The following is a 72089-nucleotide window of genomic DNA, read 5'->3' on the forward strand; positions in this document are numbered from 1 at the left end:
ATATACCTTTTCATCCAGCAGTGTCTCTACTGGGCCTGTATCCCAAAATCATAAAAAATATAAAAGGACCTATGTGTACAAAAATGTTTGCAGCAACTCTTTTTGTAGTAGCAAGAAACGGGAAAGTGAGTGGATGCCTATTATTTGGGGAATGGTATATGAATGTTATGAAATATTATTGTTTTATAAGAAACAATCAGCAGGATGATTTCAGAAAAGTTTAGAGAGACTTGAATGAACTAATGCCAAGTGAAGTGAGTAGAACCAAGAGAACATTGTACGTGGTGATAGCAAGATTATACTATGATCAATTCTTTTTTTTCTCCTGAGGCAATTGGGGTTAAGTATCTTACCCAGGATCACACAGCTAGAAGTCTTACGTGTCTGAGGTCAAATTTGAGCTCAGGTCCTCCTGACTTCAGCGATGGGGTTCTATCCATTGTGCCACTTAGCTGCCTCTACAATGATCAATTCTGTTGTGTGGCTCTTTTCAACACGAAGTGATTTAGACCAGTTCCAATGGTCTTGTGATAAAAAGAATCAACTGTATCCTGAGAGAGATATAGGGACAGAGTGTGGATCACAACATAGTATTTTCATTTTTTGTTGCTGTTTGCTTGTTTTTTGTTTTCTTTCTTATTTTGTTCCTTTTTAATCTGATTTTTCTTTGAAGCAGGATAATTGTGGAAATATGTATAGAAGAATTGCATGTTTAACATATATTGGATTACTAGCTGTCTAGGGGAGGGAGTAGGAAGAGGGGAGGGAAAATATTGGAACACAAAGTTTTGCAAGAGTGAATGTTGAAAATTATATGTGCATATGTTTTGCAAATAAAAAGCTTTAATAAAAAGAAAGTTAATGAGTTTTTAAGATAGATTAAGATGAATATAAATTCCAAGAATAGGGAGGTTAGAGTCCCATTGTGTTCTCCTTTCTTTGGACCTCATCTACAGAATATTGTTCCATCTTTGGTATTCTGGTTTAAGAAAGACCTTGATAAACAGAAGATATAGAGGAAGGCTACAAGTATGACAGACAGCCTTGAAAATTTGAGCACCCATCGAAGGAAATGGACATGCAGGTATAGTTAACCCAAAAGAAGAGAGGACTTAAATATGTAAATTTATTTTCTCTCTTTTTTTCTCTTCTCCCTCCCATCCTAGAGATGGTCACCACTAGATACAAAAAAAAAGTGAGTGTTTATGTAAAATTATTCTCTACATACTTCTATTATTCAGTTTTTTTCTGGATGGGGATATCATTTTTCTTCATAGGTTTCATAGTTAATTTAGATAGTTATAATAGTCAAAATGATTTATTCACTCAAAGGCATTCTAAAATAATACTGTTGTTACTGTATGTAATGTTTTCTCAGTTCTGCTCATTTCATTCTTCATTATTTCATTTGAGTTTTTCCATGTTCCTCTAAGATAATTTGGTTCATAATTTCTCAGTAGCATTCCATCACAATCATATACCACAACTTGCTTAGTCATTGCCCAATTGATAGCAATTTAAGTACCTTTCAATGAATCAGATTATCTGTAGAACATTCCATCAGTGAAATCTTTAGATTATCAAAATTTGTGATGAGTACGGATTCCCAAGGAATACAAATCAATCACACTGGGCAATAGAATCTCTTTTATTATTATAGCTTTTTACTTACAAAACATACGTATGAGTAGTTTTTCAACATTTACCCTTTCAAAACCTTCTATTCCAAGTTTTCCCTTCCTTCCCCCCACCCCCTCCCCTAGATGGCAGATAGTCCAATACATGTTAAATATGTTAAAGTATATGTTAAATCCAATATATGTATACATATTTATACAGTTATCTTGCTGCACAAGAAAAAATCAGATCTAGAAAGAAAGAAAAAAAACCTGAGAGAAAAAACAAAAATGCAAGCAAACAATAACAGAAAGAGTGGAAATGCTATGTTGTGATCCACACTTATTTCCCATAGTTCTCTCTTTGGAAAGCTGATTCTCTTCATCACTGAACGATCAGAACTGATTTGAATCATCTCATTGTTGAAGAAAGAGATCCATGTCCATCAGAGTTGATCATCATATAATGTTGTTGTTGCCCTGTAAAAGGGTCTCCTTGTTCTGCTTGTTTCACTTAGCATCAGTTCATGTAAGTCTCTCCAGGTCTCCCTGAAATCATCTTGCTGCTCATTTCTTATGGAACAATAATATTCCATAACATTCACATATCATAACTTATTCAGTCATTCTCCAATTGAGGGGCATGCACTCAGTCTCCAGTTTCTGGCCACTACAAAAAGAACTGCCACAAACATTTTTGCACATGTGGGTCTCTTTCCCCTCTTTAAGATCTCTTTGGGGTATAAGCCCAGTAGAAACACTGCTGGATCAAAGGGTATGATCAGTTGGATAATTTTTTGCGCATAGTTCCAAATCGCTCTCCAGAATGGTTGGATTCATTCACAATTCCACCAACAATGTATCAGTGTCCCAGTTTTCCCACATCCCCTCCAACATTCGCATTATCTTTCCCTGTCATTCTAGCCAATATGACAGGTGTGTAGTAGTATCTCAGAGTTGTCTTAATTTGCATTTCTCTGATCAATAATGATGTGGTGCATCTTTTCATATGGCTAGAAAGTTTCAATTTCTTCATCTGAAAATTGCCTATATCCTTTGACCATTTATCAATTGAAGAATAGCTTGATTTCTTATAAATTTGAGTCAATTTTCTATATATTTTAGAAACGAGGCCTTTATCAGAACCTTTGAATGTAAAAATGTTTTCCCAGTTTGGGGCAATAGCATCTCAATGAGGCTCCTCTGCAAGAAACTCCTCTGTTCCTTTCACAATAAACCTTTCCTAACAAGTATAAGGGCTCCATCTTCTCCTGATTTCTACCCTAAGAGTTAATGTAACTTTATAAATAAATAGCTCAGGTAGCCAGTGAATTAAAACTTGCTTTACTTTCTTGTACATTCCTTGGTGTGTTGTTGTTTTTCTGTAATATTATTTGCTTACACAGTAAACTCAGATAGCCTTAAAGTTATCTACATTGCCACTTACCAGGGGCAAATCTGGCTTTTCAGTTCTTATTAACAGTGAGCACCTGCCAGGCTTAATTAAATGCTTGGTTAATACTTTACATTATCTCTATTTACTATTTCCCATATAGCCTACAGGCCAACAGGGAAGTTTTAGAAACTAAAACATTTAACTGTCTCCCTCACTCTGGGAGAGTTCTTGCCAGAAAGAGAGAGCAGATAACTTTTTTGAGGGGTGATGTACCATGTCATGCTGATAGGGATGTTGCCATCATGAAATGAATTGCAGGCATAATCAGAAAAGAAAAATAATAGGAATAAATCCTTCAACTTTTTCAATCTCATACCTCTTTTCTTTACCTGTTAATTACAAGACAGGGTAAACCAGTGACTACTGGCAAGAAAAGCAGAAGTATCTAGGTAGTGAAAAATAAAAGATTGGCATAAAAATTCTCCCAAAAAATTAAATTCACCATTCACCATTACTAGAGGTCCAGGTGGCAGGGGACATTTAATCTAGGTCGAGGTAGAAGTAGGTCAAAATGATGAAGACAACTTTCTAGTTCTTTCTAAATCCAGACTTCCCATAGGGAAGTCTTGGATGAAGTATTGTGAATACCCAGAATATTAGACACATTTACTCATATTCTTATAAAAGTAAGAAAGCAGATTCTAATGTCAAATACATGTGATGTTTGATTGGACATAACTGGGAATAATTCATAATTCTGTTCCATATATGACTATGGAAAATCAAATCCATTGTTGTTCAATTGAAGGAATTACATAATATTATTTTTAACTGATCAATCAAGCCAATGAATTTTTTAATAGCTTTTTATTTACAAGATATATGCATGGGAAATTTTTCAGCACTGAGAATTGCAAAACACTTTGTTCCAATTTTTCCCTTCATTTCCCCTCCTCCCCCAGATGGCAGGTAAAACAATACAAGTTAAATATATTAAAATATAAGTTAAATACAATATATGTATACATGTCCATACAGTTATTTTGCTGTACAAGAAGAATTGGACTTTGAAAGAGTGTACAATTAACTTGTGAAGAAAATCAAAAATGCAGGAAAACAAAAATAGACGGATTGGGAATTCTATGTTGTGGTTCACACTCATTTCCCCAAGGTTTTTCACTGGGTATAGCTGGTTCAATTTATTACTGCTCTATTGGAACTGATTTGGTTCATCTCATTGTTGAAGAGGGCCATGTCCATCAGAATTGATCATCACAAAGTATTGTTGTTTAAGTATATAATGATCTTCTGATTCTGCTCATTTCACTCAGCATTAGTTCATGTAAGTCTCTCCAGGCCTTTCTGGAATCATTCTGCTGATCATTTCTTACAGAACAATAACATTCCATAACACTCATATACCACAATTTATTCAGCCATTCTCCAATTGATGGGTATCCCCTCAGTTTCCAGTTTCTGGCCACTACAAAGAGACCTGCCACAAACATTTTGGCACATACAGTAACACTGCTGGATCAAAAGGTATGCATAGTTTGATAACTTTTTGATCATAGTTCCAAATCGCTCTCCAGAATGGCTGGATGTATTTATAATTCCACCAACAATGTATCAGTGTCCCTGTTTTCCCACATCCCTTCCAACATTCTGCATTATCTTTCCCTGTCATTCTAGTCAATCTGACAGGTGTATAGTGGTATCTTAGAGTTGTCTTAATTTGCATTTCTCTGATTAATAATGAATTGGAGCATCTTTTCATAGGGCTAGAAATAGTTTCAATTTGTTCATCTGATAATTGTCTGTTCATCTCCTTTGACCATTTATCAATTGGAGAATGGCTTGATTTCTTATAAATTTGAGTCAATTCTCTATATATTTTGGAAATGAAGGCTAATGAATTAATAAACAATTTATTAAGTGTTTTCTGTATACCAGGCCTTAAGCTAGGTACATGGAATAGAAGAGCAAAAATGATAGTCCTTGAAAAAATCTACTAGATCTATGCTGAGGGTAAGGGAATTAGTTGTATGGCCATTGGAATCTCCACTGGTAGCCTCATGGAAATTATCTTTGATTTAGATAAATCAAGAGATTTATCTCTCTCTAAGAGAGAGAGTTGAGGACCAGAGTTAAAATATTTTGAGACACTGTTTTTAGCCAAGTCACAGGTAAGTAAAATATACTTTTATATATACCACATTCCTTCCAAGAACCTTTGGAAATCATAGTCCTTGATGTTCATGTGATTTTGGGAAAGCATTCCAGGCCTTAATTTCCTCATCTTAAAAGTGATCTCTAAGATTCTTTCCTTTCTTGAATCTATGAACCTGCGTTCAATTAAAATAATGATGTATTAAGTGAAAAACAAAGGGAAAAGTTTAGAGAGACAAAAACAATCCTTATCTAAATCAGGAAGTTTGAAGGAAGGATAATGAGACAGGGAACAAAAGGTCAGAAGGAAGGCAACTGGATGCTCGATATTAAGCCTATAGGTGAAACTCTCCCCATTAACAGAGGGATTTTAGCTTCTGAGGGAAGAAGGAAGGATGGATGGGATGAGGGAGGGTCAATGTTGAGTTCCTACTGAGAGTTGGGAAAGCAGCTATTTCTGGAATCACTTTAATAACAGAAAGCTCAATTGTCTTCCCAAGACCCATATCCAAGACATGACTGAGCATCTCCCAGGATTTGTCAAACTTGATAACTACATCTAGTTAGTCATCAAGGTAAATCAATTGAAGATGAATGATGCTGCCAGAAGGAATCCAGAAAGCCTTGCCAAGGCTTATAAAGTCTTCAGAAGAAGACAAGGAGCAAAGGCATAAGAAACTAAAATATCAGGGCCCCTGCTGGTGAAAAGCAATGGTTTTAGAAGAAAAGTAGATTTATGTGCAACAGAATAAGAAGACAATGTCTAACAAAAGGTTTTGGATTTCCGGCCCAGGGAATAAAATATGGAACTACTCTTGAGTAGGCTATGGATCAAGTATACCTGAGCAGGGCTGACGAAATATATATTTGCCAGTCTTATAAAGTTAATCAAAAGATCTTTACATTGAAGACATTATTGGCTATTGTGAACTTTTGCAACCTTTGGATTCAGGCTTACCTCTTACCTTTCCCTCATCCCCACAGTCAAGCAACCGCAGTCAAGTCTTATCAACTCTATATTCATACCATCTCTCACAGATGTTCACTCAACTTGCAATATCACCACTCTAGTTTAGACCTTTATCCCCTTTCCCCTCTGAATTACAATAGTCACTTGACTTACTTGCCTTTTTTTTTCTGATTCTAACCTTTCTAGTCCAACATAAACTTGCCAAAACAATAGTCCTGAGTCACAGTTCTGATCACATGACTCTCCTGCTCAAATTTGGTTCCATATTACCTCTGAGATAAAATAAAAATTTCTCAGGCTATCATTTAAAGATCTCTACAACTTGACTCTAACCTCCCTTTTCAGTTTTAATTTTACGTTATTTTCCTTTGGCACTTTGTAATTTATTCAATTTCCCACATGATGCAAAATGAAACAGATTTGTCAATTATCTTAGAAAGATTATGAGGAATGAGAGACTACAAAACTAGAGAAAAACAATTTTTTTCCACATTTTTTTTTAGAGAGAATGGCATCTACAGAATACTCTGTAGGCCAGTGAGTTTAACATCAATTCCAGGCAAAATTCTAAAATGTATAATTAAAGGATGCTTAATGAGCATCCCTTGAAATTAAGTGATCATCACAAAGAACATGTTATGCCAAATTAACCTTATTTTCTTTTATGACAGGGTTACAAGACTTGTAATAAAATAATAGTAATAAGAGCTAACATTTATATGTAGCACTTTAAGCCTCACTGTGTAGTTTTTCATATATCATCTCATTTTCTTCTCACAATGAAGAATGCATATAATCTAAAAATTATGTTGTAAAGCTAAATAAGCTAAAGTAATTGATTTTTAGATCATGGAGTCAGAGAGTTAGAACTAGAAAGGGACCTTAGGGACCATCTAATGCAATCCTCTACTCTATTTTTTCAGAGGAAACTAAAGTCAATAGAGGTTTAGTAGCTTACTCAGAGAAACACAGGTAATAAACACCAGAGGCCGATTTGAAGGCAAGTCTTCTAATTCCATAGTAGAGAATATTTCCATCTCTTACCATAAGGACTGAATGTCCAACTGTGGATAAGATAGAGAGAGATTGTCTGGACAATTGTATAAATAGGAGGATTTGGGAATGGCCAAATGACTAGATCTGAATTGTAATCATAAATGTCTAAAAATCAACTTGGAGGAAATTGTCTACTGGAGTAACTTGAGGTTCTATGCTGGTTACTATTCTGTTTTATGGTTATATCAGTGACTTAGATATAAATGTTCATACTTTTATTTTTTAAAATGTTTTATTTTTTCTGGTTATACATGTATATTAACTTTTAAAATACATATTTCTTTATGAATCATTTTGGGAGAGAAAAATCAGAACAAAAGGGAAAAATCACTTGAGGAAAAAAAAAAAAACCAGAAAAAAGAGTGAACATAGCATGAGTTGATTTACATTCAATCTCCATAGTTCTCTTTCTGGATGTAGATGGAGTTTTCTATCCAAAGTTTATTGAGATTACCTTGGATCACTGAGAAGAACCAAGTCTTCCATAGTTCATCATTGTACAATCTTGCTGATACTGTGTACAATGTATTCCTGGTTCTGCTTGTTTTGCTCAACATCAGTTCATGTAAACCTTTCCAGGTCTTTATATAACCAGCTTGTTCATCATTCTTTATAGAGCAATAATATTCTATTACCTTTATATACCACAACTTAATCATTCCCCAATTGATGGCCATCTACTCATTTTCTAATTCTTTACCACCACAAAAAGAGCTGCTAAACATTTTTGCACATGTTGGTCCTTTTCCCTTCTTTATGATTTCCTTGGGATAAAGACAGTGCTGGGTCAAAGGGTATGCACAGTGTTATAACACTGTTTGGGCATAGTTCCAGATTGCTCTCTAAAATGATATTTCACAACTCCACCAACAATGAATAAATGTCCCAGTTTTCCCACATGCCCTCCAACATTCATCATTATCTTTTCCTATCTTCTTACCCAATCTGAGAGGTATGAGGTAGTACCTCAGATCTTAATTTGCATTTCTCTAGGTAAATAGTGATTTAGAGCATTTTTCATATGACTATGATTGGCTTTAATTTTGCCATCTGAAAATTGTCTGTTCATATCCTTTGAAATAACATACTTTTTAATAAAGCTGGAAGAGGTAGCTAATACACAGAATAACAGCAGAAATTTCAGATGTTCAAAAAATCTAAAGAGATGATGAAATTTGGTTTGCTGTATACAAATGTACAAAATTTAAACAATAAATGATAAGAACCAGAGGTCCTAATTCAAGGGGTACATCGACTTCTCAAGGATCACCAAGATTTGATAAGATGAAATCTATGACATTATTATTATACTGGATTAGAATAGGTTATTAAAAAGAAATAGGCTATGCAAAATGGAGTTAGAATAAAGTAGTGATATATAATTAAAAAATATGTAGTCATTTGAAGAAATCCAGAAACCAGAGAGATAAATCAGGATGGCAAATATTTAGGTGAAGGTCAGCAGAGGAAGAAATAGAAGTGATTTTTTTTTGTCAATGACATACTACAGATCACTTGGACAGAAAGAGAATATAGATCAGCAACCTGGGAAACATATCTCAATCTTGAACAGGAACACAGTATAGTATTGATGAGAAATTTCAATTCTTCAAACGTATTAAAGGTTAGCATTCATATGGCACTTTCAGTTTTGCTAAGTCATTTACAAAAACTATTTCATTTTATTCCCACAATATTACTGGGAGATAATTGCTATTATTTTCCGAGGCAGACTAAAGTCAAGTGAATTCTCCAGTGTTACATAGCTGGTAAGTATCTGATGCAGGATTTGTTCTTTGGTCTTTCTGGTTCTACTTTAACCACTGCACTACCCAGATTGTCAGAACTTTCTACCAAAAGCAAAGCAGTCGATCATTTCTTCATTTGTCCTACTGATAATTTCAGCCTTCAAAAGGTGGAGGAACAAACAAGGCATAATTATATTTTGGCACTAGTAAGAAGGAATGGTTGTTGCAGTACAAATGATGGGAACCTTGGGGGAAATCAATTCAATCCTAGATTGAAAAGGATATTCTTATATGCAATTTAGATGTGGGAAAAGCAAATTTAAAAGGGTTCAGAAAAATAACATTAGAGTTTCATGGAATAAAATGCTTCAGAAGAGGTAGCCATGTAAGGATACTCAAGAAAGAATTCTGAAAGCACAAAGATAAATACAATTTCAACGAGGAAGAAAAATAGAATTTGACTAACTGAAGAATTTGATAGAGAACTCATCAACCAGCTTCAATTTTTAAAAGGAAATATAGAAAAGATGGAAACAAGGTCAAGTAGCAGAGAATGAATTTAAGAGTCCTATAAAAATAGTGACAGGAATGCTAAAGCTCAAAGAACTAAAGCCAATGAGGAAAGCATGGGATATTTGTTTGTTTGTTCATCTGTTGCTATATTGGCGGAAAGGAGGCTCAAGGAAGGGTTAGAACCTTTGCTAGGGTTGAAGAGGAGGATGACTGACAACTGAAAAAAAGCAGAGCCAATCAGTTTTTAAGATGTCTCTTCTCTAAAAGGGAGAAGGAATTTTGTATAGTAAGTGACAGAAGAAAACTTAGAAACACAGAGTGGATACCAAAGATAAATAAAAGGTACTAAGAAGAGAGAGCAGCTAGTGCAAGGGAAATGGTCCTAGAAAGGATTGAAGGGCCAAGAGATTGGAGGATACAGTATGGATGAAAAGTAGCATTTTGTAAAGGAAGATGGGGGAATGGTGAAAAGTCAATAGTTACGGTCAGATAAGGGATTTTGGAATTCTTGATCATGATGGTGGTAGTGTTTGTGGGCAATGGCAAGATCAGAGATGGTCATTATTTGTATGTGGGTGACATGAAATGGAGCAGTAGATTAAGGAACTGAATGGTTAGGTTATTTGAGGGAAACTCAGTAAAGATGTTAAAATATCCTAGTATAAGAGCAGAAGTTGGGGAGGAGGAAATAATTGTGAGCCATGTTAAAACTCTTTGAGGAAGGAAGGGGAATGACCTGGGGGGCTATAAACAACAACCATCAAGATTTTGATAGGGTGGTAGATATGAATAGCATGAACCTCAAAAAGGAGAGGTTACTGAATTGCTCTGGAGTCAAAAGATTTTGATTCAAATCCCATGCATGACACAACCTGAGTGGCCTTGGACAACCTACTTGAGCCTCAGTTTCTCTATGTGAAATGGGGAGGGTGAATAAATGCTCTTTGAAGTCCCTTCCTGTATATTTCATGGTTTTCAACCAGGTATTCCTATAAAATCTCACAATCCATAGAGAATTCCTCTTCTATTTGAATTTTGCACAGGACATTCTCCAAGGGCGAATGAATACTTTGCTGAACAACTTTTGTTGTTGCCTTTTGTTCTTGAGAGGAACGTGATATCGGGGAGGCGATAGCATGATATGTAAGTGAATTGGAATTAAGGAAGGGGGGGCTGGGCAAGGTCACCTGCTTCACTTTCCCCTCAAAAGTCATTTGAGTCCACTGGTCAAATATAGACCAGGACAGCTGGAGATGACCCTACTATTTCATCATCATATTCCATAGTGATTTATGGATGAACTCATAATCTGAACCACTGTTGATCTTGGATCAATTAATGAGTCTTCTGATTTAGTAAGGAAATCAACTATCTGTGTTTGATGGTGTTTCCTGGCTTTTTTTTTTTCCTCCTTGTGGTGGTGACTGTTTACATTAGTTAAAATTCAAGAAACAGTGATGAGCGAATGTCTTTATTCTTACTCACTTTTCACCTTTCAGAGTGAACAATTTACTTTAAATTATTAGCCTGAAGTTGTAATTGTTCCTAGAATACCTAAGCTTTTCTTGGCATTTACTCAGCCTGTTTTGTGGCTCCTAATTTTTTATACTTCTTTGTGGAATCACAATTATTTCACCTGACTTCCTTCTTGTGGTAAAATTTCCATTGAAATTTGAGTAGGTAAGGATTGTGTTTAATTAAAAAAAAAAAAAAAGGAACAAAAGCAATAAATTGCAGACACTCAATACTTTGTGCACTCCTCATGATCAACAAGTGTAGTATAATAGGAGATTCCCTTTGGTGGTTCCCAGCATTGAAATTATGCCAGGTTTTCTTGTCCTCCATAAAGAGGTCAGTGAATTGGCCTCTTTCACACATTATAGTCTCTATTGAGATAAATTTGAGCTTTCTAGATAACACAGTGACCTGGTCACTCTCAAGTAGGACTTCAATTCACTGTGGTGAGGTGGAGAATTTATTGTAAGAAAAACTTATATTGATTTTTTTCATTCTTTTTCTTTTTCTTTTAAAGCTTTTTATTTTCAAAATATATGCATGGATAATTTTTCAACATTGACCTTTGTATAGCCTTGTGTTTCAGATTTTCCTCTTCTTTGCCCCACCCTTTCCCTTACATGTCAAGCAATCTGAAAAGTTATACATTTCAAAATATATGTTAAATCCAATATGTATAAACATATTTATACAATTCTCTTGTTGCACAAGAAAAATCAGATCAAAAAGGAAAGAAAAAGAGTAAGAAAACAAAATTCAACCAAACAACTTCAAAAATAGTGAGAATGTTATGTTGTGATCCACATTCAGTTCCCATAGTTCTCTCTCTGGATGTAGATGGCTCTCTTCATCACAAGATCATTGGAACTGGCATCAATCATATATCACTGTTAGAGTTACGTCCATCAGAATTGATCGTTATATAATATTGATGTTGCCATGTACAATGATCTCTTGGTTCTGCTCATTTCATTTTGCATCAGTTCATGTAAGTCTCTCCAGACTTCTCTAAAATCAACCTCCTGATCGTTTCTTATAGAATGATAATATTCCATAATATTCATATACTATTACTTATTCAGGCATTCTCCAACTGATGGATACCCACTCAGTTTCCAGTTTCTTGCCAGTATGAAAAGGGCTGTCACAAACATTTTTGCACATGTGTGTCTCTTTTCCTCCTTTAAGATCTCTATGGGATATAAGTCCTATAGTAACACTGCTGGATCAAAGAGTGTGCACAGTTTGATAACTTTTTGAACATAGTTCCAAATTGCTCTCCAGCATGGCTGGATTTATTCACAATTCCAACACTGGACATCATCTTTGAAGAAATTACCATGGAAAACTGTCCTGATATTCCAGAACCAGAAGGTAAAATAGAAATTTAAAGAATCTACCAAACACCTCCTGAAAGTTATCCCAAAATGAAAACTCGCAGGAATATTATAACCAAATTCCAGAACTCCCAGGTCAAGGAACTCCCAGGTTACAAACATCCAGAAAGAAACAATATAAGTATAGTGGAGCCATAGTTAGTATAACACAAGATTCAGCAGCTTTTTTTTTTTAATAGCCTTTTATTTACAGGATATATACATGGGTAACTTTACAGCATTAACAATTGCCAAACCTCTTGTTCCAATTTTTCACCTCTTACCCCCCCCACTCCCTCCCCTAGATGGCAGGATGACCAGTAGATGTGAAATATATTAAAATATAAATTAGATACACAATAAGTATACCTGACCAAAACGTTATTTTGCTGTAGAAAAAGAATCAGACTCTGAAATATTGTACAATTAGCTTGTGAGGGAAATCAAAATGCAGGTGTGATAAATATAGGGATTGGGAATTCAATGTAATGGTTTTAGTCATCTCCCAGAGTTCTTTTTCTGGGCATAGCTAGTTCAGTTCATTACTGCTCCATTAGAAATGATTTGGTTGATCTCGTTGCTGAGGATGGCCTGATCCATCAGAACTGGTCATCATCTAGTATTGTTGTTGAAGTATATAATGATCTCCTGGTCCTGCTCATTTCACTCAGCATCAGTTCATGTAAGTCTCTCAGGCCTTTCTGAAATTATCCTGTTGGTCATTTCTTACAGAACAGTAATATTCCATAATTTCATATACCACAATTTATTCAACCATTCTCCAACTGATGGACATCCATTCAGTTTCCAGTTTTTAGCCACTACAAAAGGGCTGCCACAAACATTCGTGCACATACAGGTCCCTTTCCTTCTTTATAATCTCTTTGGGATATAATCCCAGTAGTAACACTGCTGGATCAAAGGGTATGCACAGTTTGATAACTTTTTGAGCATAGTTCCAAACTACTCTCCAAAATGGTTGGATTCGTTCACAACTCCACCAACAATGCATCAATGTCCCAGTTTTCCGCATCCCTCCAACAATCATCATTATTTTTTCCTGTCATCTTAGCCAATCTGACAGGTGTGTAGTGGTATCTTAGAGTTGTCTTAATTTGCATTTCTCTGATTAATAATGACTTGGAGCATCTTTTCATATGACTAGAAATAGTTTCAATTTCTTCATCTGAGAATTGTCTGTTCATATCCTTTGACCATTTTTCAATTAGAGAATGGCTTGATTTTTTATAAATTAGAGTTAATTCTCTATATATTTTGGAAATGAGGCCTTTATCAGAACCTTTGACTGTAAAAATATTTTTCCCAATTTATTGCTTCCTTCTAATCTTGTCTGCATTAGTTTTGTTTGTACAAAACTTTTCAGTTTGGTATAATCGAAATTTTCTATTTTGTGATCAGTAATGATCTCTAGTTCTGCTTTGGTCATAAAGACCTTCCCTTCCACAGGTCTGAGAGGTAAACTATCCTATGTTCCTCTAATTTATTAATAATTTCATTCTTTATGCCTAGGTCATGAACCCATTTTGACCTTATCTTGGTGTATGGCGTTAAGTATGGATCAATGCCTAGTTTCTGCCATATTAGTTTCCAATTTTCCCAGCAATTTTTATCAAACAGTAAGTTCTTATCCCAAAAGCTGGGATCTTTGGGTTTGTCAAAGACTAGGTTGCTATATTTGTTGACTGTTTTATCCCTTGAACCTAATCTATTCCACTGATCAACTAATCTATTCCTTAGCAATACCAAATAGTTTTGTAACTGCTGCTCTATAATATAATTTTAGATCTGGTACAGCTAAGCCACCATCATTTGATTTTTTCATTAATTCCTTGAAATTCTTGACCTTTTGTTTTTCCATATGAACTTTGTTGTTATTTTTCTAGGTCATTAAAATAGTTTTTTGGGAGTCTGATTGGTATAGCGCTAAATAAATAGATTAGTTTAGGTAATATTGTCATCTTTATTATATTTGCTCGCCCTATCCAAGATCATTTAATATTTTTCCAATTGGTTAGATCAGACTTAATTTGTGTGAAAAGTGGTCTGTAATTTTGCTCATAAAGTTTCTGATTTTCCTTGGCAGATAGATTCCTAAATATTTTATATTATCAGTAGTTACTTTAAATGGAATTTCTCTTTGTAACTCTGACTGTTGGATTTTGTTAGTGATATATAAGAATGCTGATGACTTATGTGGGTTTATTTTATAACCAGCAACTTTGCTAAAGTTGTGGATTATTTCTAATAACTTTTTAGCAGAATCTCTGGGGTTCTCTAAGTATACCATCATGTCATCGGCAAAGAGTGATAATTTGGCTTCCTCATTGCCTATTCTTATTCCTTTAATCTCTTTCTCAGCTCTTATTGCTATAGCTAGCGTTTCTAATACAATATTAAATAGTAATGGTGATAGTGGGCAACCTTGTTTCACTCCAGATCTTATTGGGAATGGTTGCAGTTTGTCTCCATTACATATGATGCTTACTGATGGTTTTAAATAGATGCTGCTGATTATTTTAAGGAAAAGTCCATTTATTCCTATACTCTCAAGTGTTTTTAATAGGAATGGATGTTGGATTTTATCAAATGCTTTTTCTGCATCTATTGAGATGATCATATGGTTTTTGTTAATTTGGTTATTAACATGGCCAATTATATTGATAGTTGAAAAACTTATATTGATAACAATTTATGCAAGCAATCTTGAGCAGAAATATACGAATTATTTGAATACCACACACACTTTATCCTCTCCTTGAAAAATGAATTAGCATGACAATGGATAGAACATTGAACTTAGAAGCTGAAAAACCCAGTTAAATTTCCTCATATTTGAAATGAAGGGGTTGAATCAATATCCTTCAAGGTTCCTTCTAGCTGTAAATGTATAATCCTATGAATCTTAAAAACTAGTGTCTTTGTTATATTATGTTACAGCTCTTAGGGTGAGAAATTTTTAAGGAAATTTTTTTGGGGAATCTAATTCTTCAAATTTAAAAAGCATTTGTTAAATACCTACAATGTGTAAGATACTGAACTAGGTGTTGGAATACAAAAAGAAGAAAGAAAAAACCAATGTAGTCATGATTCTCAAGAAGTTTACAACCTAATAGGATGTTCAGAAATGGAGACAAAAGAAGTAGGGTACATGGGAGAATGTAATAAAGAGAGGATGAGTCAAATTTGAGTATTCAAGTCAATAGCATTTATTAAGTGACTCTTTTCCAGGCCCTGTGCTAAGTGACAGGAATACAATGAGAGGCAAAACCCCAACAAAATGAAACAAAAAATAAAGACTAAAGAAGCAGCCTTCTGAAGGAGTTTGCATTCTATTGAAGGACATGATATGCAAACAATTATGGATCTATAAGATACATGCAAGACCTATAGGAGATAATCTCAGAAGGAAGGCCTTGGCATCAAGGCTTTGTGGAAAGGCTTCTTGTATAAAGTAGAGCTAATACTTGAAGAAAGCCTTAAGACAGAGATGAGGAGGGAGAGAATTCCAGGAAAGAGATAATAAAGTGTGTGTAGTATTCAAGTTATTCTTTCATAATACAATCAGTAAACTTTTCGATAGTCCATATGTGAAACCAAACCAATGCAAGCAAGATTAGAAGGGAAACAGTAAACTGGGAAAATTTTTTACATCGAAGGGTTCTGATAAAGGCCTCATTTCTAAAATAGAGAGAATTAGTTCAAATTTTTAAGAATGCAAGCCATTCTCCAATTGAAAATGGTCATAAGACATGTACACAATTTTCAGATGAAGAAATTGAAACTATTTCTAGTCATATGAAAAAATGCTCTAAATCACTATTGATCAGAGAAATACAAATCAAGACAACATTGAGGTACCACTGCATACCTCTCAAGTGGCTAAGATGACAGGAAAAGATAATGATAAATGTTGGAGGGAGTGTGAGAAAACTGGGACACTAATACATTGTTGGTGGAGTTGTAAACTGATCCAATCATTCTGAAGAGTAATTTGGAACTATGCACAAAGAGCTATCAAACTGTGTATACCCTTTGATCCAGCTGCATTTCTACTAGGCTTGTATCCCAAAGAGATCTTAAAGGAGAGAAAGGGATCTACATGTGCAAAAAATGTTTGTAGCAGGCCTTTTTAATAATGGCAAGGAAGTGGATAATGAGTGAATGCCCATCAATTGAGGAGTGGCTGAATAGGTTATGGTATATGAATATTATAGAATGTTATTGTTCTGTAAGAAATGACCAGCAGGATGATTTCAGAAAGGCCTAGAGACACTTATATGAACTGATGCCAAAATAAGTGAGTAGAATCCAAGGAAACATTGTACAAGGCAACAGCAAGTTTATGTTTTGATCAATTCTGATGGATGTGGCTCTTTTCAACAATGAGATAATTCGGGGCAGTTCCAATGGTTTTGTGATGGAGAGAGCCATCTGCACCCAGAGAGAGGACTGTGGGGATTGAACATGGATCACAATATTTTCACTCTTTTTGTTGTTTGCTTGTGTTTTATTTTCTTTCTCATTTTTTTCTTTTTTGATCTGATTTTTCTTGTGCAGCAATATAATTGTGGGAATATGTGTAGAATTGCACATGTTTAACACATATTAGATTATTTGTTGTCTAGGAGAAGGGGAGGGGAAGGGAGAAAAACATGGAACACAAGGCTTTGCAAGGGTGAATGTTGGGAAATCATCCATGCATATGTTTTGAAAAGAGAAAGCTTTAAAAATAAAAAAAACATATCAAAAAGAAAAAAAATCTTATAAACATTTTAAATAATTTTTAAATAGTCCATATATGAGATAAAGAGTATTTGTGGTAGTTGCTGTGTTAGAGAGAATAGGAAGTTATAGGGATGTTATAAAGGAAGAATAGACAGGACTTAGAAAATCATTGGAAATTGTGGAAGAGTTGAGAAAAAAATGAGAGCCTGAGTGTCTGGGAAGATGGCAGTGCCCTAGAAAGGGAGAATGACAAATTTTGTTTTGGATATGCTAAGTTTTGGATATTTCCAGGAATGACTGGCATAGAGAAGAAGAAATAACTTTCATTTGGGGGATTCTGAAAAGCATCCTGCAGTCTTTGTGGAAAGCAGAAAGGGCACTGTGAGTAAAATAAGAAGACTTATGATTCAAATCCAAGTCTCTCTGTTACAAATCTCTTGCCAGATTTTTACCACTGTGCCATTCTAAATATTCACTCAACAAACATTTATAAAGCACTGCTTTGTCACATATAAGGACTGATATTTCGATAGATTTAGACTTGCCTTTAAAATGCTGTGTAACATTCTATTTGGTGTGGAGACACAGATATTAGAAGAATACCAAGAGGATTGTTTTTTCCCCTCTGATGTGGGAATTTATTTATTAGATTTATATACCATCCTTCCTGTAAAAAGTAAATTGAACATTGCAAATCATTCTGATCCCAGCTTTCCTTTAAAATTTGATCTCCTATAAAGGAAATGAAAGTTTCTATATTGCACTGTGACAACAGCAGGTCCCAGTGATTAGATCTTGGGGGAATGCTACGTTGTCATTTCCACACTAAATTTTTCCATAATTCTCTTATAGCTTTTGACATTTTGATATGTTGAAATACCATCCCAATCCTGCTGTCAATCAACATTGAAGTTTTGTATCCTATGAAGCTCTGGAATGACATCTGCTCCCAATGAAAGTATGATCAGGATTTCACAGATAAAATCAATGGAATATCATGGAAAGATCATATTCAATATTATTTATTTTAGTAGAATTGTGTTTTCTTCATTCAAGGACATCCCAGTGTGGGGAAACAAAATCCACCAATACATATTGCAATCTAAGATTTAGTATATGAGTAATGGAGTGTGCCTAAAGCATGATTTACCCATTGCCACACAAGCTTTCAATGTCAAAGTTAGCATTTAATCTCATGGTATCTTGACTTGAAGCCTCCAAAATCCACTATCCTAGGCTACCAATTGTTGTAAATTACCTATTTAAAATGGGGTATTCCCCTCTACCCAGTTTTAAATTCTTGTAATTATCAAACACCACCCATAGTTTTTTTAGCTATCAACTTTCCATTGATTGCCTAGTTAAATGAAGTCATTATGTATAAAGCAATAATCAATGTGACCTATTTTAAATTGACATCACTACCAAGAGAATATTCTAATTCCTGTTGCTGGTATTAGAAACTCTGCTTTCATAGAATCAAAGAAAAACAAAATAAAACATAATTTTGGATTTATAAGGGACATCAATGATCATCTAGTCATCCACCCCTTCTTAGAACTATAGTAAGGGGAAACCACTATCTTTCAAATCAGCCATAGTGAGTTGGGGGTGGCAGTTTTTCCTTAAGTTGAGATGAAACCTGCCTTTAGGAAATAGCTACCCTTTGCTCCTATCTCTGTCCCTGGGCCAAGAATTATCTCACTCTTCTTGATTGACAATGATATTTTGGGCAAATATCTGGCAAGCTTTTTGCTTCTTCCAACTCAGAAATGTATTTAATAAGATGGATGACCTTTTGCAAGTATGGCAAAGATCAACAATTTTGATGTTCTGGCTAGCTCTCTGGAGGTCTTCCGAATGGGTCAGTGGTTTCAGCCGAACAATTACCACAAGAATAGTCAGTAATAAAGTTCAAAGGCTTTATTATCTCCTTCACAGTCTGTCTCCTTCACCTGGGGCCAGGCTAGCTTTCTGGGGACCTTCAGATGGGCCTTGATCTTCTTAATGGAGGAATTCAGGAGTCAAGAGAGCCACCAGGATGGTGGGAGATGGAATGTCTGTGGCTGACTTTGTCCTCAGTTTAAATACCCTATTACAATTAAATCCATTCATCATACTGAATATAAGACAATAATTATATCACTAGGGAACCATTATTTGTTGTAAGATTAATTCAATCATACTGAACTAGAGAACTATTAATCACCATGCTAAACTAGATAACTATTGTTTCATCAATTCCACTGAGTTAACACCTTGTTGTAAAAATCTTAAGAAGTATATTTCTCCAGAGTTTTGGCCCATTACAAACAATACCTGCAAGCAAAAGAACTTGTCACTCTGGTTGTCATATCCCATTCTGGATGGAACAGAAATCACCAGTGAGAAAGTAGCATGGAGGAAATCAGCATGCCCTGTGATAAGAGAACCCATATACAATGGTGTAAGTGTTGGTCTCTACTATATATTGTTCCCATAATTCCTAATATATTGAGACAGGGGTTGAGATGAACCAATTAGTGCAATAACTACGCCTTCCATCTCTGGTGTCCATTGCGAAGCCTGGGAGAGCTTCAGCACTCTCAAGGAACAGAACTGGGGACTTGGATCATGATAACATCCCAGGAAGCTTCTCAAGTTCTCTGGTTTTTCTCTTGTGGAAAGCAGTGATCCCCTGTTTTTTGTTTTTTTTTTATTTAATAGCCTTTTATTTACAGGTTATATGCATGGGTAACTTTACAGCATTAACAATTGCCAAACCTTTTGTTCCAATTTTTCACCTCTTACCCCCCATCCCCTCCCCCAGATGGCAGGATGACCAGTAGATGTTAAATATATTAAAATATAAATTAGATACATAATAAGTATACATGACCAAAACGTTATTTTCCTGTACAAAAAGAATCAGACTCTGAAATATTGTACAATTAGCTTGTGAAGGAAATCAAAAATGCAGGTGGGCATAAATATAGGGATTGGGTCCCCTGTTTTTTCAGGCTTCTTGTCCCCTACTTTCTCAGGCTTCTCATTTGCATGAATCTGGACTGACTTATCTGATCATCTATTAGTACTTTCAAGAGCTTCATCTTCTCAAATCTTTGTTGATTTGATGAACTGCTATCGATAAATTTATCTGATAAATAGAATCGTTGTTCAATAGTTTCAATTTTTTTTAATTCTTCATGACCTCTTTAACTGTTTTCTTGACAAACATACCAGAGTAGTTTGCCATTTCTTTCTCCAGCTCATTTTACAGATGAGGAAACAGGGTTAAGCAACTTATCCAGCATCACACTAGTAAGCATCAGTGGCTAGATTTAAATTCAGGAATAAAAGTCTTCTTGACTCTAGGAGTAGAATAATATTCACTGTACCACTTAGCCACCCTGTTGATGGAGGATAGATCAGATCAATTTGGCAAATAAATGTAGAAATAGATGAAGATTTCATTGAGAAGAACCCTTTCCCTCATTCAGCAGATTTTAAAATAACACCTGATTCATAAATTCACAAAAGACTTTTGGGGAGCATTGCACAAAGTGATATTCCCTGCAGACTCTAAGTGAGTCTGAATCTCATTCTTTCATAATCCCTTTGTATGTGGACTAGATTATGTCACCCAAATGACTGATTTAGTGATTATTGTTTCCCTGTGCAACTTAATTCATATTCTGCCATCTAACCCCTTAAGAATTTTGTATGTCTTTAGCATATTTAACATGTATTGGTCCACCTACCATCTGGGGGAGGGGGTGGGAGGAAGGAGGGGAAAAATTGGAACAAGAGGTTTGGCAATTGTCAATGCTATAAAATTACCCATTCATATAACTTTTAAATAAAAAGCTATAATAATAATAATAAAAGAATTTTTGTATGTGACCAAGGCCAGGATTCATAAAGCATAAAGATGGACAAATCAGCAAGGGAGGTTTGGTAGTCAAAGTTACCTAGTTTAATTCGTTATGGCAAAGTCCTCTATATATTGAATGGGCAGAGTAAGTGGATTCTTTGCCAAATCCTGATTTAGTGTATATAAAGTGCACGGCATATTCTCCCATGATACTTTTCCTCTGCTGAAGCCAATAAGTCTCTTGGCTATCAATCTTAGATAGAAGATGAGTCAGGGGAGGCTCCAAAGAAGGTGGAGGTAATAAGGGAGGAATTGGCAGACCAGTAACATAAAGATACAGAAGTGGGAAACAAAATAGCATTTATGGAAAATTACAAGTTGAGCATTTTGGTTGAATGATAAAAGCGAGGGAGGCAATAGTAACAAATAAATCTTCTGGATCTCCAAAAGGAAACCTCTCCCCATTATCCAATAGGTGATTATTTTAATTATTTATTTGTTTATTTTTATTTATTTTTTTGGGGGGTGTGGATGGTTATTTTTAATTAATTAATTTTATTAATTTATTTATTTAATTATTTAATTTAATTAATTAATTTAATTAATTTTAATTAAGTATGTGGTGGGGGTGTAAGGGAGCAGAAGGGGGAAGGATAGTAAGATAAAAAGGCTACTCCAGTAGGGATCATTAAATTCCTCTGCTCTATCTAAATACAATCCTTGGGAATAGGTACCTAAGAATAACTTTGATTAGCTCAGAAATCCAGATCTTTCTCTCTTTTTGTATGTGAAAATACACACACATATATGTATGTATGTATGTATATGTATTTTTCAGATACTTGGGACTAGGGATGCTGATTTCACTAATGCCTCTTAATTCATTTTCATACAGTTTTCAAATAGAATTATCTAAAACACAAATCTATGCCAGACCTGAGTATTTCCCTGTACCTCTAAGGACAAGTACAAACTCCACTGTTTGGCATTTAAAGCCCTTAAAATCCAATTTCATCATAGCATTAAAGACTTATTATATGCTACTGTGTCCCATTTCATCTGGTTAAATTACCCTACTTGCTGTTCTCAGTATATAATTCTATTTTCCTCCTCCACACCACTGCCCCATTATTCTGCCAATCTTTCCCTTCTTACTAACTCATCTTAGAGGCTCAGCTTAAGTTCATCATCTGAAAAAAACTAACATAGAAACAAAAACAACTTTTTAATTATCTTCCTAATAGCTGACAATCTCCTACCCCTTACCATCACTGAAAGCTCCACCACTTCCCTTTTCCATACAAAAGCAACAACAACAAAACCCAAGTCTTATTTTCAATTTACTTTCCTGTGTGAATAGTATTTTATTCTAATACAATGTGGGCTCCTCAAAGGCAGTAATTATTTCATTTTTGTTTTTGCATTCCCAGCACCCAGTGTGCTATAATGGTACACTAACTAAAAAATGTCTGAAGCAATTTAGCCCAATCCCCTCATTCTTGGATAGGGGGACCTGGTGGGATCATCTCAGAAATTCTCTGACTTTACAATTGGTGCTTCCTAGAACAAATGTTCATTCAACTGAATTAATTGGGAAGTTGATTTCCTTCTATGTAGCAAATGTGCTTTGCAAGGCAACAGCCTGTAACAGACATTAAAGGCTACTATTTCCTGCTATTTCTCAAGATCCCTGTTTGGAGCAGTTAAGGGTGGATTGTAGTACAAGTGACCACACTGACGACTTTAGTTCATCTCTTTAGGGAGCCCAAGAATTCTGTAATATCATTCCTGGGGTCAGAATTAGCATGAGCCCCACATCAGGCAAAACACCAGCTTCAGGAGAAGGCAGTGGATTGGAGAAACTGTGGGTTTAAAATTATGCATTCAATCCCTTGACCATTCATTTAGCAGGGTCAGAATGAACATTTCTAAAGAAACTTATGATCCAAAAATACTATGAACTTTAATCAGTGTTTGCATGTTGTTTCCTCCATTAGATTATAAACTCCTTGAGAGTAAGGAGGTTAATAAATATTTGGAGCAGCATAGAATTAAGATGGATCAGGGTGAACAGCTTCCAAAAGGAACTGGTCATGGAGATTATTAGATAAGGATTAATAAATATTAACAGTTAATAAATATTTATTGATTAGCTGATTAAAACAAAATTCTGTTTATGAGTCTTGGTCCTGGCTCTCTGGACTTTTTCCACCATTCTCCTTTCTTCCTCCTCCCCTCTCCATCTTTCAGATGCTTTTACATGTAAGTCTTTTCCCCATTAAATTTTAGTTTGTTGTGACAATTAGGTGGTACAATAAATAGAGTAGAGAGCTTGGAGTAAAAAAAAAAAGCCTGAATTCAAACCTCAGACTTCAGATACCTATAAATTATATCACCCTAGCCAAATCACTTAACCTGTTTGCCTCATGCCTGGCACATAGTAGGTGCTTAATAAATGTTTACTTGCTTCCTTCCTATAGACATTAATTTTCTCTCTTTAGTTTCTACCTGCCTGATTTTCTAATAACTAATAAAGAAAACTTAAAAAAAAAGCAGTTCTGGGTCTATTTTAAAGATCTAATTGGCCAATGCAGTTATGACCCTTTATATAGATTTTGTTTCCCCAACTCTAAAGGATGAAGTAGGAAAAATCACAGAATTCACTCATCATTTTATTCTTCCTTCATCAGTTTCTCACTGATAGTAGCCTGGGAAAGCACTTCTGCCCCATGCCCAAACTTCCAATAAGAAAGAACTCTTCTCTTTTGGGCTCCCAAAGCCATTGTCCCTTAATTTCTGAGTATGACTGTTTCATCCCTTATCTAATGATCTCCATGACTAGTTCTTTTTGGGAGCTGTTCACCCTGATCCATCTTAATTCTATGCTGCTCCAAACAGATTAGATCTTTCCCATCCATTTATCTCTAGGAGACCTATAAGTCTATTTCACATATTCTAAGCAAGCTAAATTTCAAGTGATCCAGTCTATGCCAGATTTCTCTTAGCCCAGATCTCTGTGCAAGATTATCTTCCCCAAACTCACTGGACCTCCAGTTTTCAATTCAATCAAATGCTTCCCCAGTCTCCAATACAAACAGAGCAGAGTTAATAGATGTATCTGAGATACAATAGCCACTAGATAGCTTGTTTATTCTTCAGCTAAAAATCTAATAACTTTGTTGCCTATCTAAAGTAGCAATATTCTAACAAAAAAATCTATTTTGTGTCAGAGTACTGCTAGAAACTTGACCTTGCCATCAGGAATATGGATTCAAATCCTGCTTCTCCCAGATATTTATTGTATAATCCTAGAAAAATTGTTTCACATCTCAGTGTCCCCAGGCAGCTTCTTAAAGTTATAGTGGCTACAGATCTGAATTGGTAGAGAGTCTGCTCATTGGGTATCTCTTACAATGATGAAATTACAGGTCCTTTCCAAAAGAAAAAAAATTCAAAATAGCAACAATCACATGAATTTATAATGTTATGAATTATTTCACAACAAAAAGTATTCCTTGAAACTCTTCTGAAAATGTATATTGCACTTTAAATAAATTAAAAGTGGCTTCACTCTTTGAGGAGTTTTATTTAATACCAGGGTGTGTCATGTTGAGGTACGAGGGAGAGAGTACCAGGTATATTCACTCATGTGTACCATGGGAGATATGACATGACATTCAGTTTGGCCTTCCTCCTGGTGTGAAGGGAGTATAGAATGGGAAATAAATTTTTGAGGAACATTTTGTTGGTAGACATAATATTCCCATGGAGTATACAGAATTTAATAAATTGTACTCACGATTGAAGAAAAGCCAAGAAAGTTTTTAGTTTTCCTTATTTGTTGTTCAGTTTTTTTAGTCATGGCTGATTTTTGTGACCCCATTTGATGTTTTCTTGACAAAGGTACAGGGCTGGTTTGCTAATTTGTTCTTCAGTTTATTTTATAGCCGAGGAAAACGAGGCATTATTAATGACTCCTAAGGTCACACAGCTAGTAAGCATCTGTGGTCAGATTTGAACTCAGGAAAATTGTCCTCTGACTCAGGCTCAATAATCTACCCACCAAGCCACCTATCAGTTATGGTGGCAGTTCGCAGGAGGCGGTCATCAAATTGATAAACTATATCAGTATAGATCTCTTTTAGATAGGATAGGATATTTAGATAGGACTTAATATTGACAGAACATAAAGTTATTCATTGACAGTCTAAAGTTGCACCTGGACTTTAATCTGGATAATAAAATTATTTCACTGCCTTTTAAGGTTACAAGCAGAAGATAGTGTGGAAATGCTCCAGAGTAACTACCATAAACATAGAAGGAGTAAGATTTGGTATAAAATTTGAAAGTTTAAGTAGAAACTAAAAGTAGGATGGTTGAATTTGGGGACAGCCAGGAAAATCCCAGAAACTGTATCCAAGAAAAAAAGAGAAGGATGACAGAAAAACAGGAAGGAATAAGGAGGAAAGATATAAGAAGATGATAGAGAGGTTTAAAGTTGAAAAGGATTCTTGAGTGAGGTTCTTCTGGGACAACATTTTGAAGAAACATTGAAAGCACCCAGAGGATATCAAATTCTAAAGATTCATTTGTCTGTTTTTAGTTATGTTGAGGAAAGAAGAAGATCAAAGGGACCCCTGCTTAGGATAGAAGGGGTAATGTTAATGGATGATGCTGAGAAGGCTGAACTGTTCAACTCATTTTGCTTCTGTTTTCTGTTACGAGGAAAAATGATCTTTGAATTGGAAGGAGAGAACAAAAAATGTCTAGCACGGAACAGAAACTCAAGATAAGTGAGGACATGATCATACAATATCTAGCTTCTTTCAATGAGTAAAAGTCAGTAGGTCCAGACAAACTACACCCGGGGGTGCTGGAAATTCTGGTAACTGTGATTGCTGGGCCACTGTTGTATAATCTTTTAAAAATGTTGAAGATTAGAAGAGACACCAGGAAAGGGGAATGGAAATTGTACCTACTTTCAAAAAGAGGAAGAAGGTGATATGTCTGCCATTGTAGGCCTATGAACTTGACTTGTTCTTGTCAAAATTTGAAGACTATAGAATGGTATAAGATGCCTTTGTGAGAAGACAGAATCCTAGGAAAATAAACCAGGTGTAAAGAAAGCCCTAAAAAAAACCAGTAGCCTTATATATCTGAAAAATACTTGAAAAGTTTTAGAAAAGATTTGTTACATTCTTGATTTTTAAAAAAATATCAAAAATGTTTGCTGCTAGCTTAGAAAAAAAGAAATCAATTGAATAAAATGGAGAACCCAGAATTAGAACCCAATGAATACACTTGGCTTTGAAAATTCCACTGGAATAATAAAATTTAATAATAAATATAATTATAATAATGAGGAAGAGATTTTTTTTTGTGGGGGGAGACTCTGAATTCTAAAAACTCATGCTTCACAGCATTTCTACTTGAGTTTGCCCCATTTTCCTACCTCAGAACCCCAACCTCCTATTATCTGGAAAACATCATGCCCTGTGCTTTTACACATGAGGCCTCTACTAACCAGTGCTCTAGCAAGTTTCTAGCTATACTATCAGAGGTTGGAAATCAACCAAATAACCCTGAGCAAGAAATCACCTCCTCCCTACAAAACCCATGAGTTGCCTGGTGTAGAGAAGATAAAGGAAGCAATCATCCCACATATTGAATTGGAAAGAAGCTGAAAAGCTTGGTAAAATGGGTGTGGCACACCCTACAGGGAAGCTTTATAAAAGTATCTTTTGCCTCCTTCCATCCTTCCTGCAGGGAGAAAGAAGGGGAGGTAAAGATTGCCACACCAGAGGATTTGGCAAACTCCTGTCTTGACCGACCATACTTCCCATGCTTCCATCTCCCAAGTGTTTCATTTTATGCTCTTGGATTTCACTTCTGTAAATAAAAATATACCATCATAAAGATCTTACCTTGCTGGGAATTTTAAAGCACATCATCTAAATCCCCAAACTGCTGAGATAATCAAGAATACTAGCACTTAAAAAATCCTGGGAAACAGAAATATTTCATTAAAAATTTCTTTAAAATTCCAAAGAGTTTAAAATCATAACTCACTCTAAAATCCAAAATAAACCTTAATTGCATCAGCATTATAAATAATTTTGTTTTTCTTGTTCCCTCATGTCAGTCACATCTGACTCTTCATGATTCCTTTTGGAATTTTTTTGGCAAAGATGCTGGAGGGGGTTGTCATTTCCCTTTCTAGGTAAGGAAACAGAGGCAAACTGGTTTTAGTGACTTGCCTCTAGTGACTCTAGAAAGTGTCTGAGAGCAGATTTCAACTCAAAGAAAATGAATCTTTCTGACTCCAGGCCCAGCATTCTATCCATTGTCTTACCTATGTGCCTGAAATATATTTTAAGTTATTTAAAAACGGTAGGAAATAGAATGATATATTTGTATTTCATTATTTAAAGGATGAGTTATTTTCTCCAATAAAAGAATTCACTTGAGACAAAATTAACATTTGATTATAGAACAAGATCCATTATCCTCAAAGTAAAAAAGAAAGGAAGCAGACTAATTTAAAATTTGTGATATATATATATATATAAAATATACATATGTATATATTTGTGAATATTTATATATGTATATGTATATATGTCTGTACATATATAAGTATATGTGTAATGTCTAGGCTAGCTCTCTGGAGGGCCTCAGGATTAGTCAGAGTCAGGATCAGTCCTTGGTCTTTAGGAAGAGAAGTGAAGGAGGCAGGCAAGCTGCCATGTAGCTCATCAAAGATGGATCCTGGACTCTGGAGTGTGGAGCCTGAAGTCTTCCTTGATGAGTGTGTTGTGACAGAGGGACTTTGACTCTCTCCCTCAGGACCTCCAATCCTTCTCTATGATTACCTCACCACACCACATTCAACAGGCACCAATCATGAGGAGAGCCATCACAGCACCATATCATCTAAGTATATTTTTATAGAAACATTAATCCACATTAAGTAGGTGCTAAGCCTTATTACACTGCTGTTCTGGATTCAAGTACACCTTTCCAGAGTTCTAGTCTTCTACATATGTGTATTTGTGTGTATGCATATATATACATATATATATATATATATAGAGAGAGAGAGAGAGAGAGAGAGATGGAGAGATATATGAAAGATATGAATGGATGGATGGATGGATAGATAAATATATATATATATACTATGTGTATATATATATAGAGGATATATATAATATATATGTTTATGTATAATATATATGCATTTGTATATATATATGAGAGGGAGAGAAGGGAGGAGGGAGGGCAAAAGGGAAGGAAGAAAGAAGGAGGGAAGGAGAGAGAGGGAGGGAGGGAGAGAGAGGGGTGGGTACTCAGATCACTAAATCAGTGGTCAAATGATATTACCATATAATCTATAATAGGCAAAATATAAATTTAATAATAGTGTAAAAGGAACCTAAATACTCTAATAGGGAAATAAAAATTGAGACTACCTTGCAACCACAAGAACAGTAAAAAGAGAAAGAAAAAAAAAGAATATAAAATCCAGTGTTAACAAGGCTAAGAAAAAATGAGCATTCATCCTATGTTAGCGGGGGTTGGAAAGTGCCACCTACATCTTGGTTAGCATTATGATAACATATTCTAAGAGTTGTAATCCTGAGGAGACCTTTCAATTCAATGATTATGTTATAAGGATTCAGTTAAACTATGCCCTACCCCCACATATAAATGAATTTTAAAATGAAACAAAGGACTTATCTGAACAAAAATATTCATAGCTACTCTGTAGTAGCAAATACTGCCCCAAAACCCTTTATGGCTAACAATTGAAAAATAGCTGAATAAATTATGGTACATTAATACAATATAATATTATGGTGATATTAATGATGCTCTCATAGAAGAGACCATTAAAAGTCTCAAAAGAGAGTTAGAAGATAAATGGGGAAAGGAAAGAGAAGCCTTACAAGAGAGCAACAACTTCCTGAAATACGAATTGGAAAAGTTAAAAAATTCCCAGGAAGTGCAGGGAAACAAAATTGGTGAATTGGAAAAAATAAAAAAATCTCAGGAAAGGAAGAATTGTGAATTGGAAAAAATAAAGAATTCACTAGAAAGTAGGATCTGTGAATTGGAAAAGACAAAGAACTTGCAAGAAAGTAGGATCCGTGAATTGGAAAAGACAAAGAACACGCAAGAAAGTAGGATCTGTGAATTGGAAAAAGAAAATAATTCACTAAAAAAAAAAATTAGTGAAATGGAAAAAAATTCCACAGACCAAAACAATACATTCAAAAACTCAATTGGACATATACAGAAAGAAGTAAAAAAAGCTAATGAAGAAAATAATTCTTTAAAAATTAGAACTGAACAAATAGAAACTAATGATTCATTGAGACAGCAAGAATCAGTCAAGCAAAAACAAAAAAATGACAAACTGGAAAAAACCATGAATTATCTACTTGCAAAAACGACAGACTTGGAAAATAGATCTAGGAGAGATAATCTGAGGATTATTGGACTTTCTGAAAACTATGATGAAAAAAAGAGCCTAGATACTATTTTACAAGAAATCATCAAAGAGAACTGCCCAGATGTAATAGAATCAGAAGGTAAAATAGGCATTGAAAGAATTCATCGAACACCTTCTGAAAGAAACCCTAAAATAAAAACCCCAAGGAATATTGTGGCAAAATTTCAGAACTATCAGATTAAGGAAAAAATTTTACAAGCAGCCAAAAAAAAACCATTTAAATACCGAGGTGCCACAATAAGGATCACCCAAGATCTGGCTGCCTCTACATTAAAGGAAAGAAGGGCCTGGAATATGATATTCCGAAAGGCACAAGAACTTGAGATGCAGCCAAGAATAAACTACCCAGCTAAGCTGAGCATTTTCTTCCAGGGAAGAAGATGGACATTTAATGAAACAAATGAATTCCATTTGTTTCTGAAGAAAAAACCAGAACTAAACAAAAAATTTGATCTCCAAGAATAGAACTCAAGAGATGCAGAAAAGGTAAAAATAACTCTTGAGAATTGTATTTCTGTTGTGGATATACAAAAAGAATACATGTATAATTTGATTGTACTGATATAACATAAAAAAGGGAAGTAGATATGGAAAAGGGATGATGGCAGAATAAGGTGGGAAGGAGGGATAAAAAGAGGGAAACCACATCCCACAAAGAGGCTAAGGAAACTTATCATATCTGAGGGAATTTAGAGAGGGGGAGGAACATTGTGTGAATCTTACTCTCATCAGAGTTGGCTCAAAGAAAAAATAATTGACATTTGTTTTAGAGAAAATTCTCTCTCGCCTCATTAAAAACGGGGGAGAGGAAAAGGGAAAAGAAAAAGAGTAATAAGGGAAGGAAGGGGGAAAGACTCAAAGGGGGGGAGGGAGGGATTATAAAGAGGATAAGTATCGTGATACAAGAGGGGTACATAAGTTTAAAAGGGGGAAAGAGGGTTGGGGGAGGCAAGAATAAGTAAAGCACAATCTGGGGTTATTAGGATGGCAGGAAATACAGATTTAGTAATTCTAACCGTAAATGTGAATGGGATGAACTCCCCCATAAAGAGGAGGCAGATAGCAGACTGGATCAAAAGTCAGAACCCTACAATATGTTGTTTACAAGAAACACATTTAAAGCAGGGGGATACATATAGAGTAAAGGTAAAAGGCTGGAGCAAAATCTATTATGCTTCAGGTGAAGTCAAAAAAGCAGGGGTAGCCATCCTTATCTCAGATCAAGCAAAAGTAAAAATTGATCTAATTAAAAGAGATAAGGAAGGAAACTACATCCTGCTAAAGGGTAGCATAAACAACGAAGCAATATCAATATTAAACATATATGCACCAAGTGGTATGGCACTCAACTTCCTAAAGGAGAAGTTAAGAGAGTTGCAAGAAGAAATAGACAACAAAACTGTAATAGTAGGAGATCTCAACCTTGCACTCTCAGAATTAGACAAATCAAACCACAAAACAAATAAGAAATTAAAGAAGTAAATAGAATATTAGAAAAATTAGGTATGTTGGATCTTTGGAGAAAATTGAATGGAGATAGAAGGGAATATACTTTCTTCTCAGCAGTTCATGGAACCTATTCAAAAATTGACCATATATTAGGACATAAAGACCTCAAAATTAAATGCAAGAAAGCAGAAATAGTAAATGCTTTCTTTTCAGATCATGATGCAATAAAAACTACATTCAACAAAAAGTTAGGGGGAAATAGACCAAAAAGTAATTGGAAACTAAACAATCTCATCTTAAAGAATGATTGGGTGAAGCAGCAAATTATAGATACAATTAATAATTTCACTCAAGATAATGACAATGATGAGACATCATACCAAAATTTGTGGGATGCAGCCAAAGCGGTAATAAGAGGGAATTTTATATCCTTAGAGGCTTACTTGAATAAAACAGAGAAAGAAAAGATTAATGAATTGGGCTTGCAACTAAAAAAACTAAAAAAAGACCAAATTAAAAACCCCCAATCAAATACTAAATTGGAAATTCTAAAATTAAAAGGAGAAATTAAAAATATTGAAAGTAAAAAAACTATTGAACTAATTAATAAAACTAAGAGTTGGTTCTATGAAAAAGCCAATAAAATAGATAAGCCTTTGGTAAATCTGATTAGAAAAAGGAGGGAGGAAAATGAAATTAGTAGTCTTAAAAATGAAAAGGGAGAACTTTCCACCAATGAAGAGGAAATTAGAGAAATAATAAGGAGTTATTTTGCTCAACTTTATGCCAATAAATTTGATCACCTAAGTGAAATGGATGACTACCTCCAAAAATATAGACTTCCCAGACTAACAGAGGAGGAAGTAAATTGCTTGAATAGTCCCATTTCAGAAAAAGAAATAGAACAGGCAATTAAACAACTCCCTAAGAAAAAATCCCCAGGACCAGATGGATTTACATGTGAATTTTACCAAACATTTAAAGAACAATTGGCCCCAATGCTATATAAATTATTTGATAAAATAGGGAATGAAGGAGTCCTACCAAATTCCTTCTATGACACAGACATGGTACTGATACCTAAACCAGGTAGGCTGAAAACAGAGAAAGAAAATTATAGACCAATCTCCCTAATGAATATTGATGCTAAAATCTTAAATAAGATATTAGCAAAAAGACTACAGAAAATCATCTCCAAGATAATACACTATGATCAAGTAGGATTTATACCAGGAATGCAGGGCTGGTTCAATATTAGGAAAACTATCAATATAATTGGCCATGTTAATAACCAAATTAACAAAAACCATATGATCATCTCAATAGATGCAGAAAAAGCATTTGATAAAATCCAACATCCCATTCCTATTAAAAACACTTGAGGGTATAGGAATAAATGGACTTTTCCTTAAAATAATCAGCAGCATCTATTTAAAACCATCAGTAAGCATCATATGTAACGGAGACAAACTGCAACCATTCCCAATAAGATCTGGAGTGAAACAAGGTTGCCCACTATCACCGTTACTATTTAATATTGTATTAGAAACGCTAGCTATAGCAATAAGAGCTGAGGAAGAGTTTTCATAATATGGAACTAGCCTTGCATTCCTGGCAATATTCATTAGGGAAATCGGTCTATAATTTTGTTTTTCTGTTTTCAACCTAACTGGTTTAGGTATCAGTGCCATATCTGTGTCATAAAAGTAATTTGGTAGGAGTCCTTCCTTACCTATTTTTTCAAATAGTTTATATAGCATTGGGGCTAATTGTTCTTTAAGTGTTTGGTAGAATTCACATGTAAATTCATCTGGTCCTGGGGAATTTTTTCTTAGGGAGGTGATTAATAGCTATTTCTATTTCTTTTTCTAAAATGGTACTATTTAAGCAATTTACTTACTCCTCTTCATCTGGGAAGCCTATATTTTTGGAGGTAGTCATCCATTTCATTTAGGGTATCAAATGTATTGGCATAAAGTTGGGCAAAGTAACTCCTTATTATTTCTCTAATTTCTTCTTCATTGGTGGAAAGTTCTCCCTTTTCATTTTTAAGACTACTAATTTCATTTTCCTCTCTCCTTTTTCTAATCAGATTTGCCAAAGGGTTATCTATTTAATTGTTTTTTTTTCATAAAACCAACTCTTAGTTTTATTTATTAATTCAATAGGTTTTTTTACTTTTAATATTATTAATTGCTCCTTTTAATTTTAGAATTTCAAGTTTAGTATTTTATTGGGGGTTCTTAATTTGGTCCTTTTCTAGCTTTTTAAATTGCAAACCCAATTCATTGATCTTTTCTTTCTCTATTTTATTCAAGTAAGCCTCTAAGGATATAAAATTTACCCTTATTACTGCTTTGGCTGCATCACACAAATTTTGGTATGATGTCTCATTGTTGTCATTATCTTGAATGAAATTATTGATTGGTTCTATAATTTGCTGTTTCACCCAATTATTCCTTAAGATGAGATTATTTAGTTTCCAATTGCTTTTTGGTCTATTTACCACTAACTTTTTGTTGAATATAGATTTTATTGCATTGTGATCTGAAAAGAAAGCATTTCCCTCTTTTTATCTCCCTTTTTACTTTTTTCTGACACTATCTCCTTTCCATTTCTACTTCCCCTTTTTATATTATATCAATAAAATCAAATTATACATGTGGTCTTTATGTATATCCACAACAGAAATGCAGTTCTCAAGAGTTTTTTTTTTTACCTTTTTCTGCTTTTCTTGAGTCTATGGTTTGAGATCAAATTTTTTGTTTATATCTGGTTTTTTCCTTAGAAATAAAAGGAATTCATTTGTTTCATTAAATGTCCATCTTCTTCCATGGAAGAAAATGCTCAGCTTAGCTGGGTAATATTCCAAGTTCTTTTGCTTTTCGGAATATCAGATTCTAGGCCCTTCAATTCTTTAATGTGGAGGAAGCCAGATCTTGAGTGATCCTTATTGTGGCAACTCGGTATTTGATTTGATTTTCTTTTCTGGTTGCTTGTAATATTTTTTCCTTAGTCTAATAGTTCTGAAATTTGGCAACAATATTACTTGGAGTTTTTATTTTAGGGTCTTTTTCTGAAGGTGTTTGATGAATTCTTTCAATGCCTATTTTACCTTCTGATTCTATTATATTTGGGCAGTTATCTTTGATGATTTCCTATAAAATAGTATCTAGGCTCTTTTTTTTCATCATAATTTTCAGGAAGTCCAATAATCCTCAGATTATCTCTCCTACATCTATTTTCCAGGTCTGTTGTTTTTCCAAGAAGATATTTAATGTTTTTTCCTAATTTTTCTTTTCTTTTTTTTTTAAGTTTTGCTTGATTGATTCTTGATGTGTCAATGAATCATTCATTTCTATTTATTCAGTTCTGATTTTTAATGAGTTATTTTCTTCATTAGCTCTTTTTACTTCTTTTTGTATATGTCCAATTGAGTTTTTAAATGAGTTGTTTTGCTCTATGGAATTTTTTCCCATTTCACTATTTTTTTAAGTGAGTTTATTTTCTTTTTCCAATTCACAAATCCTATTTTCTTGGGAGTACTTTATCTTTTCCAATTCACAAATATTACTGTCCTGGGAGTTCTTTATCTTTTCTAATTCACAAATTCTGTTTCCCTGCACTTCTTAACAGTTCTTTACCTTTTCCAATGCACATTTTAGGAAGTTGTTACTCTCTTGCATAGCTTCTCTTTCCTTTCCCCAATTTTCTTCTATCTCTCTTTTAAGATTTTTAATAGTCTCTTCTAGGAGAGATTTGTGTGATGGGGGTCAGGTTACATCCCCCTTTGGGGTATTTTCTGAAGACTGTTTGCTATTAGTATTCTTAGGGTTGAAAACCTGCTCTCTTTTTGTATAGAAGCGATCAATCATCCTTTTAATTTTTTTACTCATTTTTTTGTAAACATGGAATCTGCCTTCAAGGCAAGGAGGTTACCAGTTTCCTCTGCAGATCAGGAATAGATATATAGACAGTAGCTCTCCTGCAAACAGGCTGCAAAGAGTGGCAAGGTATAGGAGTACTCTGGGAAAAAGTTCCCCAACAAAAGTGACTCAGGCCTGGGCAGCATGGGCTGAGCTGCAGAAGTGTCCAATGAAGAACCCCGCTGTGTGGATTAGCGACTGCCCTGGGGCTAGAGGCTGAGCAGTGAAAGTGTCACTCCCCCAAGCCAGAGCCTGTTGTGGGGCTATGTGTATTAGCAGCTGACCAGTGAATGGCCCCACACAACCCAGAAGTGTCTCTGCCCAGGGAAGCACAGTTGCTTGTGGAAGTTCTATTGCCCCAGGCCAAGCCCTCCACCATGGAGATTAGAGGCTGCTCCAGGCTGTGCCCCCTACTGTGCAGATTTGGGAGTGCCTCCACCCTTCTTGCAGAATGCAGCTCCAAAGCTATTCTGTGATCTGTGCTGAGTCACATCCAGTTTTGAGTGGGTATAGCCAGATCTTGTTAGGTTCTGGTGCTTTTTAGAGTATCTTCTACCTTTGGCTTTAATTTCTCTGATGATCTACTGCTTTGCAACCCAGGCAGAGCAATCAGCCTGTACTAGAATCGTCTCTGTAAATTTTCTAACCACAGAGGCCACCCCCACCTGGTCTGTTCAATATTATCTAGCCTCTAGTTCTATCCTTTTTTTTGTGATGGTCTGTTCCTGACTCTCAGGACAAACCTTTTCTGGCAATCTTCCAGATTATTTTTGGCTGATAAGTTGTACTTTTAATCTTTGTGAATTTTACCAGTCAAGTGTTATTTTTGAGGCTGAATTTAATAATTGATCATGAGGGTATGAGAGGAGCTTAGAAAGTATTATGTGCCTTCTCAGCCATCTTGGATCCGCCCCTCTACTGTTCTTTATATGTCTTGATCAAAACACATGTGGTGGATTATCTTTAGTTGTGAACACCTCCTTTAAAATAGAGCATCAGTGTGTTTTAAAATGTCCATTGGAAAATGACCAACATGATGAAGAGCTTTGTTCATTCCATGAAGACTGATTAAAAAATTGAGCTGTTCAGTGTTACTACTGGGCTTATATCCCAAAGAGATTATAAAGGGAAAGGGACCTGTATGTGCACAAATGTTTGTGGCATCCCTTTTTGTAGTGGCTAGAAACTGAAAACTGAATGGATGTCCATCAGTTGGAGAATGGCTGAATAAATTGTGGTATATGAATATTATGGAATATTACTGTTCTGTAAGAAATGACCAACAGGATGATTTCAGAAAGGCCTGGAGAGACTTACACGAACTGATGCTGAGTGAAATGAGCAGGACCAGGAGATCATTATATACTTCAACAACAATAGTATATGATGACCAGTTCTGATGGACCTGGCCATCCTCAGCAACGAGATCAACCAAATCATTTCCAATGGAGCAGTAATGAACTGAACCAGCTACACCCAGAGAAAGAACTCTGGGAGATGACTAAAAACCATTACATTGAATTCCATATCCCTATATTTATGCCCACCTGCATTTTTGATTTCCTTCACAAGCTAATTGTACAATATTTCAAAGTCTGATTCTTTTTGTACAGCAAAATAACGTTTTGGTCATGTATACTTATCGTATATCTAATTTATATTTTAATGTATTTAACATCTACTGGTCATCCTGCCATCTGGGGGGGGGGGTAAGAGGTGAAAAATTGGAACAAGAGGTTTGGCAATTGTTAATGCTGTAAAGTTACCCATGCATATAACCTGTAAATAAAAGGCTATTAAATAAAAAATAAAAATAAAAAATAAAAAAAATTGAGCTGTTAAATAATACAATGATTAGAGTGACAGACTTGGAGTCAGGGAGACTCATCTTCCCAAGTTCAAATATCACATCACACATTTATTAGCTGTGTGATTCTGAGCAATACACTTAACCCTATTTGCCTCAACTTCTACATCTATAAAATGAGCTAGAGAAAAAAATAGTAACCATTTCAGTATCTTTGCCAAGAAAACCTAAAATGTGATCATAAATAATCAGATCCAACTGAAAATGACTGAACAAAAAAAAATCTGCCTACATTCTTGGATGGGAGGGTAAAACTAGAAGTAAAATTAGGCAAATTAGGCTTGTCATTTAAAAAAAAAACAAATAAAAACATTCCTGATAATTAAAGCTAGTCCAATGTGAAATGTACCAACATAGGAGTGTCTCACTAGAAACAAGTTGGTTGCACAGTGAATATTTGGAGTTAGGAAGTCCTGAGTTCAAATACAGCCTCAGATATTCATTAGATGTATATGATCCTGGAAAGGATCTTAATTACCTCCTGCCTCAATTGCCTAAATTGGAAATGTGGATAATAATGGCCTCCAAAGGATGTTGTGAGAATAAGATGAATTAATATTTGCATAGGGCTGAGCATAGTGCTTGGAACAGGAAATTATTAACAAATATTCATGTCTCCTTCCACAATCTACCCTCTTATTGGAAATTTTTGTTTAAGTAGGACAAATATTTGGACATATTGTAGATGGTACTGTTATTTAAATGTAAGATCTCTGAGATTTCTTAAAAATCTAGAATTCTATGATTGTGATTGAATATAAAAATAACTGACATTTATGAAGTACTTAAGATTATATGGTAATTTAATAATGCATATTTCACACACACACACAAACACACACACACATACACACACACACACACACACACATATATATACTTTATTGTTGTTTTAGAAGAGCAACAAAAAAGGAAAGTGTGGGACCAATAAGAGGAGGGTAGGTATGAGGTCTGAATCTCAGGATGTGCTGTTAAACATTGAACAATTGGCTCTCCAAAGCCACGACACACTTTCAGATTTAAGGAGGATTAACATTTCCTCCACCATTTTCTTAAATATAGGTAATCAACAAAATAATAGATAATAACAGTTATAAAATAATAAATTAAGCCTTGTTTTGTAGTATTTGCTAATTTTTAAGATATAATTCTTTGCACTGCAAATTTAATAATCAGTTTTTATGAGCAGGACTCCAGTGCATCACTGACATGACCTGTGATTTCTTTTACATAGGTGAGCAATCTTCCTTTACCAGTCCAAGTATCTACTTTCTCTGCAACTTAATGTCCTAGAGAGTTGCTCAGAAATCAGAGAGACTAAGTGACATTCTTAGGGTTGCAAAGCCAGCATGTGTTGTTGGGGTGACTTGAACTTAGGTCACCCAGCCTCCAGGACAGGTTCTCTATCTAGTATGGCAAGTTGCTTCTCTGGAAGCAGATAAAATTAAATATAAAGAAAATTACCACTGTGAGCATTTTATATTAACCTTATCTAACGATGGATTATCCATTCTGAGCACAGATAGATCAATCAGGGGAAATTATAGAGGCAAAGGATCTGAGAGCAGCTGTGTCACTTGGATAATGACTCTGGACTCCCAACAATGCTCAGCTGACTCTCAAGTGAAACCCTTTTGGCAGTGCAGCCAATAAGAAATAGGAATTCTGGGAGGTTGTACAAAGAATACGAATGATGCTATTCACACCCAAAATAAAGGAGCGACCCTGAAGTTCAGGATTCTTATATTTTGTCTGCTTATTGGTTTTCCACTGGGCTCTTAAGAAAAAATGCTTACAGAGTGTTCCTGGGAGTCTCTTCAGAGGAATGATTTTATGATATAGTTATTAAAAGCAGGGTGCTAAAGCAGCTATTCTGTTCCTCTCAGGACAAAGTGAACTGAAATGGATTTACAGTAGAATCAAAGAAATGTAGATGGACCATGAGAATGAGATTGAATCAATTCAATTCAACAAACAGTTATTAAGCTCCTTATATAGGTTGCATTTTTTGCTAAGCATCAGGCGTATTAAAAAGAGACAAAAGGCAGTCCTTGACCTCAAGGAATTTATAATATAATAGAAATAGGAACAACATCAAAACAAATATCTGCAAAGCAAGTTATATTCAGGATAAATAAGAAGTCATTAACTGAGGGAAGACACTGGAATTAAGAGGGGTTGAGGAAGGATTACTTTAAGAGGTAGGATTTTACTTGAGTCTTAATAGAGGCCAAGGAGATCAGAAAGAAAGAAGGAGAGTATTCTTGGCATAGGAGACAGTCTACCAGAATATCCAGAGATGAGAGATGGAGTGTCTTGTTCATGGAATAGCCAGGAGATTATTAGGGAGTAAGCTGTAAGAAGACTGGAAAGACTTATAAAAGCCTTTGAATGCCAAAGAGAACATTTTGTATTTGCTCCTGGAGGCTACAAACTCTGGAAGATATAAACAATAAAGGAGATTGGAAGAAATCACACCCCACAGGATCTTGAGGAATAGACAATCATTTGACCAGAGGAGACAACTACTTCTTGCCATTGGAGGATCATTGAAAGAACTGGGCTTGGTCTAATATTTAATGCTTACATGAAAGGAGGGTTCATCTTAATCCTTCTTTGCTGTAAAAGACAGAACTAGGAACAATGGGTAAAAGTTGCAGCTATAGATTCCACGAAAGAAGAAAAATTAATTTCCTATTAATTAAAAGCTGTGCAAAAGTGGAGGCATTAAGTTTCTCTCTCACTGGTAGACTTGGTGAAAAGGCAAAATAAAACCTTATCACATATGTTGTTGATAGAATTTATTTTCAGGTACAGGGGTGTAATCCAATACATGTTAGATCTGATGTCGGAGTACTCCAGTTCAAATCCTGACTTGGCCTCTTTCTACCTGAAAACCTGTGGGCAAATTACTCCCCACTAAGCCAGGGCTTCTTAAACTTTCTCCACTTGTGACCCCTTTTAGCCCAAGGAATTTTTATGTGCCTCCAGCTATATAAAATAGATATACAAATTAAAGATTTAGTAATAATAAATCATAATTTCATGACTCCGCATTCAGTTACAAGACCCCATACTACACCCAATCCATAGTTTAAGAAATTTTGTTCTAAGCATCTTAGTTTCTTCATCTACAAAAAGAGAAAGTTGATTTTAATGCTTATTTAACTATTCCAGATCTAGAGTTATGATCCTATGATTTGATCATTATAATGCCCCTGAAATTCACCAATTTTGTGATTTTTAATCTTTTCAATTCAAGTTTTTAAATGTCTAAAATAATATCCATAGGATAGAAAACTATGTTAAAGTATTATTATTGGAATATTTTTATAAAACAAATTCACAGATCCCAGGTTAAGAACTCCTAGGATGATAACAGGTATAATTTCACCCTAAGGTAACAAGAAAGAACTAGATAATGTTTTGAAGTCAATCCCAGTTTTAGTGATTTTTATTTCTTCAATTTTCTCTTCAAGTATTTATTGTTTATATTTACAATCTTGTAAATTAGAACTTCCAATCCAGGAAGAGTTTGTTTAAGACAATACTAATTCACAGGCTAGGGAAGCCTCATAAATGGCCAGGAGAAGCTACTGATTCCACGAAAGAAATTGGATTGCAGTGTGATCACACCAATAAGGCACTCAGAGATTTCTCTTAACTCATCTTAAACTTCATAAGAACTGCAGAATCTTAGCAGTATTCCATTGCAGAAGTAGAAAGAAACAAGGAACACAAGCATTTCTTCCTTTATTATGTTGTGTGCAGTAGGGAAACATAAGAACTGATATTAATCTGGTGTTTTAGTTTACAAAGTGCCTTACATGTTATTTTATTTGATCCTCAAAAAATACCCTGAGGGAAACGTATATAGGTTTTATTATGCCCATTTTATAGATAAATAAACTTAGACTCTGAAAGGTTGATCTAGTTATCTGGCAAAGACCAGAAGAAGGATTTAAAACTCAAATTAATTTGACTTTAGGCCCAGTGCTTCATCTGATATGCCATACTGCCTTTCAAATACACATTTAGTTCTTGAATAGGAACCTTCTAGGAGTATGAAAAATTATACCAGGTTTTCATGAAATTGTTTTGTTTTTTTTTAATAATTTTGTTTCTGGCTCAGAATTAAGAAGAAATTAAACTAGAAAAAGAAAATTAAAATATGCAGAAATACCTTTTTTGTTTACTGTTGATGGTAGAAAAAACTAGTAATAAAGAAAAGATGCTAAAAAGATTGTCATTGATATCTGAATAAGATATTTTAACCCTGTTCATTTAGGCCCCGTAGAACTGTAATATGTCTGTAAGTGATGTCCTGGACTTGAAGAGTGAAGATGGGATTTTCTCTAGAATACCCTGAATATTAAAAATTGCTAAAAATGCATTCTGTTCTCTTACAATCATTTATCAATAAGCCCCTCATCTATCAATAAGCCCCTCATCTACAGGCAAAATTTTAAAATACTATGTCACATAATTTAAATAATTCAAGGGAAAACAAAAATCTATTCATTGGACAAGGGCAATTTCTTACAATTCCTTTTTTAAAAGTAGAGTTCTAGCTCTTTTGGACTACTTTTTCATTTCTTTACTTTAAGAAATGGCTGGCTTAGGGATAGTTACATTAAATCACTGGAGGTATTACAAGGAGCAATTTCCATTTGATATCACTGAGAAAATTTCTGGATATAAGAAAATACCAGTAGTTATTTTTCCAAGAAGCTCTCAGTCCATTGAGCATACCTCAAAATAAAATGGATTCCCTATCACTTGAAGTCTTCAAAGACTGTCAATGACACCATTATTTTCTGTCACAATTTGGGCCTTAAAGGAAGATCCTGAGTAGTCAAATAATTGCCCTTCTTCAATGGAGCTCTTACCAGCACCTACTGCTTTCAGACACTCTTCAGTGGTTGACATATTCCCATCCTTTCAGATTTTCCTTTCCCAGTAATCCTGAATACCAAGCAGTGGAAGTTAAAAACCCCTTTTCTTACTCCCATTCTCCTCAACCCTACCTTGCCAATGTCCCATTGCAGATTTACTCATTTCCTCCTTTCTTCTCTCTGGAATGCCTGCTTCATAATTATCAGATTTCATTACATCTTAAAACTTTTCATTCTACATTTTGGCACTCCTTGAGACTTGGGTGCTTATTGTTGACACTCCATCCCTGGCCACTTTTTTTTTACTATTGGTTGCATTTTCACTCATAGTCCCATTGTAGCCTTCATGTGGAGGAAGGGAGAATCCTTCATTCCCCATTTCTCTTTCAATATTTTCCACTTCTTACCATAATTCAGCAACCCTTTTCTCCTATGAAGTTCACACTATTAAAAGTCATCATTTAGACCAGATCTCAGGGTGGTCACTATTTATTCACATTCTTCCCCCCAGGATATTATGTTTCCTATGGGTATAGTGCCTGATCACTGTCTTTCTTTCTATCTGAAATTCTGTTTTCATATTTTGATACATCAACATAGATGTCGATGCTACACCAAATATCTCACTTGCCAATTAATCTACTTAGTTCCTATCACCTTTCTCTACTTCATCTCAGTTATTCACAGAGATGATAAAATCTTTGATCTTGACATCACTTATGAATGTTCCATCTACATTTATGAATTATGAAGTTCTTTACTGATCATACTCATATAACATTCTATCTTTCCTTATTCTTCATCCTCCCAGTAATCTCTCATCCTTCCACTTCTAAGTTCTTTCTCAGGCCCATCATCCCTGTAATTAGTTAGAGCCTCCTTTTTTTCCCCATGTCAATTCCTTGGTGAATGAATTAAATTCAATATTTTCTTCTCACTAGAATCCCTTAAGCTTTTGTCCTATTGCCAATTATGCCTCGCAAAAACTTAGCTTTGGATTATTCCCAACATCCATCTCCCTTATCCTTTGTAGATGAAATGAGAGAATTAAAGGAAAGAACTGGAAAAGATAACGTTAGTGGAGAGATTTTGAAAGAGAATTTACATATGAGAATAAGAAGTCCAAGGTATTAGGCAAATAAAAGACTCTTTAGAAATAAGAAATATAATAAAAATCAAAATATATCGATCATACTATATAATAGTCATATGAAATATGCTCCAAATCAATAATAATTAAATGAAAATTTAAGCAATTCTGAGGTTGTAATTCATACTTTTCAGATTGATAAAATTGACTATAAGAACAAAAAACAAAAGAAAATGACAGATGTGGGGGAGATACACTGTTAATGATGCTGTGAATTGGTATAATCATTTTGGAAAGCAAGCTACATCTATGAACAAAAATAAAACTGTCACTAAGCCATGCATAACCTTTTACCCAACTATTCCACTATTAAACTCCAAAGAGACAAAGAAACCACAAAAGATTCTATGCTTACAAAAACATTTATTGCAGAAAAAAAAAATTTGTAGTGGCAAACAACTGGAAGCTAAATGGATTCACTTAGGGAATGGATGAATAAAATATGGCATATGAATGTAATATATTACTATTGGGTTGAAGGGAATGAAGAAAGAGATGGTTTCAGAGAAATCAGAGATGGCCTGTATAAATTAATACAAAGTAAAGTGAAGAGAGCCAGGAAAATAATTTATACTATAATCTTAATTTTGTTTAACAAAACAAAACAAAAAAAAACTTTTAAAAACTTAAGAGCTCCTATCAATGCAATAATTATTTATGATTCCAGTGGATTGATGATGAAGAATGTTGTCCATCTACTAGCACTGAGGAGATGGACCAAGATGCAGAATGAGACCTACATTTTGCACATGGTCAATGTAGAAATTCATTTTGCTTAACTATTTTTTATTAAAGGGGATATATTTTTTTTACAAGAGGCGAGGAGAAAAATAAATGCTTGATAATTGAAAAATAGAAAAAGAGACTTCTAACAATTTAGAGAACTTGACTTTTGATCCTAGCTCTGCCCCTTAACCTCTGATTACTCTTCAGCCTCATTTTCCTTATCTGTAAAATGAACTGGATGGACCAGATGACCTTTAAGAGATCTTCTATCCCTGAATATATGATCAATGATATGAAAGTCAAGGGCAATACAACTTTTTCCTCTGTCTCCCCAAAGCCACAAGTGAAATAAATCCAGTCTAATTCTTATTCTTGTCATATCTCAAGGAAAACATTTTGAAAACCAAGAAATTTTTGAAGGTGTGAGCTGAATATTTTAAATCAACAGTTTAAAAAAAAAGTTATTTTTAAAAAATTTAATGCTTTACCTCTCTGGCTTTAAGGAGTAGAATAATACTTCTTAAACTGGGGTTTACTAACTCCCAAGGATTCTATGAATAGATATCAGGGGGGTCTGTGAATCTCGATGATAAAAAAATTCTTTATTTCAATACAATTGGCTTCCTTTGTAATTTTATGTATTTTATTTTATGCATTGAAAAACCTTACTCTGAGAAGGGGTTTATAGCTGTCCCCAGACTACCAAAGAGGTTTATGAAGGAAAATTTAAGAAGTCCTGATAGAGCCTAGGACAAAGACAGCAAGACACAATCATTGGATTGAAATTTATATTTTTAACTCTTCACTCTTCCTCCTCCCCGCCCTGGGTTTTTTATTGTATTGGTCCTAAATTCTTCATTAACTCTTTGAGGCATTTATGTCAAAATATTTCATTGCTAAGTCCAAAACTCTTATGATTCATAGGACTGCTCATTCATCATAATTCCAAACTTCCATAAGATCAAAGATAGGGTGTTTCATATGGTTGCAGTTTCTGATAGTTTGGGAGATTCCACATAGTGTTCTCTCTTTTTGTATTAAGGAATGAAATAGAGATCAATTTCTTCTTTGAAAGATTATATATTCTAGCCACCAGTTCAAAAGGATAAGGAAAAAAAAATTAAATGTTATATGAGTTTTGCTTAAGGATGAGCTAGTGGGTTAGTGCTGGAAACAAAAAGACATTGTGTTATTTCTTAACTTGGATGTCTACTAACTATGTACTTTTGGGTAACCATTCTGAGCATGATACTGAGAATGTAATTATTTGGAGTTCAATTTACTTGTCTGTAAAATGGGAATAATAATAATAGAACCTACCTTACAGATGTGTTAATGTGTTAATGTGATGTGCTAAGCACTTTTAAAGCCTATATAAATGTTAGTTTATATTATTAATATTATTATCATCTCCTTTTTCTCATCTTGTTGCTATTAATGTGATGAAATTAATTTCCCAAAGAACACAAAAATAATACTGTAGGTACCACTAAAATATCCTAACTTGAGAACTAATATCCCTTGATTGTTTAGTGCACATTAAAAATAAAAACAAAACAAAATAAGAGGAAGGGACCAAGTCAAAATTAGGTAGGTAAAGGCATTCATTTTGGTGCTACATGAATATGTGCAGGGGAGCTTTAATTTCTAATTTACACTCTCTTTAAAAGAAAGTGGGTTTCCCGATTTAAAAAAAAAGCTCAGCAGGCATGCCTTTGGCTAACAGGGGAGAACACTGCCCCAGTTTTCCATAATGCATTCATGAAGTGATTTGAAACAACCAATGACTACCTACTGCAGCAGAAAGACAAAAAAAAAATCTTTCTTTGGAATTTTTTAAACAAATGTAAAAGTTCAATCACCAAAACTATTATATGGTCTCTTTTGAAGCAAAATAAACATGGTCTTATTTCTAACACCCTATAATCCTCTATTCCTATCTAGAATGTCTCTGTTGATTATTATATATATTTTTTTCTTTTCCACCCCTTTAAAATGGGCTTATAAAGGAAGATTGCCACCCTCACCCCATGAGCATCACCTCTATTATAATAATTTAGTAAACATTCTCTCTCAAATCAGGCAGAGGTATCCCACAATGAAGAGCTCTTTCCTCATTCTTCGTCTAAGTCTTCAAGTAGGTTTTGATTTTTTCTGTGTTTCTTTTGTTCAGCCTGATAGGAGTGGGACTGAGGATATGGGATATCTGTAGGTCTATGTTTTTTTTAATATTGGAAAATTGATTTTTTTTTAGGATTTCTCTAGACATATTAATAGATAATTATTATTTTCCTTTTTGTATCTTATATTCAATGTAGTTATACATAGAAAATGCTTCTGTGATGAGTTTATATTCTTTCATCCTATTATCTTTTATTGTTTATAGTCATTGAGTTGTTCTATAGGTTAATAATTGTTTTTTTAATAATCAAAAAGGTGAAATAATAAGCTTATTTGTTATAGGTCCTCTTAAAGCAAACTAGATATGTACCTCAGTCTTTTTCCTCATGATTTTGAATTTTAGTTCCCATGTAGTAAAGCTTTTTTTTCTTCTGTGTTTTGGATTGGCCAGGTATATATCTACTCTGGTGTGTGGAGTGCTTGAGGAGAACTAGTACCTCTGATATTAGGTGAGGTGAGGACTTTCTGAGCCCTTTTCAGGGGATGCTTATGTACCTTTTACCCAACTCTCACCTGTGGCTCCAAGAAGCAATAGCACGTACAGCAGCCACATCCCAGTAAAATCATCTCTGCAGACAGGTTAAGCCAGGTTAAAACCAACAGGCCTCAAAACAGTCCATGAGTTAGGGCAATGTCAATTTTCAAGATGTGAAGACTTCCCTGGACTGAATATATGAATGAGAACAAATTCTTCTAATGTCCATGAAGGCAGGTATTTGTAAAGCACTCAGATCTTGGTCAGACATGAAAGATACCCAGGTCATCCTCTGCATTCTGCATCATTACCAGTTGACCTAACTTTTATTCTGCCATTTGACTTCAAAGATTCTGGAAGAGAGAGGGAGCCTGAGGACTTTGTGCAACTCTGCCTCACTTAAATCCAATTCACATGCAAGTCAAGACATTACCCCTTGGCTGATCGCTTTCAAAAACAAAGGACCAACAACAATAAGTCTAGCCATGAGATCTCTAAGTCAAAGGGTATTATTAATAAAATCACATAATTCCAAATTGTTTGATAAAGGGGTTGAACTAATTTGCAGATCTATGAACAGAGTAATATGGTGCTCTTCTTTATCCTCTTTGTTAGATGAAATCTCAGAGTTTTTCATTTGTATTTTTACTTTTTCATGTGATGGTTTATAGTTTGCAATTCTTTTGAGAACTTGTTTTTGTCATAACATCTGACAACTTACTATATCTATTAGGGAACCACTTTAGGTTTTATTATATATTTATCGTCCCCACACACCTTGATTAGCAAACCTTAATCAGAAATATTTGATGCAAACTTTTTTTCTTAATATATAATTTACTTTATTCTAGCTATTTATTTGGTTCATTCAATGCTTTATCAATTTCATTTAATTGAAATCGCCTATCTTCTCTTCTTTATCTATTTTTTGATTAAGAATTCTACTATCTCAAATATAATTGTAAAAAATAAAAACAATTCTCCTCCTGCTTTTATCTGTTCTCCACCCCCCCCATTATAACCTTTTACATTTAAGTTGAATATTTATTTGCCACATATTGTGACATAGTATAAGATGGTAATCTAAACCTTTTCTTTTTTTTTTTTGGCCATATTTCCTTTCAGCTGTCCTAGCAGTTCATGGTGAATAAGGAATTCTTGCTCCAGTAGTTTGTTTTTTATTAAATACTGAGCTACTGAGTTTATTTCTGAACTTTCTTTATCTAATTTATCCTACTGATACAATTTTCTTTTTATTCAGTACCACGTAATTTTGATGATTATTGCTTTACAATTCAATTTGAGACGAAATAATAATATTTTGCTTTCATTTCTTTATTCTTTTTAAATTTTACCCCTTGATCTTGTAATCCTTTTGTTCTTCTCAATGAATTTTGCTATTACTTTCTCTAGCTCTATAAAATAATCCTTTGATAGTTTTATTGATATAGCATTAAGTTAGTAAATTTGTTTAGATACTACTGTCATTTTTTTGGCACAGTCCAATAGTGTAAGTAACTACTATTCCTTCAACTAGTTAAGTCATTTTTCATTTCTGTAAAGGATATTTTAGAATTTTATTTATGTAATTAAGAGCATAGGCATTTGTAAAGAAGTTCTATTCCCTGACCTTTCCATGATGACTCACTCCTAAGACCAGTTTATTCTAACTAAGTAGCTATCCTTCCAAATAAACCTGCTTGCTGTATAAACTCTGGAGACCAATATATCCCTTCTCCTAGGGTGGGACATTATCCTTGAAAGTATAACCCTTACTTTGAAGAGTTGGTCTTCTAATAGTATACAATTCTAACCTCTATCTTAACATGTGAATTCTGTAATGGTTCACTTTTATTCAGAATGATTCTAGCTTTTTTCTTTCATCTCCTATCCTCCCCTTCCCCACTGTTTTTCCCCATGGCATTCCGACCTTTTTTGGAGGTATTAAAACATTGATATCATTAATTTCCTATACTGCTTAGCTCCAGGCTATCTTTGGACTCCTCCCTTCCCACTAGAGCAAATTCTCACTGCTCCCTTCTTCCCCTAAGAGAATAGTGATTCAGTTTTAGAGGAACATGAAATTTAACTCAGAATATAATTTAGTTTTTCCTCCTTCCATTCTACTTAAATATTTAGCATCCTCTAATTCCTTTTTGTCCCTTGATGATTCCTCTTTAGTTGATCTTTCACTCACTCTTTGATTCAACTTTTTTATAGTAAAATAAAAGCCCAGAAACAGAAGAACTGAGTTTATTGCTTTCTCTTTTCCTGGTAGTTAAGATTTTTACTATGTGCATGCATATACATACACACATGTACATATATATGCTTGTATGTATATCCATACACACATTATATACACACATATTTCTCTTGTTTAAAATGTTTGTAAATAGAATGATCTATTTCAATGCTTATCTCGATTATTTTTTAATTTTTGGAATAACTTTTACTAACGTTTTCTCTGATTTTTTATGATTCTATATGTATTCCTTCAAAACACAAAGCCTCTATTCTGATTAGTTGCAAAATTTGTTATTTAGCCTTGAAATTCTGAAGTTTATCATTATGTGTATTGGGGTATTAAGAAGGGGATTTTCTGTCTGATAATCACGCATGAATTCAATTACAGTAGTTGTTCAACTGAATTAAGGTATTATAAATAATTTTGTAGAATTATTTTATTCAGTATTATATTTTAGATTTTTAAAAATTCATCCTATTTTTTCATGTAAAATTTTGACCATCCAATTATTTCTACACAACTTGTCTTCAAGGCCAGTTGCTTTAGAATTCATCAGTTCTCTCAAAATTGATGACTTTTTCTTTAGTCAAATTTTCTTCCAAGCTTTTATTTTTGTACCGCATCTATAACTCTCTTTTTAGAGCCTCTGCTATTATGGCAAGAAGCTCTCTTACATATTCTAAGTTGTTTACCTGTTATTTTTTTAGTTATTTGTCCTTTGAGAGACCTGATTTGTGGCCTTAATTCCATCCTAATAGCTTCATTTAAAAGTTTTATTTCTTGTTTGAACCGCTCTGGAGTTTCTTGCTTTTGTTTCACAGTATTTGGAGATTCTGCAGAGTTTTGTTTTATTTTTTCTGTTGCAATTTATGATTAAATTTCTTTCATACCATTGCAGTGATAATAATTTTATAACATCTTAAGGTTTGAACAATATTATACATATATTATTTCATTTGATCTTCATAATAATTGTGTGAATTATGTGCTATTATAATCCCCATTTTATAAAGGAAGAAACCAAGGCAGAGAAAAATTAGATGACTTGCCCCACATCACATGGTGTGTGTCAGGATTCAAACACATCTTCTTAACTCAAAGACCAACCCTCTATCCACTGCACCACACTGCTTCCCATTCCTATTTAATCTTTAATGATTTGGATTTTTGCTTGTTTTTTTTTTTTTTCTGAGAATCTTACTCATTTTACCTTTTGTCTTTATGAGTATAATTATTTATTGTTTTACCTTCTTGGGAGCTAGATTTATATATGGGCTTACTCTCTTAGCCTTCCGATCTTCTGACTTTTTTCTTGTATTCCTAATAGATTGTTTTGTTTGTTTTTTCCCCCTGAGGCAATTGGGGTTAAGTGACTTGTCCAGGGTCACACAGCTAGACAGTATTAAGTGTCTGAGAACAGATCTGAACTCAGGTCCTCCTGACTTCAGAGCTGGTGCTCTATCTGCTGTGCCACCTAGCTGCCTCCCTAATAGATTGTTTATGGCTTCTCACTTCATTCTGCTTTTCCTGCTTCTATTGCTGACTAATTACCTTTTCTCCATTATGGACTTCTGAGGTGAAGAACCTAAAGATACCTCAAGTTGTGGGATAACCTAGGAGGAGAGGAGCTTTCTAGTTCCCTAAATGTGATTGATCTTCACTTTCAGACAGCTGTCCATTGCCACATTTTCTATTACCTCTTGTCCTATTTAGCTTTATTTCATTTCCTTCTCATAGTCAGGAACAGTGTTTTTATTCATGTCTTATATAGCATGTGGAGATCAGCTTCAATCATGATCATAGGTGAATCAAGAAAAGACTATCAGTCTCAGCTGAAAGGCATGTCTATGGAGTTCTTTGTACTGATTATGCCAAATTTATGAGGTAGGTAGGCTAGGCGGCTGGGGGAGGGAAAGTCTTACATATTTCAGTATTCCAGCCTTAGTCCATGAAGTTTTTACATGATGTGGTCTTTCTATCTCCCTATCTTATTAATTCAATTTAGATTATTATGCATACAGTATATATCTCCTTTCTATAATGTTGTTACCTAGGTAAAATTTCTATGCCATCTTGGCAATTGTAACTATTAGAGAAATATGAGTCAGATAATTCTGAGGTTTTACTTCACATCCACCAATTTGGCAAAGGTAATAAATGATGAGCATAAACAATATTGAGAGAGAAATTGTGGAAATGCACACACACTAATTAATAAACTTGGTAGAACTGTGAATTGCTCCAATCATTTTGAAAAACAATTTGGAATTATATTCAAAACATGACTCAAATGTCCATTCCACTTGGACCAGAGATTCTACTACTAGGTAGTAATTCCCAAGGAACTAGTTGATGAAAAACATTATACATTATCCATTTCATGGTGACAAGTCTGGTGACAGGAACAAAGGAGGAATGGGTGAAATAGGAAGCCCACTGTTTTCAGTCACAAATATTTCTAAAAGAAATAGAGAAGAGAGCCCTGTTTGTAGTGGCTAGAAGCTGGAAAATGAATGGATGCCCATCAATTGGAGAATGGTTGAGTAAATTGTGGTATATGAATGTTATGGAATATTATTGTTCTGTAAGAAATGACCAGAATGATGAATACAGAGAGGATTGGAGAGACTTACATGAACTGATGCTAAGTGAAATGAGCAGAACCAGGAGATCGTTATATACCTCAACAATGATACTGTATGAGGATGTATTCTGATGGAAGTGGATTTCTTTGACAAAGAGACCTAACTCAGTTTCAATTGATCAATGATGGACAGAAGCAGCTACACCCAAAGAAAGAACACTAGGAAATGAATGTAAACTGCTTGCATTTTTGTTTTTCTTCCTGGGTTATTTTTACCTTCTGAATCCAATTCTCCCTGTGCAACAAGAGAACTGTTTGGTTCTGCACACATATATTGTATCTAGGATATACTGTAAACTATTTAACTTGTATAGGACTGCTTGCCGTCTGGGAGAGGGAGTGAAGAGAGGGAGGGGAAAAATCGGAACAGAAGTGAGTGCAAGGGATAATGTTGTAAAAAAAATTACCCAGGGTTGGGTTCTGTCAATAAAAAGTTATTAAAAAAAAAGAAAGGTAATTACAGGTGTGTATGTGGGGGGGGGGAGGTGACATGGATGAAGTGTAGATGAAGAGGATTTGAAAGTTATGATTATCTACTAAGAGAATGAAGTATAATTTTATTAAGGGAAAAGGGCAAATAAAGAATAGAAAATATATGAAATAAAATTGATATGTTGTTATAAAAAGCAATAACTAAAGTAATTATGTAGTTCTGATAACAAAAAGGAAAAAATACCATTAATATTTCTAATAATATTTTTCCTTACAACAGAATGGACTTAACTATTAATTGATTGGAATAATCCAGCACCTTAACCTAAATGCTTTGATGGCTTAATAGTAATAAAGCAAAGGTATTTCAATAAAAAAAAAGAAATATAGAAAGGTATGAATGAACAGATAGATAGTAGTAAATACTATTAAGCCATCAAAGCATTTAGGTTAAGGTGCAGTCATTCTAAGCTTCATTTACTCTTTTTACTTCATCTCTTCCTCAGAAACTTTGCCCCATCTTGAATAATTTTCCTGATCATGTATTTTCTTCCCTTATTACAATGGAAACTTCTTGAAGATAGAGACTATCATGTTTAGTTTTATTTGTATCCCTAGCATTTAGCCCAGTTCCTGTCACATAAAAAATGCATACTAAATGCTCACTATCTATCCATCCACTTATCTATAATCTATCATCCATCTATCCATCATCTAAGTATCTAATTGATGCAGATGATTAAAAATGGGAATAACCAACATCAGAGAAATACTGTCATACTACATGAACATGTTCTAAATTGATCCAATCTTTCAAGAAAGCAATTTAGAATTATATTTAAAAACTGACTCAAATGTACATTTTCCTTGGCCCAGAGACTCCACTGTGAGACATAGACCTTAAAGATCTATGCTAAATGTAGAAAGAAGGATATATACAACAAAATATTTACAGCGATACATTTTTTCCACTGGCAAGGAATGGAAACAATGTTTATTTCTATTGTTTGGGGGATAGTTAAATCATCGTATGTGAATATGAAGAAATATTATTGCATGATAAAAATGTGAGTAACATAAATGTAGGAAGATTGATATGAACTGATAAGAAGTGAAGAAAACATAATGAGAAAAAGAATAAGAACAACAAAAAAAGAAAAGTCTATGCAACGGGAACCCTGAAAGAGATAAGAAAATGCATTCTCCTGTCTTCATTGCAGATGTGAGGAATTATGGGTATGGAACATTATATGCATATGCAGTGGCATTTGGCATATATAAGTTAGTTTTGCTGAACCTCCTTTTTTTTTCTTTCTCTCACTACTCCTGAGAGAACTTTCTGGGGAAGAAAGGGAAAAGGGCCCTATTTAGATATAATGATATACATATAGACTCTTAATAGCTTTTAAATATATATTCAAAATATATGAGATAATTTTAGAAAACTTCCAATTTATAAACAGCTGAAACATAAATGAAATTTTAGAAAATCATTTGTTAGTAGGGAACTCTCTATGTAAATAGCTTCATCACACTCTGGTCCACCTTCAATGAGAATTACTTTAGTTTTGGTCAAATCCTAGTGACCACTACAGGAGAATAGGTACCTGGAGTGGTTTGCTATAGAGGTAGAAAAGGGAAAATATTGTTTTTAATGCAGAGTAACGCTGGAGTATCCTATTCAACCTAAAATTATTTGTGATCCTTGAGAACACAGAGATCATGGGGATAGTTTATGGAACAAATCAAAGGTGAGATTCAATTTAATTTAGCCCCAAGTCTCTAAGGCTGCCATCACCACTCTAGAGCTGCCAAAGAGAGGAGCTAAAGTACTGTGACTGAATTGCATTCTGCCTCCCCCTCCATTCTTCTCTCTTTCCCCATCTGGACTCACTTACTTTAGGAAGAGCTAGACCTAGACAAGCCTCTGGGAAGTTGGGACTAAAACATAGGGGTAAACAGCTGTTTTTCTCATCACATACTCTTGGGGGTCAGGCTTCTTTTCTATAGCCATGAGGAAGGATACAGTGGTGAAAGCAACAACCATATCAAGAAATCATTTGGCATTATACAGAGCTCTATTTCTTTCTCTCTAGTTCTCATCATAGGAAGCCATACTACAATAGATATCAATGTGTGTGTGTGTGTGTGTTTCTCTATACATGTCACGTGTACAATTCCACTTTGCTTCCCAAATGGTTACAGGCATTCACAAGAACAACAACAGTCATCAATATACTTATTTCCTTCATCTCAAGCCCTCGAAAATATATCATTTTCCATTTTGGTCATCTTTGTTATCTTGATGGGCCTGGTACCATGCTAAAGGGCTAAAGATCCAAAGGAAAAAATGAAATAATTTTTGCCCTCAAGGAGCTTAAATTCATAAATAAAACATGCACAAGATAATCCAATACAGAATAATTTTGTGAGGAAAAGAATATTAAAAATTAATAATTAGAAAATTAAGGCATTGGGATTGGTAAAGGCTTCCTGTTTAAGGTAGTTCTTGAGCTAGATAGGATGTTGTGAGAAAACACATTATACTCTATTTTTTAGAATGCAAGTTCCCCTCTTTCCCTCTCACTGTTTATCTGAAGTCAAACATTTCCTTAAGCTACTTAATGACAAATCATTTTTGTCCAGTCTGATTATACCAAAAACTATTCCTAAAATGTTATTTCTTTTCTCTCCCCTCCCCCTTTGTTCTCCTTTTTGTCCCACTCTGCAGGCAATTAGCACAATTGAATCCTTAATAAGCCAATTTAGTCCAGCCCACATAGCTCTTTTGCTTCTAATAAATCTATTAATTCAGCTCACATAGAGGGGACTGTCATGTTTACAATACCACAGTCATTACCCACATATTTGTGTAGGAAGTATGAAGGTAAGGAGTGATTTTAAGGAAAAAAATTCAATTTTTAATTTTTTTCCTTTTCCTTTTTTTTGAAACAGTTTTTCTGATGTTCCTAGATTCAGCAAGAGGTTACTCAATCTGAGTTACTGGTCATAAGGTTTATTCCATGGGCATGCTGTATACATAGCAGCAAGGAGACACAAGACAAATTTTAGTAAATTCAGTTCAATTTAAAACATTTATTAAGAGCCTATCAAGGATCCTACAGTGTCTTAGATACTGGACATACAAAGACAAACATTTTTCAAAAAGTTCTGCTCTCCAGGAGCTAAGACAATAAAAGGGAAAACAAAATTAATAGAAAGTCTTTAAGTGGGAGATGGGGACTGGGAGTATCACCTCTGGGTAGCTGCAAGCAACCTCGGAAATATAAAGTATCTAAGCCAATTGTTTCACTTTACAATTGATACATTAAGGGTCAGAAAGTTTAAATCACCTTAAGTCGGACTTTAAATGAGTTGATGAACTGGAACTAGAATTCAGGTGTCCTGACTCCCAGCCCAATGATCTTTTTAGTGTTCCAAGCTGCGTAGTTTGGTTTTCCAAAATGCCACAGTTAATTATCTAGGCTGTTTTGAAAGGTGATTAGCTTCTAAGAAAGGAGAAAGCCTCAGGGAAAAAAAATGTTCATATCAACCTCTCAGTTACAGTTGAGATTTGAATTCAGGTCTTTCTGAATCTAAATCCAGTCCTAGACTACCTCAAGCTATAGTGAATCTCTAAGGGTAGATATTGTTTCATTTTTATATCTCTGCACTTTTCTGCCTGATACATACTGTGTGATCCAGAAGAATTCACCCAGACTTTAGTTCCTCAATAATTCTCTGAGAACTAGATTATTATGTAGGTGGCTTCTTGTTTAACAGAGGAATAGAGAAAACTCCTCACTTACAGGTCCCTCCCCTGATAAAATCATAGGTACAGTTTTAAACAAAAATATCCTCATCTCTTAGCACAAAGGTCCCAAGAAAATGCTTCTCTATCAGTTGATTCTTTGGTATTATTTCTATCCCTTGATCCCAGGATCCCTTGATCTTTTTAAAGATCCTTTCCCCCCACCAATGGTACAACCAATGGATAATTAACTACCTCAAGTCGAGGACAGCTAATACAATTCAAGGAAAGTGGCAGGCTCCGTTGGGTTAAGATGCAGGTAAGTTGAACTAAAAGAGCAGACTGGTCTGTACTCCTAGACTATGGTTATCTACCTTCCCTCATCTTTAAAGAACTTCAAGAAATCAAGGACTGTAATCATCATTCTGACTAAAAATATACCCCATTTGTATTGTTGAATTGACTCACCTACACTATCTCATTTCAATATTTCAAATTCTCAGGTACTCAAATAAATATTGGTCTCTTTCTACTCAGAATGATCAATGTCTGGTGCCTAGTCATTAGCTGCTTTATATGAAAATCTATGTGCATTTGGGTTTCTTTCTGAATAGAAATCTTAGATAATTGAGTTTGTTGTCCAAATAAAAATCCTTGATGCATTGTTGCCATGACTTCGGAGTTCCTATAATGACTTCAAGACATATTTGAAGGATCCATTGAAATGGAGGGAAAATAATTGTAAGGCATTTGGTATTTCTTTAAGGAATCATGTGTTTTTATACAGTGTAAACTGTATAAAATAAACAGATGAAACATTCTGTCTTCAATATAAGACAAACCAACTTTCTTTTCTGAGCATTAAATTATGTCTCCCCTTGGTTTTTAACTACCATTTTTCTTGGGTAAAAGAGGAACAATATTCTCCAGATGTTCAGCTATCCAGTGAGTAAACTATGTGTAAATTCATTTATTAATAAGGTCACCTGATTTTGGATTTTGAATGGAAAAAAGGCCAGTCAAAATCTCTTTATAGGTGACAGGACAACACAGTTTTTCATACTTTCAGTTTTTTTTTCTTAAGTACATATTGTTACCCATGAGATACAAGAAGAGGAAGAGAGGGAGGTGAGAGGAAGGAAAAGGAAAAAGGAAGAAGAAAGTGGTAAAAGGAAGTAAACATGCACTCAAGTGGGAATATAAAGTATCTAGAGGAGGAAAAAGGAACAAGCAATTAGTAAGCACCTACTATGTGATGGTACTGTTCTAAGCACTTTACAAATATTATTTCCTTTGATATATAAAGTAATTTCAAGAGAGAATGTTAATAATTAGCTGTGAAATAGGGAGCAGAATGCTGTAAAAGGCCTCATGTAGCAGGTAACATCTGAGCTGGGCTTCAAAGGAAAATTTAGCAAAACCCCTTCACAGCTACAAAATCTTGTCTCAGAGTTTTTGGGACACTGAGACATTGAATGACTTGCCCAGCACCACATAAATTCGGTAAGAGGGTTGGGAAATAAGGATCAAAACTGGCTAAATTGAAACAATTTCTGCCATTTTGGAGGCTTTGCAAAGTTGAAATGCAATTCTGCTCCATTCAATTCAACAAATGTTTCAAGAACTAAGTTTCAGTTACTATACCAAGGCCTTCTATGGTGGAAAGATACTGCACAAAAGCAAAGGCAAGCTATCAAATAAACCTTAAAATGCTCCAGTTCTTTCTCTACTCCTGTCCCCAGTAAAATAAATTGTCACGATGATTTTACCTAGGCTTGGGTTCTCTCCTCATTCTCTGAAAAATCTACAAAATCTTAGATCAACCAGTGAATTGTTATGGATTGAACACTAGACTGGAACATATCAGTTGTGGGAAAAGTCAATAACCATTGTTTATCAGTTTCTTCATCTACAAAATGGGGATAATAATGCATACATTATTCAGTATTGCTGTAATAAAAATGCTTTGTATACCTTAAAACAAATATAACTATGAGATTACTTTTGATCATAATCACCATGAGTTAAGAGTTAGTTAGATTCCAAGCAGGAGATGGAAGTTTGCCTTCTTCTCTTGCTACTTCCTCCTTCTCTGACTTTGGGCAAATTACTGCATTTTTTTCTATTAATTAAAGTGAGACCTTTGGACTCACTGACCTGTAAAGGCCCAACTAGCTCTAAATCTCTGACTCTAAATTCAAATTATTAGCTTATAAAGTGGCAATTAACTAAAACAGTTGATGGGCAAAGCTAAAGATGCTACAGCATAGCCAGCATTCTTTATCAGATGGGAGGGAAGAGATGGGTATGTTCCTCTAGGAGAAAAAAGCAAACTAGCTTTACTCCAAGCACCCACATGTATTTTTTCTCATTAACATTTCACAGTAAATGGATATTAATCTCTGATTCTATAAAAAAAAAACCTCCTATGGAATTATACCTTGCAGCTACACAAATACCTAGAGAGTAGCTGAGGACTAATGTCATTATCATGAGGAACACTGGCGGAAATAGTTTGATTTACTCTTCAGAATAAAATGCTGCCTAGTTTTTCTTCTGCAGCCTGGGAAGTTGAAATGAATTTTTTTAAGTCAACAGGATTATCAAAAAAATAATAAAAAAAGATTTATCAGTTCCCACTAACTATCCAGAAGCATTTAATAAGCAAGTGTGAAGAGTTGCTATTGTTTAGTCATTTTTTAGTTGTGTTTGACTCTGCATGACCCCATTTAGGGTTTTCTTGGTAAAGATAGTGAAGAAATTTGGCATTTCCTCCTGCTCATTTGACAGATGAGGAAACTGAGGCAAAGAGTTAAATAACTTGCTTAGGATTACATAACTAGTAAGTATCTGAGGCCTGATTTGAACTCAGGAAAATGAGTTTTTCTAACCCCAGGCTTAATACTATATCTACTTCACCACTTAGCAGCCCTTTTTATACAACATAGATAACTCTAATTTGTTGTTTTCTAAGTTAATTTGTGGCCAGAAGGGATTCATTTCTATTTCAGTTTGACACCACTGGACTATAGCCTATGGACCTCTTCTCAGAATAAGGTATAAAATGTAGAAAATAAAATACGCATAATTACAATATTGTATTGAAATAAAGTAAAGTATTCAAAATATGAAAGAAGTTCATGGAGCCCAGGTTAAGAATTCCTTACTTACAACTAGAAGAAACAAAATCATCTGGTCAAAATCTTTCATTTTACAGGTGAACAGAGACTTAGAGTAAGGGAGAAAATGATGGAGACAGAACTCCACCCAAGACCTTTGACTCCAAATCAAAGACTCTTCTCACTGCTATCAGTCCTGGCTAAGGAAGACTTGACCAGGTTCATATATCTAAGGCAGGAACTTTATTCTCTCTGCCAAGCTGTGTCTCTAGGCTTAACCCTCTCTCTCCCCCCTCCCCCCTCCTTCCCTCCCTCCCTTTCTTTCTCTCTCTCTGTCTCTCTCTCTCTCTCTCTCTCTCTCTCTCTCTCTCTCTCTCTCTCTCTCTCTCTCTCTCTCTCTCTCTCTCTCTCTCTCTCTCACACACACACACACACACACACACACACACACACACAACAAAGCCATTTTGAGTTTGGTTCTCATCTTATCAAAAAGTTCCTCTAGGAAGTTCAAGATGGAGTGTACCACCCTAGATACCAGGCAATCATTCCAGCAAAAAGTGGGTAGATGAGAGACAGGATGATGTTCTTATCCCAGTATTGCTCACTCCGGCCTTTCTGCCAGACTGGTACCACTGTCCTCTCTCTCTTCAATCCTATATTCAGTTAAGACTGGCAGCCTTAGTTGGAGGCCCGGCCAGGGCTGATATGAGGAGCTGCCCAGGTCCTGAAGTGGGGGGGGGGTGTTGCTAGCTGGATTCTTTCAGAGCTGGGACCTCTAGCCTGACAGACTTTCTGGCTTCCCTTAGAGCCATAGCATGCCTTAGGACTCTCAGTCCTCAGGCCCCTTGAAACTGTAGTGTTTAAGAATCCAAAATTTTTTGGTCAAAGTTGCCTCTTTTAAGTTTTATTTGACTCCTGTGGCTGCAATGTTCATTTTCATTTCTCCAGCTGTTTTACATGTGCAATTCCAAATTTGGGTTAGAAGGATACATTTCATAAAATGGCTTCAGAATAAAAAAACTAATACAATTGAGAACAAAGACATCATTCAGACTAAAAAGACAGACTTGTCATTCCACAGGCTAAAAACCAGGAAGTTAACTTCACAACTGTAAAGTTAGTGGTATCTTTCCCAATCTACCAAAAGATATCATTGGCTCTGTATAAACAAAAAAACTTAGCACAGGGCTTCTCATCTCTACCAGGAGTAATCAATAACTGACTATTCTTAGTAAGATGTTTAGTTTCAAATAATTTCTGAGCCTGTCCTCTGTTGGTGGATTAATAGAATTTTGGAGCTGACAGGGACCTTAGACCTCAGAGGATTGAGCATTGAAAAGCAGGGAAATCTTAGAAGTAAATTAATCCAACCACCTCATTTTCCAGATAAGGAATAATGTGTGTGTGTATGTGTGTACACACACACACACATATACACACATATATATATATACACATATACACACATACATACATACACACACATACACACACGTGTGCAGTGAGACAATGCACTGGGCAGGTTCTGGAATCAGGAAAACCTGGTTCAAATACAATCCCAGAGACTTACTAGCTGTGTGACCCTAGCAAGTCATTTAACTTCTGTTTGCCTCATTTTCCCTAGCTATAAAATAGTGATAACAATAATAATAGTAGAATTTATATAGCATTTTGCCCTTATAACAACCCTGAAAGGTAGGTGCTATGAATATTCTAATTTTATTTATTTTTTAATAATATCTTTTTATTTTCAAAATGTATTCATAGACAGTTTTCAACACTCACTGTTGCAAAATTTTGTGTTCCAAAGTTTTCTCCTCTTTTCCCCACACTCTCCCCTAGACAGCAAATAATCCACTATGTTTAAACATGTGCAGTTTTTCTATACATATATCCACAATTATCTTCCTGCACAAGAAAAATCAGATGAAAAAGGGAAAAATGAGAAAGAAAAAAAAATCAAATAAACAACAATAATAAAGGTGAAAATACTATGCTGTGATCTACATTCAGTCCCTACAATCCTCTTTCTGGATGCAGATGGTTCTCTCCATCACAAGTCTATTGAAATTGGCCTGTTATTCTAATTTTATAGATGAGAAAACTGAGATAGGCAGAGGGTAAGTAATTTGCCTAGTTAAAATGGAGATTATAGTGCCTGCCTCCAAGGACTATTCTGAGAATAAAATGAGAAAATATTTGTAAAGCACTTCACAAACCTGAAAACACTAGTATATAAGTGCTAAATATAATAAGTAATGCATATATATGAGTATACACATATGTATCTCAAGTAACTGCATAAATATGTATATACACATGTAAATATAGACATATGCATATACACCACTTGCATGCATACATATGCACAGATATGCGTTTTATTCCATGAAGTTGATGCATTTCATACTGATTTGTTTTGTTTCTTTTGACACTACAAAGATAATTTGTGAGTTAATAAAAGCAGCAATAAATGTATCTATATTTGTTAAAAACTGGCCTTCAAATTTTAGCGACTATGGATTAAGATGCCATATTTTATTTGGGGCTATTTTGGGTTCTCTCTTTTGAAAAGTTGTATTAGGTTTCAATCAGTTATTTAATGATATGTGCATATACATATGCATATACTTATAAGAATATAATGTATTATTTTATATTACATTATATAAAATTGTCTTTAAATAAATCATTATTATAATATGATCTATACAGCAACGAGCATACATTAAGCACTTTTAATGTTTATTAGGGAAAGCCAATGTAATAGTAAGTACATCAATGTGTCCGAGAGTCAGGAAATCTGAGTTCTAGTCCCACTTTTGCCTCTAGTTGATCTTGGATGTTCATCTTGGATGTTCACTTCTCTTTGAGCTTCCATTGCTTCATCTATAAACTTTGGCCATTGGATTAGTTGACTGCTAATAACATTCCTTTTCTATGGTAATTTTCCTTGAAGTCTTTACAGCAAAAATGGAAGCTGTGGCGCTTTCCTTGTCTAAATTTAGGTGAACAACACCCATTGGCTCTCTAAGTTAGTCAAGGTCTGCTAGGCCAACTTCAATGCAGAAAATTTCAAGTGCATTCTATTTGCAGCTACTGAATATATTCATAAATTGGGAACTCTCCTTAGGCTACTCACTTTATAGGATTTGAGTAACTGATTTTTTTCTCCTTTCTTCTCTCATCCCCCTCCTTTTTTAATGAAGAAAAAAAGAGAGCTTGTTTACCTGGCAGACATTTTCAAGCTTTCACAGCTCGAGTTAAAACATTTCATCTAAATGTTGTTCGACTCAAGGAAATAGCAACAGAGCCAGCCAGCATCTGATGAATGAGGTTGCCCAAATATTTGGTATACACCACATGTAAAATTGGCAATGGCATGTGTTAAAGGGAGTGCAAGCCTTATAAACAGTGACAATTTCAGTTGACTGAATTTCATGGTAAATAAATGGATTTTTTTAAAACAACTAGCTATTTCAGAATAGCGACAGACACTACTGTCCACTAGAAGAAAAAGAAAAGTCCCTGTTTGTCCTCATTAATAAAATAGGATCAGTAGTAAAGGGTAACCCTAATTAAAGACTTGTGGGGATTTTTTGTTGACTTCTATAGCTGTCTTATTGTTACCTGGAGATAGTCTACTAAATATAAGTACTCAAGCTTTATCTAAAAATCACATGATTTTTTTTTTCCTTTACTGGACAAATGAAAATGAACAAGGTTTGATATTCTGTGCTCCAGAAGGACCAAAAATAGTTCATGAACAGTCTTTGGTATTGACAGATGGCAAGAGAGATGAAAGGATTCTGTTTTTCAGGAGAGTAAGTAGAGGATAGGGCAAGGATAGGACAATTAAGTTAGCAAAGCTTCATTTGGTTCATTTAGCAAGCCCAAGGATGACTTGCTGGTACTAAATGGAAAACAAAGATTATACAAAGTGATGGAGTAAGTAAAGAAAAGATTTTAAAATCTCATGACGTACACTCTACTTCTGTCATCCTCCCCCATTCAACTTTTTAAAAACTTTTTAAAGGAGAAATTTCTACCTCAAAGTTGTGGATGTTTTATTATTATCTTATTTTCAACATTTTGATTTACTAGAAGCATAAATCCAGAATAATAGATAAATGAGGGACAAATAATATGATCTACTAGTACTTACACTCTGCCAAAAAAAGCCGAGGGTTCCCCATACATTGGGAACAGCTTTACCAAGAATTTATGGAAGGGCAAGGACAAAACACTCACAGGATGAGATGGGTTGCTGTCTGAAACCTAGGAAAGAATTCACATTGATGGGATCATGTGATCCCATTCCATCCTATCTTATATTGACATATAAGAGTATTTTTATTTAAGAGTATTTAAGAATTATGTAAGGTCATTTCTGGGGTTAACCCAGTATTCCATACATCTTCTTTCTTCTTTTTCCCTCAGAAGCTTCTTTTGATTCTGTCTTTGTCTCTATGTCTGTATCTTGTCTCCTCTTTCTGAGACCACTTGGCTTAGGGAAAGGAGGGTAAAAATTTAAAAAGAAATTTCTCTGAACTATAGCATCTGGTATCTTTTGCTTTAAATGTTCTGCTTTTGAAAATTGTACTTTGTTATGATTTTTTTGATTCTAGACTAAAAATCATAAAGTATAATTTGTCATATTTGTCACATTTGTCACTTTTTGTTTGTTTTATAGTATTAAGAGAAGTGCAGAATCTTAGAGTTGGAAGGAATTTCAGAATTAAAGATGATGTTTGTGGCTCTTTCTTGGTTTAAAAGTATATGAGATTCTCTACTCTACTTGGAATCACCTCTCCACAACATACTTTATTAGTGACCATACAGACTCTTTTTGAAGACATCCAGTGAAGAACTGAAAATTTCTCTGAAGTCAGCCATTCTAACTTTGACTACATCGTATACCCATGGACATGGGATATTGAGTCATTTTGTACTGTAGTAGTCTTAAATGTTTACAAAATGATTACCATTCAGATTTCAGAAAGACATACATGAACTGATGCCAAATGAAATAAGAAGAACCCAGAGAACATTATACACAGAAATAGCAGCACTATGTGATGATCAAATATGATAGATTTAACTCCTTTCAGAAACATAGCAATCTAAGACAATTTGAAAAAACTCATGATGGGAAATGCTATCTACATCCAGATAAAGAGTTGTGGTCTGAAAAAAGATTAAAGCACACAATTTTCACTCTTTTTGTTTTTCTCATTTTTGTGATTTTTCCCTTTTATTCTGATTCTTCTTTCACAACATGACTAATGGAGAAATATGTTTAATATGATTGTACATGTATAATTTCTATCAGATTTATTGCTGTCATGGTGAGGGGTAAGGGGAAGGAAGGAGAAAAAAATAGAAATCAAGATCTTATAAATGTCAAGAAGAAATTAAAGCCATTTCTAGTCATATGAAAAAATGTTCTAAATCAGTATCAATTAGAGAAATAAAAATTAAGACAATGCCGAAGTGCCATTGCACACCTCTCATATTGACTAAGAAGTCAGGAAAAGATGATAAAAGTTGTATAGGATGTAGGAAAACTGGGACACTAATACATTGGTGGTGGTATTATAAATCAATCCAATCACTCTGGAGAGCAATTTGGAGTTAAGCAAAAAGGCTATCCAATTGTACATGCCCTTTATTCCAGCAGTGTCTCTATTATTGGGTCAATATCTCAAAGAGATCATTAAAATGGGAAAACAATCCACATGTGCAAAAATGTTAGTAGTGCTCTATCACTTAGTTCATATACATTTAGTATCATTCCATTGTTGATATTATTCCATTGTTGATAGTATCCTTTATCAAGATGTACTTTGCTTCCTTATCCCTTTTAATAAAATGCTTCTTTATTTTTGTTTACCTGAGATCAGAATTGCTGTCCCTGCTTTTTTTTTTTTATATCAGCTGAAGCATGATACATTCTGTTCTAGCCTTTTACCTTTACTCTGTATGTATTTCTTTGTGTCAAACATGTTTCTTGTAAACAACATATTGTAGGATTAAATTTTTTAATCCACTCTGCTATTTGCTTCCATTTTATGGAAGAGTTCACATTCACAGTTATGATTACCAGCTCTGTATTCCCCTCTATCCTATTTTCTCCCCCCATATACTTTTGTTCTCTTTCCACCCTGTCCTTAGTCCTGAATTTTTTTTAGTGGGTGGGGTGGGTAGTTTATCCTATTATCCCTCCCCATTTCTCTTAATAGTGTTTTTTTAATCCATTCCACTCACTACCTTATCTTCTATCTCCCCCCCTTCTCTTACATTTCCTCCTAGCATTTCTGTCCTTCCTTGTATCCTTTCCTTCCCTTTTCTTTCCTCTTTCTCCTTCTACTTCTTTATAGGGTTAGATAAATTTCCATACCCATCTGAATGATTAAATTATTCCTTCTTAATGCCAAAACTGTTGAGATCCGGTTTCAGACAATGCTCATCTCCTCCCTTCTCTCCCTGGATTGTAACAGGTCTTTTGTACCTCTTCATTTAATCTAATTTGTCCAATTATTTTTCTCCTTTCCTCTTCTCCCAGTACAGTCTTTTCCCCATCCTTTAATGTCTTTTTCTTTAATATTATCACATCAAAATACATTCACAACTCTCTGCCCATGTGATGTCCCCCTTTGTCTGCCCCAGTGACAGATACAGTTTTCAAGTTACAAATATGGGTCAGCTAGTTGGTGTAGTATATCAGGAGGACTTGAGTTCAAATCTGGCCTCAGACACGTAACACTTCCTAACTATGTGACTCTGGGCAAGTCACTTAACCCCAATTGCCTTAGATAAAAAGAAAGAGTTATAGATATGATTTTCCCATCTAAGGATGTAAACACTTTAACCTTTAAATAATATCTATTTCCCCTTCTTTACCTTTCTATGCTTCTCTTGAGTTCTATGTCTGTAGATTAAATTTTTTGTTTAGTTTTGGTTAGAAATGATTGAAAGTCTCTTACTTCATGAAGCTCCAATGCTTCCCCTAAAAACTGATGTTGAGTCTCACTGAATAGTTAATTCTTGGTTGTATGTAACTCTAGGTCTTTTGCCCTCTGGAATATGGTATTCTAAGCCCTCCAATCCTTATTGTAGAATTTGCCAGATCCTGGGTAACCCTGACTGTTATTCCTTGATATTTGAATTGTTTTTGTCTGGCAGCTTGTCACACTTTTTCTTTGAGACTGTAGTTCTGGAGTTTTGCAACAATGTTCCTTGGACTTTTCTTTGTGGAATCTCTTTCCAAAAGTGATCTGTGGATTCTTTTAAAGACTATTTCCCCCTCTGTTTCTAGAATATTAAGGCAGTTTTCCTTAATGACTTCTTGAAGAATGCTATCCAGGCTCTTTTTTTTTGGTCATGACCTTCAGGTAGTCCAATCATTTTTAAATCGTTTTGTTTCCAGGTTGTCTGCTTTTCCAATTAGATATTTCACATTTTCTTTCATTTTTTTTCATTCTTTTTAGTTTAACTGATTCTTGTTGTCTCACAGTCATTGGCTTCCATTTGCCCTATTTTAGTTTTTGATGTACAATTTTCTTTAGTTAGCTTTTGTATCTCACTTTCCATTTGGTTAATTCTACTTTTTAAGGAGTTGTTTTCTTCAGACAATTTTTCCCTTCCTCTTCCAAATTGTTGATACTCTCATGCATACCTCTCCATTTCCTTTCTCACTTTTTCTTCTACCTCTAGCATTTACCTTTTAAAGTCTTTTATGAGCACTTCTAAGCATCTTTGGACCTGAAACCAATTCATATCACTCTTTGATATTTCTTCTGTTAACATGTTGGTCTGCCCTGTAGCTTTCTGTGGTCAAGGTTCTTTTCTGTTTCTTCCTTATGTTCTTTCCTTTTCTTTTGGTATTCCCCCCCTTTTTTTTTTACTTTTATGGTTGAGCTCTGCTCCTGGGGTAAAGGGGGCACTGTTCATGTTTCCTGTGCAGCTCTAAGCCTTGGCTTTGAGCACAGGGACCCCATATGTTTGTGGGGGATAGCTTTGCTTACTCTTTTCAGAAACAGCCTGGTTTCCTGAAAAGAATTTGCTATTTGAGTCGGGACTGAAAGCTACCCCATTGATTTCCTCCTCTACTGAGTTGGACCTGAGGGTCTTAGTTGCTGATTTGCTGTGATTAATACCCACTCATCGGTTTTCCCAGAGTTTATCTGAGCTGGTCTGAACACACTTTTCACCCCAGAAAGACTAACCTTTCTTGAAGATTTTCCAGTCTATCTTGAGCTGGAGAGTGGTTTCATCTCATCAGACTTTGTTCAGAAACTTGGTTTCATGTGGGTTTTCAAGGAAAACTGGGGGAGGTAGAGCAACTTCCAGGCTTTACTCCATCATCTTGGCTCCACCTCCAGAAAACCAGCATGATAAATATGGAAATATGTATAGAAGAATTGCATATGTTTAATCTCTATTGAATTACTTGGTGTCTAGGGGAAAGGGGTGGGGAGAAGGAAGGGAGAAAAATTTAGAACACAAGGTTTTGTAATATTGAATGGTGAAAACTATCTTTGCATGCATTTTGAAAAAAAAAGCTATCATTTAAAAAAAATAATAAATGTTCTTACAAAGAAAAAAGCAAATGTCAAAAGCTAATAAATATTTTTTGAAAGGGCTTTTGTGAATTAATGAAAACTTTTTGCACAGAGGCTGAAGAGACAAAGAAATTCTACAAATAAATGTTTAAAAAATACGTCTATTTTGAGTATGTATATATTGTATATATGAACTACATGTATGTTTATATTACATGCCCATAAGCACACACCTGCATGTGTGTACACATATGCAGATATATACACTAATCTATATATGCACATCTATATGCATCTATATATCTATGCAAACATATACACACATGTAATAAGAAAATGTGCTTCAGGAAAAGGAATGAAAGTTTAACGGCTAATAAACAACACAAATGTTACATCTACCAACCATCCCTTAGCATAGTGCCTAGCACACAGTAGGTGCTTTTATAAATGCTAGCTGACTAGCTGATTGCTATGATACTAATTTCAATTGATGTGATAATCATGAAATACCAGATATAGCAAGCAAAAAAATAATAAAAATGTTTTGATAGAAAAATATTTCATTAATGCATTTAAATCAGCTATGTATAGTCAGACCACTGACATTCAAACAAAGGTTAAAATTAAATCAAAAATTGAAGGAATAATAAAATAAAAAAAATCATGAAATTAAAATATTTAAAATTGACCCATTTAAACATTAGTTTAATGTACAAAAATAGGCAATGGTTGGAAGAAAACGCATTAACATGGATTATAGCTATTTTGAAGAACGTAAATCAATTGTTTTAAAAAGGCAATCAAAAAACTTACAATCTTCTTCAACCAGCAAACACTTGGTCTCCTTGCCTAGCAAATAAATATGCAAGTCAAGGGTGACACCAATTTAGAAAAAAAATTGTTTGTAAAACTTCAGGAAGAAAAATGTTAAAAGACTATGAATGATATTTCAACAATTGAAATCAGTGAAGAAAAAAAAAAAAGTTTAAAGAAAGTTCACTGAAAGACCTAACTGAGCAGTCATCCCAAGAGTACAGAAGGATGAAATGGGAAAGACAAAAAAAATGAAAAACTGGGGAAAATATCTAGAAAGATTATTTTTAAATTTTTTTATGATTGTACAGATTTTTGTAACAAATTATTTCAACATTAATAACTACAGTATCACCATCCCTGATGTACTGATGGAACAATTAGAAATGACACCAAAGCTGACAAAATTAGGAAATAAAGCTATTTTTACACCAAGTATACTCAGAAATCTACATTGGAGACAATCAATTCAAAAACATAGGAGAATTTATTCTTGAGCTATCTGAAAGGAGGTGAGACAACAAAGACATGCAAAAATTCTTGGACCTTATGTAAAAAAAGAAAAAGAAAAAGAAAGCCAAGAGAATAGTAAGAATCATTTGTCTATAATACTACATTCTCATCTCTATCAAATATTTATAAGACAAACTTGTTATTGTTTAGCCATGCTTGACTCTTTGTGATCCCATTTGGAATTTTCTTGGCAAAGACCCCAGAGTGATTTGTCATTTTCTTCTCCAGCTCATTTTACAGATGAGGAAACTGAGGCAAACAGGGTTCAGTGACTCCACCAACATGACTCATCTATTTTAATATCTGAGGCCAGATTTGAACTCAGGAAGGTAAGCCTTTCTGACTCCGAGTTTGGTACTCTATCGTTTGTATGACCTGGTGCCACTAAAAAAACCTTATATGCGTGTTAATAATATCTGTGATGAGGATAATGATTAAAAGACAATGGGCAAATGAGTTGTTGTTTTTTTTAACAGATGATATTCTACAATAGACTTGTTCTTTCCATCTGTCCATCTTTCTTCCAACCATGTCTCCCTATCTTATCCAAAGTATAAATGTACCTGCCATTCATGAGTTTGGAAATCACTCTTTATTAATAAACTTTAACATGCTCTTTTTCCATCCTGATCCCATTCACCCCCTCTTTACACAACCTGTTGGACCCTCTGACTATAGAGCTAACTATATTAGTGTCATATTCAATATAGACACCTTGTTGTCTTAGTCTACTATAACTGCAAACTTCTGAACTTCTGATTCACAAAGTGGCACAGATTACATTTGTGGGCCACCATGACTATATTTTTAGCATAACACAATAGCTTAAAAGCTCTAGGGATTTCAAGATCCCACTATGCTAATTATTTATTTTTTAAAGAGCATTTGACTTATTATAGTAAAATACCATCTTAAAGTTTCTCTTCCTTAAAAGTATTTGTCACTCATACATATTGGAAAATTATATAAGATACAATAAAAATGCAACAACAGAGAGTTTTATTCAATGACCACCTAACCATTAATATCAAATGAAACATTAAAAACCACATTTGCTTTCCTAAATTGCTCACAACTGTTATAGATGAAATCCACATAGAGTACAGTTTGGAAAATGATCCATTCACACCTATGAAAACATTGATAGTTCTTTTTGTGGTGGCAAAGAATTGGAAATTGAAGCTTGTCCATCAGTTGGGGAATGGCTAAACAAGTTGTGTTTGTCATGGAATATTCTTGTGCTAGAAGAAATGATGAGAAGGCAGATTTCAGAAAAACCAAGAAAGACTTACATGCACTGATGCTGAGAAAAGTAATCAGAATCAGGAGAACACTGTACACAGTAATAGCAATTTTGTGTTAGGATCATCTATGATAAACTTGCAAACTCTTCTGACTAATGCAATAATCCAAGACAATTCCAAGATTCATGATGGAAAAATCCCATATATATCCAGGGAAAAAAAATTACAGAATTTATATGTAGGTTGAAGAACACTATTTTTACTTTTTTCAAAAATTTGTTTTTTCTTTCTCATTTTTTCCTTCTGCTCCGATTCTCCTTTCATAACATGCCTAATATGGAAATATATTTAACATGACCATACAGGGATAACCTATATCAGATTGTTTGCTGTCTTGAGGAGGAGGGAGGAAAGGAAAGGAGGGAGAAAAATTTAGAACTCAAAAGCTTACAAAGATGAATACTGAAAATTATCTTTACAAGGAATTGGTAAAAATATTAAGTAAAAAAGAAAAAAAGAAAGAATGCAATAAGTACCTTTGATGTTTATGGTTTTTCAGATGTTGCTGCCTTCATATGACATTGTTTCATAACATTAGTGAGCCTATTACATTAATAAATAACCTAAAGAATGTAGCCTAATTATTGACACAGAAAAAAAAATTAATAAAGAAAGGCTGACTCATTAAATGCTACAATCTATGAAGAACTGACACTAAGGATCATTCAAAGTGTAATGGAGAGGGACATGGTGCATGTGAGCAGGCTGAACTCATATATGAGAAATTGCTGTGCTGGATGCTGTCAGAAAAATGTATGACCAGAAAAAAGGCCTAGTTATGTATCAAGACCAAGGGATAACCAAAGTACAGTTCATGTGAACCATTTATATTCCTTTAACATCACAAAAAATTTTATTTTTATTTTTATTTTTTTTTTATTTAATAGCCTTTTATTTACAGGTTATATGTATGGGTAACTTTACAGCATTAACAATTGCCAAATTTCTTGTTCAATTTTCACCTCTTCCACCCCTCCCCCAGATGGCAGGATGACCAGTAGATGTTAAATATATTAAAATATAAATTAGATACACAATAAGTATACATGACAAAACTTATTTTGCTGTACAAAAAGAATCAGACTCTGAAATATTGTACAATTAGCTTGTGAAGGAAATAAAAAATGCAGGTGGGCATAAATATAGGGATTAGGAATTCAATGTAATGGTTTTTAGTCATCTCCCAGAGTTCTTTCTCTGGGCGTAGCTGGTTTAGTTCATTACTGTTCCATTGGAATTGATTTGGGTGATCTCATTGCTGAGGATGGCCAGGTCCATCAGAACTGGTCATCATATAGTATTGTTGTTGAAGTATATAATGATCCCCTGGTCCTGCTGGTTTCACTCAGCATCAGTTCGTTTAAGTCTCTCTAAGCCTTTCTGAAATCATCCTGTTGGTCATTTCTTACAAAATAATAATATTCCATATAATATTCATATACCACAATTTATTTAGCCATTCTCCAACTGATGGGCATCCACTCAGTTTCCAGTTTCTAGCCACTACAAAGAGGGCTACCACAAATATTCATGCACATACAGGTCCCTTTCCCTTCTTTATGATCTCTTTGGGATATAAGCCCAGTAGTAACACTACTGGAACAAAGGGTATGCACAGTTTGATAACTTTTTGAGCATAGTTCCAAACTGCTCTCCAGAATGGTTGTATTCATTCACAACTCCACCAACAATGCATCAATGTCCAGTTTTCCCATCCCCTCAACAATCATCATTATTTTTCCTGTCATCTTAGCCAATCTGACAGGTGTGTTATTCGTATCTTAGAGTTGTCTTAATTTGCATTTCTCTGATTAATAATGACTTGGAGCATCTTTTCATATGACTAGAAATAGTTTCAATTTCTTCATCTGAAATTGTCTGTTCATATCCTTTGACCATTTTCAGTTGGAGAATGGCTTGATGTTTTATAAATTAGAGTTAATTCTCTATATATTTTGGAAATGAGGCCTTTATCAGAACCTTTGACTGTAAAATATTTTCCCAGTTTTTGCTTCCCTTCTAATCTTGTCTGCATTAGTTTTTTTTAAAAAAACTTTTCAGTTTAGTATAGTCAAAATTTTCTATTTTCAATCAGTAATGATCTTTTCTTCTTTGGTCATAATTCCCCCCTTCCACAGGTCTGAGAGGTAAACTATCGTGTGTACCTCTAATTTATTAATAATTTCATTCTTTATGCCTAGGTTATGAACCCATTTTGACCTTGTCTTGGTGTACGGTGTTAAGTGTGGATCAATGCCTAGTTTCTGCCATATTAGTTTCCAATTTTCCACAATTTTTGTCAAACAGTAAGTTCTTATGCCAAAGCTGGGGTCTTTGGGTTTGTCAAAGACAAGGTTGCTATAGTTGTTGACTGTTTTGTCCCTTGAACCTAACCTATTCCTCTGATCAACTAATCTATTCCTTAGCCAATACCAAATGGTTTTGGTAACTGCTGCTCTGTAATATAATTTTAGATCTGGTACAGCTAAGCCACCTTCATTTGATTTTTTTTTTCATTAATTCCCTTGAAATTCTTGACCTTTTGTTTTTCCATAT

Source organism: Sarcophilus harrisii, chromosome 6, assembly GCF_902635505.1.
Source record: "Sarcophilus harrisii chromosome 6, mSarHar1.11, whole genome shotgun sequence".
Classification (NCBI taxonomy): Eukaryota; Metazoa; Chordata; class Mammalia; order Dasyuromorphia; family Dasyuridae; genus Sarcophilus; species Sarcophilus harrisii.